Source organism: Carex rostrata, chromosome 16 (genome assembly GCF_964058835.1).
Source record: "Carex rostrata chromosome 16, lpCarRost1.2, whole genome shotgun sequence".
Lineage (NCBI taxonomy): Eukaryota > Viridiplantae > Streptophyta > Magnoliopsida > Poales > Cyperaceae > Carex > Carex rostrata.
Window position 1 is genome coordinate 2,839,133 of NC_135933.1, and position 69,932 is coordinate 2,909,064.

The following is a 69,932-nucleotide window of genomic DNA, read 5'->3' on the forward strand; positions in this document are numbered from 1 at the left end:
GGAAAATTTTGTTGTTATATTTGATCGATTTTCAAGGGAAAATTCTAACGTATACACGGTGACATTTCAATATGGAAACGGATGACGTCTGACGCCCATCAAACTCAAATTTGAGTCTAATGGGTTCTTCTACTATTCGACCTGTTTGATGATCTGTGTGCATTGCTTCAATACTATTAACGTGCCCTTGCGTTGCAACGGAAACATATTATAAAATGAAGAAGATCAAAAGTTTGATTTATAATTTGAATTTCAAACTTTAATACAAGTAAAGTGATTTGATAAAAAAACAAAAACAAATGGCTTGTAGAAATATATACAAGCAAAAGCAAAAAGGACAAAAAATATTTAGGGAAAGTAAATTTGTATTATTATATTAGTTGCTTCATTTTGTGGCACTAATTATAGTTAATGTTACTAAAATCCCTCCTCAACATATGTTCTCCAAATAATTAACAACTGAAACCAAGAATGAACCTGAACATACTAATAAAAAAAAAATTGCCTTATCAAAATTGAAGAAGTAAAAATTGTAAAAAAAGTTTCACTATAACTTAAATTGAGTAATGTATTAAATTTGAAGACATCAAATAATTTAATAAGATATAAAATACTGATAAAATATTTTTAAAAGATGTCAGCATTTGATATTCTTAAAAATAAATTTATCATCCATCATGATTCTTAAATAAGAAAATAAGGAATGGGAGATAGCTGGAGAGGAAAAAATAAAAAAAAATGAATAAATTGACTTTCTCTCCAATTTTGTTCTCTATTCAATTTTAATTGTAACATATCGTGTGACAGGTATGTGTGACGAGTATAGTTCTAACTAAATTTAGACTTCTACACGTAAAAAGATGCATTTAATCAAAAGAAGACAAATTAATTGTTTGGAGGGCTGATATTAAATCCAAAATTTTATCTTTTAATCATAGCCATTGGCGGATCAGGACATCTACGTGCATAATATAAGAATGGAGATATGTGTGTGTTTGCTTTATGATTTGTATCGATCTAGGGTACACAAATCTTAAAGCGTGTCAGACGGTAAAGGAACCCATGAGACTCAAATTTGAGTCTGATGGGCATTTTATGCTTTTAATCAAGGGTAAAATTGGTATTTCATAAATTTAAAATGAGTTTTAATATAAAAGACAATTAAATGGTTAAATTTGCAAGTTTTAAAAGTTTAGAAGAGAAATATGTAATTTTAAAGTTTAGAGAGGGTAATACGTAATTTTCAAGTGTTTGAAGGGTATACATGAAATTCCCCCTAAATTTTAATACAATTATAGTTACAATTAAAAATTAGGAAGCGTCTAATTGTCCACAGCTTTTTGTCCACCATTTGTCCACAGCTTTAACTTGTGCGAATACTGTAAAATTACTTCTACATGCTGTATAATTATACAATATATCACATAAAATATATTAGTTAATCACAAAATATCCAGCAACTATTTGAAGTGGTCCCATGATAGTTAGAAAAAGATTGCAACTTGCACAACAAGACAAAATAAATATACTTTCAAACTGTACTTTCGAAAATTACAGTCATAGGAAGTTATTGGCAGTTAGAGTTAGTTATTAGCAGTTATTGGCAGTTAGAGTTAATTATTAGCGTCCGCACTGGGTTGAATCTTGTATACTGTAAAATTGAATCTTGTATACTGTAAAATTGAATCCTGTGTACAGTAAAATTTTCAATTGAATCTTGTATACTGTAAAATTGAATCTTCTACACAGTAAAATTTACAATTGAATCTTGTATACTGTAAAATTGAATCAGCAGAACTGTAAAATTGAATCTTGTATACAGTAGAATTTTCAATTGAATCTTGTATACTGTAAAAATTAAATCTTGTATACAGTAGAATTTTTAATTGAATCTTGCATACTGTAAAATTGAATCTCGTATACTGTAAAATTTTCAAATAATACTGTAAATTTTCAATTGAATCTTGTATACTGTAAAAAGACAGTTAGATGGGAGTGGATAAGGTTGTGGACAAATGGTGGACAAAACCCAGTGGACAGAAACATTTTCTCTAAAAATTAATACTTATAATATTACAGTCACAGTTTCAAATTTCAAAACAAAAACCGAAAGGCAGCTGTTTGACAAATGGTTTTTTTTTTTTTGATGGCTTGGTTAAGACTTTGTAAAGGCTTGATTCAACATCAAATATTCAAACATTCTAAAATAACAATAAATAACATATCCATAAAATGGTACTTTAAAAAAAAAGACTAATTGTTCATTTCATTTTATTACTGAAATATAATAATTACAGAAATCAGTTGAACCAGAGGACTCTGCTCCTTGCTGTTCCTAAAATGATACTCGATAATAAATTTACTAGGTTTGTTATTCTTACTTTTTATGAGAATTTTTTTTTATTTTGTATAAATAACTGAAGAATAGTTACAATATAATAAATTCAAAAATTCTAGCCCACGGTAGAATTGTCGATGTAACGAATTCGGATAAAATTCTAGCACGATTTAAATCAAAATTATACACCGATTTGCATCTAAGAATATAAGAGTTCAAAGCTCAATAACTCAGGCATAAGTAATCTAAAATTAATAAGAATTCAAATACACCCAATAACTCAGGCATAAATAAAACTGTCTAAAATTATACATGATTCTGTATCAGAATATAGGAATTCAAATACACTCAATAACTCGGGTATAAGTATATAAAGGAGAGTAAATCTGATGGGCTCCAAAACCTTCTACATTCCACTTTAATATTTGTACGGATCCGCTTCAATTTCGTACACACAGACTTAACACGAATCAGACAATTTTAGAGTCTATCAAACCTAAAAGTATGTTTGATACCTATTGGCCCTACCATGCTCTCACAAGTATAACATAGACAATTATACACCGATTTATATCTAAGAATACAAGAATTAAAATATACCCAATTACTCAGTTATTAAGATTTATTTAATCTGAAATTTTATCTTTTAATCGTAGTTGTTATGTCAATATACCCAATAACTCACTTATAAAAGTATATTCAATCCAAAATTTCATCTTTTGATCGCAATTGTCTTGTCCATTCTTATATTAAGCACGTTGATGTCCTGATTCGCCAACGACTGTGTTTAAAAGATGAAATTTTGTATTGAATATCAGCCCTCCAATCAAATAGTTTATCGTCTTTTGATTATATGCATCATTTTAATGTTTTCTATATGTAGAAGTCTAAAATTATTTAAACATATATTTGCCACATATAAATTGTATCATTTTTGTGATTGATCCTGAGTTCTTTTCATTTTTTAAATGTCATTTAAGAAATTTTTTAAAAATTGATAATTGATTGGTCCTGTCTTTATTTTATTTGTATTTTTTATATCATTTAAATAATATTATTTGTCATTTAATATATTATTTTGTATGAAATTTTTGTCTAAAGAAATATCAAAAAGATAAAAGAAACATGTATTTTATTTAATAAATATGTCATTTATGTGTAGACATTATTTAATATTTTATTTAGAAATATTATTTGCTATTTAAATTTTTTATTTTTTTGAAAATATGCTATTTTGTATGAGATTTTCTTTGCTTTTACAGATACGATACTAGTCTAAGAATACGAGAATTCAAATATCCCAATAACTCACTTATAAAGGTATAAGTGTAATCATCTAAAATTATACACCAATTCATATCATAGCATCTACATCCGTGAAACTCTTGGAGTTTCTAAATAACAGTTAACTAATTTTTAGAAATTTTGTCTCTGAAAGTTTCTAAACACCCACATCCCTGAAACTAAAATTAGAGTTTTTTAATTCCCACATCAGCAAATAAATTACAAGAGAAGAATTTCAATGAATTATTTAGCCACGTCAGAATTTATAAACAGTTTCTTATTAAAAAAACTTTGGAACAAAGTTGCTAAATAAGAAACTCATATGCATCTCTGAAATTGGTTTAAAAACTGCCGTATCAAATTAGAAACTCCACGAGTTTTATAGATGTAGATGCTCTACGAATATAAGAATTTTAAATACGCCCAATAATTCAGGTATAAGCATCTTCCCCGTTTCCAATTACATACAGATAGGCTGACATTTTTGGAATATCTTCCGTATTTCTCTCCGTGCGATAAATTCATGTTGTAACTTAACAACTGATTCGAGCAACTCGTTATAAGCTATCTACCGAGATTCCTCATCAACTCTTCTTCTAGCACAAGTACCATCTTTCGTGCGCATCGGTCCCTGGAGGCTGGAGCTGTTGAGCTCAACACAAATTGCTCATACCTGATCAGAAATCAAAATAAAACGGACTAAATATGATGCAAAGCCACGGGGCGCAGATCCTCCCGTCGCCGGCGCGCCTTGGCCTGACCTCCCATTCTCCTTCCCTCTCCGGCACCAACCCCTCCACCCCTAATCCCACTCCGATCCCTTCTAACCCTAACCCTAACCCTAACCCTAAATCCGCTCCCTCTACCTCCACCCTCTCCACCGCCGCCGTCGCCACCTCTGCCTCTCTTCTCCCTCTACTTCCGCCTCTGCCCCGTGCTCAAACCCTCCTGCTTCACATGTCCCACCTCGCCTCCAAGCTGTTTGATGTCTCCTCCAATCGCTCCTTCTGGCTCTCCTCTTACCGGGGCTCCTTTCCCTCCTTTCCGCCTTCCTCTAATTCCCCTTCCCCTTCCTCTAGTTTGGCATCCCCCACCTCCATAAAAGAGCTTATCTCCCAATTCACCTCTCTTCAGACCCAGCTCTTTGAAGCTGTAGCTGAATTACAAGAGATTCTCGATCTCCAAGACTCCAAAGCTAAGATGTCACGAGAAATTCGTGCAAAAGATACGACCTTGCTGACGTTCACCAAGAAAATATGTGAAGCTCACCATGTGCTCGATCAATTGACTGAAGATTACTCTGGCTCACTTGACACGATCCATTCCTCCCTTGACTTGCAGGATATACTTGCTTATGCGCATAGGATAAGCTACACAACTTTTGCTCCGCCTGAGCATGGCGCTGGGCTGGCACCGCTACGTGGGGCCCTCCCACCAGCTCCACAGGATAATGAAATGCGAGCCTCACAGTTGTATAATTTTGCTGATTTGGATGTAGGTGTACCAGCCAAGAAATTGAAGCCGACAGAAACCAAAGAACGGACATCGAACACTGGTACAGATTCCCCGCTAATGATAACAACTCCACAAAGGGAGGAGGCAATGCCATTCCAATTACCACCTTTGCCGATTGCAGTGTCTCCGGGTTGGCGTAATGGGTTGCCAGTAAATTTCCCAGCCGAGATCCCATTAATACCTCCACCAATGCCGCCTGGCTGGAAGCCTGGTGATAATATCATTTTGGATGGATTGGAAAATATGTTAGATAGAGGCCAGGTTACTGGGTTGCAACCTCCTATGGTGCCTGGCAGGCAACATGTGGTGCCCAAGGTCCTGCCGCCAGAACCAATTCAGGTCCAGCACGTGCAACTTGATATTGATAATGATGATAGCAGTGATGATAGTTCTGAAGTTGGTAGTTCAGATGAAGATGATGAAGAATGAGTTTCTTAGGTAGGTAAGGTTTATATCTTTGTTGAAGTAATACTAGTTGTTGGAGTGCTTGTGTTTTAGTGTTTGTTCCAGGGCAATTTATTAAATAATAGAAATGCTAATTCATGCTAATTTTTCTCTGTCTATCTATTAGCTTGATTATTTTCTATAGAGATGATCCAAATTTAAAAGTATTCTTTTGACAAAGAATTATGTGCAGACACTTCTAGTTATCCGTTGGCTACTATTTCCATGTTATTGTGAGTCCAAATAGCAATCCAACCTTTAGTCATATGTCGACAGTATGACTTGAACTTGTTGAAGCTGTTAGGGGGATTAATCCTCGCGTGCCTTCCTTAAAGTTTAATCCATCTTAATTCAGCCAAGCAGGCTGGATTAACTTGCCTCCATAGTCCAGAGTCTTAATTCAGGGTATGTTGTTCCTTTACAAAGGGGACTCCTTAAGGCCTTTGTAACGACTTATTTCTGATGATTTTTGTTCCATCTTCTTTAAGAAACCTTATCTATATATTTTAGTTACCACTTTTTTATTATATCACAAAGCTACTATTATCAAACATGGGTTTGTATAATCAGTTTAGTTTATTTTGATAGACAAACAATTTCAGATGATGTAGGACGTCATATTTCTACTATGCTTTTTCTGTATAAAATTTATATAAATATTTTGTTGCATGACCTACTGGAAACCATAGAAAAACAGAGTTAAATTAATAAGAACTTAAATGGGAATTTGATTGATGCAATGGAATGAGAAGTAACCATGATGGTAAATGAAAATTTAATTTGTATAATATAATTTTCCTTTATTTTTTTTACTGATTGATTAATAACATTTTTACTTAAAAGGGGAGAGATCACTTGACATGAGTTATGTTGACACTTTTTTCTCAGAACAATCCAAATAAGGTCGGAAATTAAAAAGTAAATTTATGGGTATGTTGTCGGATATATACATAGCATACCGATCAAATAAGGTCGGAAACTAAAAAGTAAATTTATGGGTATGTTGTCGCATATATACATAGCATACCGATCAAATTTCATGCAATTTGAGTAATGTTTGGTGATCTATTAAGGGCCATTAATTTCTTGCCGTTGAAATATTGTATCATTCGATGAATGGTAAAACATGCATCATATTTCATAAAACTTGATTACATTTTGATTTCCTAGCTTATGTGGGTTCTTTACAACTCAATTAGTTTTTAAATAGCTAAACTTAGTTCTCTAATTTTATTCTAACTTAATTATAATAAATAGCTTCAGTGACCAATGTCATATGACATCAATTAGTAGAGGCAAATATCATTTGTTGCATGCACTCTTGTAGAAACTCCTTAATTTGTTGTAACACTAATTGTTGACTGTAAAAATATTGTCATCTTGACAAACCCAAGCTTTTAGCGGATATTAAGTTCTTAATCCTCAAATCTTTTAATCCAAGTTGCTGAAATAGCCAATTTCAGTTCTTAATCCTCAAATCTTTTAATCCAATTTGCTGAAATAGCCAATTTCCTAAAAATACAACGATGATCTAATTCCCTTCTCTCAAATTGGGTTAGCAATTGTTAGCATCTTTTTTTTGTTTGTTGTAAAAGATTTCAGCTTTGGATCTTGTTTGTGCGGGCTGCGTCCACATTGGTTTCCATAGAGCTTAATACCAAATGAATTTAAGATTTGTTTTCTTTTGTTAGTGGTAAGCTGCACAATATATGTTCTAGCTTAAAATGGGACAGATTTTTTTTTTTTTTTGTAAGTGCCATCCATAGGATGGTTAACTTGTCATTGCATAGTAAATTTGTAAATGAAACCTTTAGAATAAGGATTGAAGAGATGCATGATAAGTACCTTGACGTTAATGTTGTTGCAAAACAGCAAGAATCATTTCCAGCAGTTTTCTCCATATTGTATTCCTACTATCTGGGTAATGTTCTTAATATTTTTTCCGTCTTTTAATACTTCCTTTTCCTTACAACTGCCAGAACATCTCCTTGCTTTAGAATTAGGTTTTTCCTTACAATTTATAAAACTAATGACAAAAGTATGAAAAATTAATATACGCATACAAAAGGACTAAATATAGTTGCTTCATGACTGTCAACATGATTTTGAAAATGGGTAAGGGTTTGACCTTTGTTTGTCACTCTCTCCAATATTCAGTGTGTCAACATATCTTACATCCCTTGTGCATTCATGCTAGTTATTGAGGATACACTAATTGAAAGTGTCATTTCTGAACTGTATCTTTGCATTAAAACCTTTGCATTAAAACCGCATTTACAAAAACCAATTACCTTGGGCAATTAAACAGAATAGTCAACTTCTTTACAAATGCCATCTGTTGGTGGTTGTAAATGGCTTTTTAGTGCGAAAACTCCAAACCTAGCGTTGGCCTTCCGTAAGCAAGCAAGGCACACGCTATTAATTTCTTATCATGCAATAAATTCTCATTTCAAATATTCTCTCCGGCTACACAGTTATTTTGTTTCGTACGAACCTTGCCATAAATCCTTAAAGCAGTATACTTATCCGACTTCATTTACTTCTGTAACCCACTAAATTTAATAAACGGCAACTATACATGTTGGCATGTTTTAACAAGGATATAAGAAAGGAGGGGGAGAGGTGAACGATCTCCTTACCAGTAGTTTGTCTCTTGTCATGGCGATGACTAATCCTGAATGCGAGCAATTCTCCTTAGTCTTATCTCAACTCCTAGAGAAGCAAATGCAAGAGGATGACCAACTGCTCCAAGTTTTTGTCAGTATTTTTAATTAATCACATGCATGCTTAACTTTCTTACTTTCTAAGAATTTCCCTTCAATTCTTAGGTTTTTATTTCTTCTCCTTCTCTAATTGATAGAATCAACACCTGAGAGAGGCTCTCCAGGAAAGTCGGAGCCGCGACATCTTTGCGCTTTTCACAAGCGCGGAGAATGTCTCAGAAGCGATAAAGAAGAAGGACAACGAGCTCGCCTTTGCCAACATGAAAACCCAAGAGCTGCATGAGAATCTACAGAAGGCTATCGAAGCTAGGGATGCTTGGCAGAGCATTGCTATGAAGAAGATGGAGATGGTTGCGGATTTACAAGTCACCTTGCAAAACATGGTGACTCATGATGTCCCTTGTTTTTCCTCCACTTTACCTCAGTCTGAAGAAGTCAAGGTAGGGGAGAGTAGTTGCGTGAGGCCTTTCTTGCCATGCAAACTTTGTTGCTATCTAAGCGCATGCATGGTCTTTCTCCCTTGTCGTCACCTCTGTGTTTGTAAGTTGTGCGACTTCTCTGTGAGTGCATGCCCTGTCTGCAATGCAGAGAAAGTCCAATCAATTGAGGTTCTTCTCGGTTACTGAATAGATGTAGTGAATGCTGGAAAGAAACCTTATTGTGTTTGTTCTAGGTTGAGTTCCCTAAAAAAATATCGTAATGGATATTTGTGTTTGATTTGCTATTTTGCACTTTGTGTGTTCATTTTCTTGGCAATCTAGAAACATATGTAGTAAGATTTAGTGAATTTGTTTCCCCTGCTATTCAAGGAGGGTCCTCTTCATTTATGGTTCATCATAGGCAACAAAACGATTAGATTATACTACAAGTCAATCCGATCCGTGACGGACCAAACTTGTAAGGTCCTTCCTTTTCAAGTCATAAATAATAGTAGAAATGTATGAATCCTTAGATCATCTTTATAAGATGGAGCTGACGCCAAATGCTGTGCAAACCTTTTATGTGAATTTCTCTTTTGGAAAACAAAGGAGGTTTTCTTATTCTTCTTCTTTTTTTCCTTTGAGAGAATGGAGTTAATGGCGATACAGATGGTGAAAAGGAAAAGGTCTATCAGATTGGTACAGGAGAAAAATATGTTATGAGGCGGTATGGCCAGAATCTGCCTGGCCAAGGTTACCATCATATTGATTTGGTGTGTTGTGTGCGTGCACGTGTATTTCGTGTATCAAGTAGATTCAACCGAAGAAAAAGTGAACAAGTAATGTTGGCTTTAGTAACCTAATCATTTTCTTGTCATGCAATTTTCTTTCTATTTTGAGAATCTTATCTATCATACTTTTTGTTAACTTGTTGATTCAGTGAATACAAGTAACCTTCATTTTATCTTCAGAAAAATGTGAGGGGGTGCAAGTAGGGCAACTTTGCTAGAATACGCGTTGTAAAAATACCAGGAGCGAGAAAAGAAAAATGGCACAATGGACTATTTCAATAGATTTTGTAATTTTCATTTTGAATTTTTATAGGAGGCGGGTAGATTTGACCCGATCCGCTTTGACGAAATTTGATATGAACTTGCCCTGATCAATCAGCATCTATATTTAATTAGATTATAGATCCACGAGACCACAACCCAAATTGAGCAAAATCGTACCAACTTGAAATAAACTGACATAATTTTGAGTAGATCCGAGAGTCAAATTTAACCCGCCATACATGACACTTTGACCCGCTCAACACAACTTGTGACCCGGTTTGTTCACCAAAAAAAAAAAAAAAAAAAAAAAAAAAAAAAATCAACGGTTACTTCAAGAGTGTATTTTTATTGAAGCTAGTGACCTAGTGTGTGTTTTTTTTTTCAAACTAAATTAATTGTGCATCCCAATCTCTGTTAATGAGAGTACGCCAGTTAAAGCGAGTATGCATCATGATTAAAAATAAGTGGGAGAGAAAATAGTTGTCACAATTAATCTCCTTTTGTTTTAATATCTAATATTAAATGAATTTGACAGTTACAAAATTTCCTTTGTTATTATTATTATTTTTTAAATTCTTGACAGAGGCTGCCAAGGATGCTGTCCTTTTTTTTGTTGGGTTTGTTGTATTTGATAAGGTTACTCGATGACTACAAAATGAGTATGTGAATACAGCACAATAAATATACAATAAATAATAATATTTTGATATATTTTTCCTCTATGTTCTCAGTATAGTTCAACTTAATTATTTTGAACAATTAGGATCTTCTTAAGATCATCAAGTATCGTGATAAGTTTGACCTCAAAATTTATCAAATTAGTTTCAAATAATAAATTTAAATCGCTAAAACTAATTTACATTATAAGTCAATTCCATAAATTTTATATGTACTCAAATTAATGTAATGTAAAATCAAGTACTAAAAATTGATAAAAAATAATAATAAAGCATTAAAATTATTTATAAACATTTTTTTTATCTCGACTTTATACTAAATTAATTTGTTAATTAATAAATTTGAATAAAATTAATTTTAACAATTTAAATTTATCGTTAAAGTCAATTCCATAAATTTTTAAATTACACTTAATAATATTAATAAATTTGATAAGCTCTCAATTGCGCTGTTCTGATTCATTCAATTGGATGTACTGAGAAAAAAGAGAATAGCGTTGTTCTGATTCATTCAAACATACTCAATTGCTATTTGGAACAGCGAGAATAGCATTGTTTCGCTATTTCTATAAAAAGTCGGAATAGTAATTGGTGCTCTCTTAAATATTCAATCCCGCCATCGCTATTTTAAATGTTCAATCCAAACAACATTTCATTATTCCGAATAGCACCACATCAACACCATTCTCACACTCTTCCAAAAATTATTATTCTTATTTACTATTTTCAAATAGTAGTTATTATAGCTATTTTAGAGTGCATTCAAACGTACCTGAGATATCTCATATTTTGTGTGATTGATGTGTCTAGTGCCTATTCGGAGAGAGCGCGGGAGCCAATATTATTTGAGCATTGAGCATTGAGAATTTCAGCAGATCCCAACAAAATTTTCGCTGTGTGATTAAATGGATGTGTCTAGTGTCTAGTGTGCAGTGAAAAAAAATTCATTAATTGTAGTCCGTGACCAATTTCATTAATTGTAGTGCCATTTCGATAGGGGTGTAAACGGATACAGGTAATCCACTCCGTATTCGCTCCGTATCCGGATTAAATGGATACAGATAATTGCAGATACGGATACGGATAATTTTGCATATGGTGAAAAGATGGCGGATATGGATACGGATAATTTTATGAATGTGAATATCCGTATCGTATCTGCAATTATCCGAATCCAAAATTACTCCAACCAGCTTTGACTTTATTGCTCCGTTTATAAGTTGTTATATATTATCTCATATTCATTTCAGTCTTGGTTGTGGTATAAATGATAATACGACATGGTTTTCAATTTAATCTCTTTTTCACTAGTAATGGTGCTACAATAACACAATTTTCTTTCTTTTTTACCTTCATTTCTTTACTTTCCATTCTTTTTCATTCAAGACTTTAGCCCGTGAATATAGTAGTATGATTTTCGTCTCTGCTAAATTGGTTTTAGTCATTGTTCCAAGACAACAACAACAAGTCACTCTTTTGTATCTTAAAGTGTATAACTCAATTATCCGATAATTATTCGTTTCGTATCCGTATTCGAATCCGTAGATTATCCACTCCGTATCCGTATCTGTTTAAGGCAAATATGGTTTTAAATTTTGATATCCGTTTACTATCCGTATCTGTATCCGTATCCGCTCATTGAAAGACGGATACAGATATGGTATTAGCATTGTCCGCTCTGAATCTGCTCTGTTTATACTTCTACATTTCAGTTCAAAAAAAATAAATTAAGGACCAAAATGGTTCTTATAATTTTTGTAAAAAAAAAAATCATGTTTCATGAGAATCTTTTTTCTAATTATGGTTTATAAAAAAAAATCGAAAATCAAAGAATGTGACATGTGAGCCTTTCTCTCTTCGGATTGAATGTGACGCTTCTGGTGCTGCTAAACTATGGAGATGCACAATTTCTTAGTAATAAACACGCTACACGGAGATCTATAGAAATTTATTTCCCATAAACAAAAAGGGAAATCGCATTGAATTCCCACAAAAATGTTCCCTGCATTTTTCAGGTAAGGACTTTAAAGTTGTTAATTGCCAATATGAACATACTTCAGTAATTCATTTCGTGGTTATTTCCGCAAAAATTCAAATACGAACTAATATTATCCGATGCATTTGCACCCCTATTCAATTGAAGCTTTTGCACTTAAAGAGGCTGTTCTGATTGTTACTGGTTTGGGGATTGAGGCGTGTTCTTTCCACTCTGATTGCTTGGACCTAGTTACAATTTGCTCAAGTATGCAACCACCATTGAATGCGGACTGGAATGCTCTATTTTAAGATATTTGAAACAGAAGGGTAGATATCAGGTTTAGATAAAAACAAATATGAATTTCTTGATGTAACTGTAACTGCGCCTACGGACTTTTGTTATAAAAAAAAATATCTCCCCATATCTAACGTTCTTCTATTTCTTTCCCCAACTATCTTCTCCATCTAATCGCCTCTGCCTCCCCCCCCCTGGCTCCGCCTCCCTCTCCCAGCTCCGCCTCACCTTCGCTTTTCCATCTTTGTCTGTTGTTCCCGCTCCATCGGACATTCTGCCGGAGATCATTCGTCACTCCATCACAATCAAGCACGTCTTCGCCGGGTATGAATACTTCAACGTGTATGAAGGAATACTTGATATACTCCATTCCAATCAAGCACGTCTCCGTCAGATCAGATCCATCACTATTGACCGTCTCAAAATGAGTGTTAAATGGATCAAGTTCAACTAATTTTGTCTCTATGGATGCAATTAATCTCTTTCGTGTCTATGTTCCTCTTCCTTATGCAGTAGCGAGTTATTTGCAAAGAATAAAGCTTCATTAATGGTTAATTAGGCCAGTGCGTACTAAGTACTAAGAAATGACATAAAAACAAATTTTGAAAAAAAATAGAGGTGTATGAATAAATATTTGATGTCTTAGGTTTCAATACTTCAATGTGTATGAATGAATACTTGACATCTTAGGTATGAATACTTTAACGTATATGTGTGAGTACTTGATATCTTATTTTTGAATACTTCAACGTATATATATGAATACTTCAATGAAGTATGTTTTGTTTCTTTAAAATATTGTTTTTGTTATTGTTTTTGTTTTTTTTTGTAACATTTCAATTACATAATCTGTAAAATTTGATAGATTATTTTTGTTTTGACAGTGAAACATGTGGCAACTATTTTTTATTTTTCAAAAAATAAAATTGAACTATAAAGCAATAAAGCAATGTTTAATACTATTCGGTTGCTCTTGTAATATTAATCGAAGTATGCACATATGCTTGTAATACTCTTGATACATGAACTATTTACACTTACACGACGAGATGTGAATACTTGCATGACGAGGTATGAATACTTGTGCAACAGACAACTCGAAAGTACGTCATCATATATCTCATTTGAAAGAGAAAAGTATGTAGAAGACGTTCGTGGTTTTAGATTTGCAAAATTCCTCACAAATCGTCAGAAATATTGGTTAGATTGAACCAAAAAGCTTGTTGAGTATTTTAAGTATAGGATTTTATACTTGTTTTTATACTCTTTAGACTTTTAAATTTATAAACCTAAATACTCAATGATTGGTCGGATGCAAGCGCACAATCTATCATTGTAGTACTTTGGGTATCGATCCACAGTGAAATCGATACCCGAGAAGAGGAGGTTTAAAACAATAAAAGTAAACAAGGAAAGTAAAATAGAATCTTGGTTGCTTTCAAGAACTGGAAAGATCTAGGGGCATTCGGTCTACAATCTCTTGCTAATTCTATCTAATCGGTTTGTTTGAATTCATGTTTAATTTGACGAGGTTTCTAACCTAAGATGTTAAAAAGGGTCACGGTCGTGAATTAATAACGTGCCTAGATAGTTTCAGACTTCACGGTCGTTCTTCACCCTAGTTATCTAAACCCATTAAGCTCTTGTTAGTCATATCCTTGGATATTGGTGCTTCACGGTCGTTCTTCATACCAATATCCAATTTAATTCAAGAGTCCTAATTAGGGATTTTACTTCACGGTCGTTCTTCACTAAACCCTAACCTTAATTTCTGCAGTTCCGGATTAGGTATCAAATTGGTCAATTCTAACCTAATTCCTAAGGTATTTGTGTTTATAATTTGGTACCATCCTATATAATCCTAACGTCTTTGGTTCTTTCGAATCCAAGGCGGGAGTTGTGTAAGTGAAGTACTAATTATATAATCAACACAAATGATAAATCACAGAAATTAAAAATCAAATCAAACAATCATAATAAAAACAAATGACCGAATAAGATATAATTAAACAAGTTTATGCATTGACCTAAACCTCTAGAGAGAAAAGTAGCCTATCATGAAGATGCAAGAATTTAACAAAAGATTCATTACAAAGATTGGCTAAAACAAAGAAAAATTAAATAGAGAAATAGATTACACCCTTCTCTAGATGAAGAACTCTTATTCTTGCCTTCTTCTTGAAATCTTCTTCTTCCTTCCTTCCTTGAAATGCTTCCTTGATTGCATAATTTTACGCTAAGTATAGGTAGGGAAGAGATATTGAGAGATGAGATGATCTTTGCGAAGAGATGCCTTGAATGAGAAAGATCTCCCTCTTTTATAATTGAAACTATGCCTAATTTAGAGGCTAGAATGTCGGGAGGATATTGAGTGCTATCTTTCCATGTTTCCCACACTGGCATGTCTAATTTTGGCGCTTGAAATGCGTCCTTGATGCGCCAGAAATAGAAAAACTGTCGAAAACGCATTTTCTTGGCTGTCTGTGGGTCCAGTGCATCCGCACTGACTCCCAAATTTCCTTTTTTAGATTCTTAGGTTATAGATCTTCTCGCTAGCTTTCTGAAAAGTGGTTATACGCCCAAAACGAATTTACGAGTCAAAATCTATGGTCATTTTAAGTTCAGGCGCCAGTTCTGCGTGCTGCTACAGTGCATCCGCACTGGGCTCGGACTTTTCTGTGAAGTGTTGGAAATTTGTCTAAGTACTGAGTGCATCCGCATTGGACATGTTTCTTCATTTCTTGCAAATTAAAGCTGAGCAAACACAGTAACTTGATTCTAGGTGTATTCTATTATCTTTATGTTCAAAATATAAGATATTTGGTGTTATTTTGTAATAAAAATCAGATCGAATATGTATATAATTTATGACTATCAATTGAACAGAGAAAAAATCGAAATAAAATAAGTAATCAAATTTTTACTCAGTTTTGAAAAAATGCAAGCGTACTGATCGAAACAAATTTATCAATTGAATCAAAACCGAATTGAATTTCAGTTTATTTGGTTAAACCAAAAATAAGAAAATTTATTATAAAAATAAACATTTTTTTATTTTTTGAAAAAATATTAAGATGGAGTCAAAATTTGTGTTTAGTTCCATCCAACCGGTTTTAAATGTTTGATTAAGACGAGAGGAGATTTTTTTTGACCGATTCTGTCTAACCGCTTTTAAAAATTATAAATAAAAACAAACCGAACTATTAAACTAATAAATTGAACCGATCCATTAAACCGTAAACTCTGAATTACTTACACCGAATTATCTTAATTTGGGTTAAAATCGATTCGATGAACATCCCTAATCACTGGGAGAGTTATGTTTGTTGAATAGGAGTCAATTGACCTTCATTATTTTTTAGAGGGAATTTCACGTATACCCCTCAAAAACTTCAATATTACGTATTTCCTTCTCTAAATTTTAAAATTACATATTTCCCCCTCTAAACTCCAAAAACTCACATATTTACCCATTTTATTGTATTTTATATTAAAACACATTCTAAATTTATAAAATACCTATTTTACCCTTTTATTAAAAAAACATAATACGTCCATCTGACTCCAATTTGAATATGAAGGTTCCTCTACCGTCAGTATTGCTTTAAGATCCGTGCGCACTACATCAACACGAATCTTGAAGCGAACACACACGGATATTGAAGCAAATGTGCACAGATTTTAATATGTTGCATGCGGATCAAAATTGCTTTGAGATCCGTGCAGACTAGATTAACACGAATCTTGAAGCGAACACGCAATAATCTTATTGCGATGCACTCGGATCGGACAGTATAGGAACCCTTTAGATTCAAATTTGAGTTCAATGGGTCATTTCATACTTTTAATGAAGGGTAAAGTAGGTATTTTATAAATTTATAATTAGTTTTAATATAAAAGACAATAAAATGGGTAAATATGTGATTTTTTTGAAGTTTAGAGGGGGAATATGTAATTTTAAAATTTTGAGGGGGAAATACGTAATATTGAAGTTTTTGAGGGGTATACATGAAATTCCTCCTATTTTTTAAATTTTCGGTATTTTAGCATAATTTTTTATATAATTTAAAATAAAATGTTATAGATAGTACAAATTAATCGTTATTTATAGTATAAATTATTTATATAATTAATTTTCATTCACGTTTCATCCCGTAACTTAAAGTCTAGCTCTATATCTATCTCTGATCAACTGGTCCGCTCATCCGACCGCGCCGATTCTGATTTTGAGATGAAACTTAGATGTAAACGTCGCCTGTCCGGCTCTCTTCCAGCAACACACCACCATCCGTCTTTTTTCGTATCGGGACTGCCGACTTAAGAATCTCAGTATTCATATGATGGACTTGTTTCAAGAGAACCATTCACCGAAATGTGGTCCCCACGTTATAATGGGCCCACTAATCAGTGGAATCAGAAACTACTCATCTTGTTTCTCGTGGGATCGCGCAGGTTGCTGTGTGACGAAGAAAATGAACGACTAAATTAGCAACCGAAAGCCCACCCAATATATCCAGCCAAAATTCTGCGCAGATTCTCTCGTGCAATCGAGTATGTAGCGGATATATTAACCTTGTATTTTAGGTTCAGTTACCCGCTACAACTAACTTTTATCAAAGTTTTCACAGAAACCATAAAATTACCGCCAAAAGCACATATTTAGCTCCTTCCCCTCCTCCGGTTGATCATAATCGAGAAATAGAATCCGATCAAAATTGCGACGATGAATCAGGGAACAGAGTATACCTCCGCCTCTTCTTACTATTACAACCACCCGAATCCAAACCCTAATCCGTATTCGACCTCTAATCCCGCACCATCGGCCTATGCCTCCGCCTCCGCCCCGCCTTATTCCACTTATCCCGCACCAGAGTATCCCACCTACACCCAATATCCACCTAGCCAAGAACCAACCCCTCCTTATTCCAATCCCCCGTCCCAACCCCAATCTCAATCCCAATCGCAATCACAATACAACTATCCTTCTTATACTCCCTCTTCAAACTACACAAATCTCAACGAAAATCCATCTCCTTATCCCTCCTCATACGACAATTCGTATCAACATAACAGCTACGATCAAGGTGGCATTTATTACTCGGAGAATTCGTACCAGGATTTCTATGGGAAGAAACCTGAACCAGTACAAGCGGACGAGGGTTTGAATGAAGGTGTGTATGCGTATGATGGGGGTCGATCTGAACCATATGGTGCGAGAGGAACTGTGCCAACTAGGAGCCCGATGCTATTCGATGACTATGGAAGGTCGATTAGTTTCTCGGGTGGTACTGGTGCGGGTGCTGCTACTGGAACTGGTACGAAGATTGTCAAGGCTGTGCCCAAAATGGATGCCAAAGATGATGTCAAGAATGGTGTGCAGAAATTTAGAGTTAAGCTTCTGGCTGAAGGAGCTGGTAGTGCCATAGATGTTCTTTGCCAGGTATTTATTGGAGACATTAAGAACCACAGGTTTGGATTCAAATTGAAGAAATTTTGGATATTTTATCTTCTAAGTTCTAACCCAAGACTTTTAGGCAATTAGTGAAATGTTTGAGTGGCTTGTATTTTTAGGTATAACCTTTATTACCTGCATTAATAGGTGAATGGTATTTACATGTACAAGTCATCAAAATGGTACCAGTACGGTAAGCTATGTGTTTCCCCAGATAAACAATTTTCCCAAAAATAACCATTCTAAGGTTTAATTGACTATCAATAAACTATCAAAATTTGTGCCTCAGTAATGGCTCAAGTAAGCCTCAATTTTGGTTCCTTTAGCCAAAGTTTTACCTCTGTGTTATAAGTTAATGGAAACAAAATCAAACTTAAAACTGGCAGTTAGAGGAGATTAATTGATGTTAATGTATGGTCTGGGAATGATATATTTTTTTAATATACTGAATTAGGATCAAATGCTTGTTTTTTCATCAAAAATGATTTTGACAAGACTTAGTTATGTCTTAATGGTACTTTTAATTATTTTGTACTATGCAACTCATATTAGTTTCTTATGTAGATTGGCTTAGATGGAATTCGGATGCTGGATCCAAGCACTGGTAGGATGTTAAGAATTTATCCTCTTGAGACTGTTACAAGATGGGAAGTAAGTCTGATGTTTTGTTTTTTGTTTTTATGTTTTTAGTGTGACGTTGGATGACCATAATAATATTACTCTGGTATGTTTACTGTACCTGACTTGCATGGTACATAATCAGACGTCTTTCTTCCTTTAATCCTGCGTCCAGAGCATATTTATTAAATAGTAAATATTCCTCAATTGAAACACAATAGAATTTGTTGAACCAATGCTTTATCAACTATTTTATTTACTACCATCTGCAAATTCTTTTGTTTGCAATTTGATGTTTACTCATATTTTTGTGTTATGTTATAAATTAGGTATTAGATTCATCAATATTTGCATTTTGGTCTAAAAGCTCGGTTGATTTTGAGCCAAAGCGTATAAGGCTGCAGTCTAATAGTTACACGACAAGCACCTTGCTTGACACAGTAACAGCTGCGACTGTGCAGGTAAATAATATTATGTCAGTTCTCTTTTCCTTGTAGTCATCATACCCTTCTGAATCCTGATTACCTTTTTCATTTGAGAATAGTTCAAGGAGATGGGAGGAGATAGCTTTACAAAAGGAAAGGTTGATACTGGCATACCTTCAGATCAACAGCCAGGAAAGAAGGGCTTTGATTGGATGAACTTAATAAAGATTCCCAACGAAGAGAAAGATCACTGGGTTTGTTTTTCTTCTTTGACACTCAATAATTTTTCTTGGTTTTTCGCCAACTGTCTGGGACTAAAGGCTTGGTGGTTGTTGTTGTTGTTGTTGTTCGCCAAATGTCTCTTTCACCGGTAGATTCTTATTGAATCATGTATAACACTTATTGGATCTGTTTATGCTCTCATTTTTCAGGTTCCAGATGAAGTAGTTAAAAAGTGCACTTCATGTGGAGGGGATTTTAATGCTTTTAATCGCAGGGTAAGTTTTATTCATGACTTCTTTTTTCTTATAATTGGTTGCTACATAATTTTCTTACTGGTACTTTCAGTTGTTTCAAATTCCAACCAGTACAGGTAGAACAGTTTCATGCAAATATGACAACTATAGATAAATAAATACTAATGACATATAATCACATTAGCTTTTTCAGATAATCTTAGTTTCTCTCGAGATTGCCATATTATGCACACATCTTACTAGTCTGCTCTGACAATTGTGTTGTTGTTATATGCACTGGACAATGGTTTGGTACCAGATATTATGTTAGCAAGTGCAGCTTTAAATGTGGTAAGATACTTTCTTCTTTAGTATGATGCACTAAAGGGGGATGGTTTTGTCTGTTCAGCATCACTGTAGGAACTGTGGAGATATATTCTGTGACAAGTGTAGCCAGGGAAGGATTGCTCTAACTGCTGAAGAAAATGCCCAGCCTGTTCGTGTCTGTGATCATTGCATGGTAGCAATCCTTTTTCTCCAAAAAGAAATGTTCTAAAAGAACATTGGTAAAAAGTTTTTTTTTATCTTTCACTAGAATATGTTTGAAAATTTGATCATTTACCTATTTTAATAAACTTTACAGGCAGAAGTTTCTCATAGGTTGAGTACTGCAAAAGAAGCTGGTAACAAGCCGACTGTGCAAAGTCATGAGAATCTTGCCAGAAAGCTCCAGGTATATGCATATTCTTTTGTTATACTTTTGTTTATCAATAAATCATTGAAACACTCAAAAATAATAAAAAATTGGTTGCTTCAAGTGCATAGATTATGATGCTTTTTAACTAATATTTTGTCTAATATTTCTGAGCAGGAGGAATTGGAGAGAAATCGGAAGTCAACTTCAGGTACATCTCTAATGATTTGTTGAACTATGCAAGTTCAAAAATTGTTTGAAGTTTATTATGGTGCATATATCTGATGCTTTTCATGTCAGGTTCCAAATCCAATGGATCAGGTGGGCTGTTGAGGGAAGTTGCATGCCCTGTTTGCACTGTACATCTTCAGGTTAGAAATACTTATAAATACTATTTACCCTTCGTTACTTCTTTAGGATGGTTGTGTTTACTAGTTGTACCGATTTACAGGTGCAAGTTCCAACATCTGGATCTGAGACGATTGAATGTGGCGTATGTCAGCACCCTTTTCTCATTAGTGCTGATTAGTGTTGCACTAAATTTCACCATTCAGAGAGTTTGTGTGGCTTCCTACTGTTTGTACATTAATACTGTTAGCATTGGTTTACGCTAGACCCTAAGATATTGGTGTAAAAATGCATGTGTTGGGCAAAAGAAAAAAAAAATTGATAAAATAAAAAAATAAAAAAAAAGATCCGTGATTTGTGAAATTAGGGAAGGAAGTTTGTTGTGTTTTATGATTAAATCAGTTTCCGATCCAGAGCTTTTAATTGTCTGGACTCCAAACATTTTCTTTGGCATGCCGTGGTACGGTGAAAAATGTGTATAAATCCTTTTCTGGTTGTGTTAATTTATGTTTCTCGGTGTGACATGCACCCTTTTGTATTTGAAGTTGAATTTGACATTGACATTGAAATCATGATCAGAACTGTTGAGGATTTGATAAAATGGTAGTAGCGGTAATTTGGCATACTCTGATACATTGATCCACCTTCTGAGGGCCTCTGTTATTCATTGATTCCTTAATAGTAGGGCTGCTAATGATTAAGGTTCGGCTCAAACTTGACTCGGCTCAATGAGAGAAGCAAAATAATTCGGCTCACTTTCAAAAGAAAAAAAATCGGCTCGGCTCATGTAAGCACTTGGCTTGACTCGGCTCGCGAACTGGCTCATATTAAATGTTGAAAAAAATGATCATTTAATTATTTTAAAGAAATGATCGAAGTGGGATATAGATATTCTTGTGAATTTAAATTACATGTTGAAAAACTTTGATTATTTTTTAAAGAAATGATCTAAAGAAATTTGAAAAAAATATAATTTATTTAAAATAATTTCAAAATGCCGGCTCATATTACATGTTGAAAAACTTTGAAATTTGAAAAAAATTGAAATCTGAAAAAAATTTGAAATCTGAAAAAAATTGAAATCTGAAAAAAATTTGAAATTTGAAAAAATTTGAAATTGAAATTCAATTTCTTTTCAGATTTCAAATTTCAAAGTTTTTCAACATGTAATATGAGCTGGCATTTTGAAATTATTTTAAAAGAATGATCTTTTTTTCAAAAATTTTAGATCATTTCTTTAAAAAATAATCAAAGTTTTTCAACATGTAATTTAAAGTCACAAGAATATCTCGATTTTTTTTTTAAATAGAATTTCTTTAAATTATTTCAACGGAACAAGCCTTCATCGGACGGATAACTCCACCGATCCCTAGGATCGGTGGAGCAAAAAAAACTCAATCTACACTGGTCCCTAGGACCGGTGGAGCCAATATTTACCTCGCCACAGATATGCTACACCAAAGACCACACCAAAACCTCCACCGATCCACAGGATCGGTGTAGCTTCAAAAAACACCTCCTCCGGTCGTGTAGACCGGTGTAGGTTTAAGATTTATCGTCTCCCACCGGATCCGTATCTGCTGCTTTCAAAATGCATCCTCCTTTTCTCTTATTTTAACCGTTGGATTACTTTCAAAGGTCAAAATTTATCTTCACTATTATAATATTTTTTTATGGTCTGCCCATCACCTCATCCTGCTTAAAAGAAGCTCACGTGCACTTCTTTCTTTCACGTGCCATTAATTTCCCTTCTCTCTCAAGCTTTTCACTCTGAGTTTATTTCACCGTTGCTACTTTTCAGATTGTACTATTTTTTTTTTTTAGGGAAAACCCTTAGGCTTCAGATTGTAGTATTGTACTAAGCTAAGCACAGACGAGGTGTTCTCTCTCGTCGCAACATAATGGTACAGGCGTGTAATAATGAAGCTCTTTCTAATTGAGGATTAGATTGATTAGCAAGTTTACTAGTCAATAGAATGGTTAGTTTGATATTAAAACCCAACTGAATTATATTAGCTAGAAGGTTCAGTTAGAAGCACAATGAAACACGGCTGTAATTAGTACAGGGCTTATATAAGGAGCCTATATTGTAACAGGGAGATTCAATCAAGAAATAAAGTTCATTCTTTGTATTCTTCTTCTTTGTTTGTAAACATGGCGGAGGCTCATTCTTTGTATTCTTCAATTTAAATTACCTAATTACCTTCACTTTAGCCAGACGAGGCACTTATTTCTGTTTGATTGAATCAAATAGAGATTCTTATTTAAATTCTTAGAAGAAACAAGAATCAAGGGATCAGCGGATCAGCTTTGGGTTGAAATTCGGAATCAAGGCTCCACCGATCCTAGGGATCGGTGGAGGTATAGATGAGAGATTTTCTGTAGCGAGGGTATCGACTGGTGCAAAACAGGCTCCACCGGTCCTAGGACCGGTGTAGGTTGGATTTTTTTTGCTCCACCGATCCTAGGAATCGGTGGAGGCTAGTTTTCAAAAATCCATCCAAAGAAGGCTTGTTCTGTTGAAATAATTTAAAGGAATACTATTTAAAAAAAAAATCGAATATCTCTATCTCACTTCGATCATTTCTTTAAAATAGTTAAATGATTATTTTTTCAACATGTAATATGAGCTAGCTCACGAGTCGAGTCGAGCCGATCTTTTTTCTTTCACAAGTGAGCCGAGTTGAGTTAGAGCATTTTTTAGTTTCGAGTCCGATTCGTTATGAAATATTGAGCCGCTCAACTCATTGATTCGCGAGCCGGCTCGACTCATTAGCAGCCCTACTTAATAGAAAGGGATCTAGGGCAAGAGGGATCTGGGGTCCCTTATTAGTATCACATTATTCGTCAAATTTACTTTATTTGCACAGGTAAAGCTCCCAATACTCGAAACAGCAAGCAACTCTAATATATTATAAATTGAAGAAGAACAGGGAAATTTTGTAATATTTTTTTGGATCAATATTGTTTGATTTGTAGAAAAATGAAACAAATAGATATAAATATTTTTTTTTTCTTCCACGTTATTTTCTACAAATTTGGTCAAAGAACATAATAAACACTGATATCTAAAAAGTATACACATCCAAGATCCAACAGTCTCTTTCGGTCCCTTTGTTCTTGAAAATTCATATCGGCTCTAGAGGATTATCAAGTAGAGTGTGCTCTCTTTATGAATGTTTTCTTTTTGTTGTTTTGTCCTCCAATGTTAAAAAATATTTTAGCACAGAAGCAAAATCTAAGCTAAGGTACCCAACTCATACATTAAACTTTTGAAATTATAACTTAAAATCATATCAGTATGCATATCCACAGATATTCGGATATCAGATATCAACATTTAATTTTTCAAATATAGATGTTAACATCTTTATACACCTATAAGTATATGTAACTAAATTGCTAGTGCTTTAGATCTCGGGGCAACATTTGAAATGGTACATGTATTTAAATAAAAGTGCCATTGTGCCAACGCTTCAACATAGCTTAAACAGGACAATTTGGTTATGTTTAATTATGGAGTAGGATTAAATTGCTTATTCCATCTTACTCGTATTTTACATCTTAAATTAATCCATAACTTGAACTACTAAATAAGGAGTAAGATGTTAGAAAATAAATCCATATCTATGATAGTAAGTCCTACAAGTGGAGTACTTATATTTTACATCTTACTTGGTAGATCCATAACTTAAACTACTAAATAAGGAGTAAGATGTTGGAAAATAAATCCATATCTATGATAGTAAACCCTACAAATGAAGTATGAAAGTAGCCGAAATTTTTAAAAGTATCATTTTTCAAAAAATGATAAATCAAAAGATCACGATTTTGTGAAATTTAAAAAATAGCATGGCCGTATTTCTTAGGTGCGGCCACCTTTTTTTTTGTTTCAGGTTAAACTGTTGCACGAGAAGGCAAAAAAAAAAAGTTGGCCGCATTCCCTAGATGCGGCCACCAGAAAAGTAGCCACATTTTCTAGATGCGGCCATACTATTTTTCAAAATTTCACATAATCATGATCTTTTGGTTTATCATTTTTGAGAATATGGCATTTTTAAAAATTTTGGTGAAAGTAGATTAACTTACTCTGGATTAACTCATCTCTTACTCCACCTTAATCACCTTACTCCTATTAAGGCAATATAATACCCTGCCTAAACTGGCTGTGCTACACAAGAAAATACCAAACAAGCGAGGAATTGGAAAAATAAATTGGCAAGGCAGAAATAAAAAAGACAAGAATAGGACTCTCAACATACTAAATTTTTTGAAAATTAAATTTCTAAGCATAAAATAAATCTTTCCATAAGCGAAACACCCCTACACTTACAACCTCTTAAAACAGTAAAAAAAAGAATCCCAAAATTAACCATCAAATTTTCCATTCAAACCAGTTTCAGTAAAGGCTAAACCCAAAGAATTGGCTGATAATTATCCCCAGCCCCATAGAAATTGCCACAAGAGAAGCAGCCCATGTGAGTTTCTCAGTGATCCTCGGGATCCGATCTTTAAGTGCTTCTGTAAATGAACCAATAAAAACTGTGTAGCTCCCCATGGCAATCACGGTCCCCACAAGAAACATCCCCAGAAAAGCAGCCCCCGCAAGCCGTGATGGCAGTGCCAGTGCCGGCAGAACCATGATGAGTGCATCAGGCTGCAAGCCGTGCACTATACCAGTAGCAAATGTTGCAAACCCAATTTTTCTCTTCTTGATTGGCACAGGTTCCAGAGAGTCTGAATTTGGAATTCCAACATGGCCCTCGACACCAGCTGCGGCCGCCACAGGGACCTCACTGGCTTCTCTGATGCCAAAGGCTCCAATTGTGAGTAAGGTCAAACCGACAACACGAGTTCCCCAGGTGCGGAGTATCTCGATGTGGAGGCGGTCTTTTAGGAGGAGGAAGACAAGACCAAATATGATCTGGCCAGCATCATGACCACAGCCCCAAAGGGCACCAACAGCAGCACTCTCAAGGCGGGACCGGCCAATGGAGAGCGGGGCCAGTGCAGCTAGGTGGTCAGGCCCCGAGAGGGTGTGAAGGCAACCAGCAAGGAACCCCGTCCAGGCGCTGTTCAAAAGCTCAGTGTTTACAATATTAGTAGTTGCGGTTTTGGCAGTAGTTGCATGGAGAGTGGCAAATGCTGGTGCTGGTTGAAAAAAATTGAGTAGGAGAGAGGAGAGTAGTGCAAGTACACTTGCAGAGATAACCTGTTTATGAGAGGTTATTTATCAAATTTGTCAATATAAGAAAGTATGGTTTAATCAAATGCAGAGTCTATAGTCTATGTCAATTTTAGCTAAACTCTATGTAACCACATAGGAATGAGAGAGTATTTATCAAATTTCAGTATAAGAAAGTTATCTGTCTTTAGTAGGGTTTATTTTCCAGGAGAACTGGACGATTAAAAATAAACAATGATGCCAATTATGTCAGTAAGAAGATAAATATTAAATAAACAATAAACACACAGAGTGACCAAATCACAACTTTTAAGGGAACAAAGAAGGTGATATTGTTGTAGGAACTGGTATAGTACCACTAAGGATATGCAGTATTGGTATTAACTTTAATTGGAAAATATAATGGCGTAGTTTCTTTATCGAGTAATTCTAGCATGCATTTAATTTTTATGGTATACATTTGATATCTTGAAAAATACTTATCAAATTAATTAATTTTATAATTTAAACAATATTTTTCAAGACACCAACTACTATCTATCAAATAAATTGCTAATTGAAAAAGTGCAGTTCCCAATAAAAAATAACAAGTATCCCTTTTCAATACAATATATTCAAATACTCAACCAGGAATAAAAGTCATCACTATGAACTTGACTATACTCCATAATTCATTCAACATTTTAGGCAAACCCACCTTTTCAAAGATAATTAATCACCCAGTAGGTCATGGTTAACAAAAAATAAAAATGATAATAATATAATGGAAACTAATATAAAGAATAAGTTCAAACTTAACGCCTAACCTTCTACCAATATACAGAAATTTCACAAGTAATTCTCAAGGGTAAGAACAATCATCGGAATTTTATGCCTAATTAACCTTTATATAATGGAAACTATCAAACTAATACAAAGAATAAGTGCAAACTTTATGCCAAACCTTCCACAACTATAAAAAAAATTCACAAGTAACTCTCAAGGATAAGAACAATCATCGGAATTTTATTACAAACTTAAATGCAAGAAAAGAGGAGATATATAAACCCAACAAAAAAGAAACCCATTCCATGCCTCCTGCTCAACTCAATAATTTACTTAACTTAAATAGGAAACGAGCCCACAACATAAAAAAAAACGTAAATAGCATATTTTCAGAGATACATTACCAATAACACTTTAATTAAGTCAATAAATTAATCATGAAACTCAAAATTGCACCTTTCTAAAACCTGAAGAGGCCAATAGCCTCCTGGCCGGAGATTCAATACATGACTGGGCCTCTTTATCCTTCAATTCATTCGAAATCAACGGGAACCCATCGGTCAAAGAGACTGGAGGTGGGCCCTCCTGTTTGGAGAAGTGCTGAAGAGTCTTGGAGGGACGCCTAGAGAAGAAATGGAGAGGCAGTTTTGGCGCAAGAAAGGCGCGAGAGGCAAGAAGACGGGGCCTGAATAAGGCGGGAGCAGGCTGGGGCGAAGAGATAAGTCTCTCCATGGATAAAGAAAAACGAGCTTGGGTTGAAGGGGTTTTTGTTCTTTGTCAGATGAGAGACGAGGGGGGGCGACCGCGAATTGTGGAAAGGCGCAAGATATTTCAGATAACGGGTTATTGGTATCTGATTCCTCCCCTACAATACGGGCCGCAAGAAACATGGGCCTGTCTCCCTCTGGTCTTGTTTACCTGAGATGGCCTTCGGTTGGCCCAAAGAAAACTAATTAAATACAAAAAAAAATGGAATAATTTGTTTGCAACACACTAATCAACATCCATTGTGGTTGTTCGCTAGTCTGGATTATTGGGTAAGGATAAAGAAATATTTTACACCATGTTTGGGTGTGACCTAAAGGGTGAAATAAAGAGTTTAGGTCTCGTTATTTTCACTAAACATGTCTTAATTGAGCCGGACTAAGATAGCATAAGCCGATCTTTAGGCCGACCTAAATTAAACCACCTCACATGGTGGTTTAATTTTTATTCCACTTCGTGGCCTAACTTGAATAATTATAATAATATTTTATTTGTATATAATTATTATATAATTATTAATAATTATTATTAGTATATAATTATATAATTAATATCCTTTTATTAATAATTATATAATTATTATGTTATATTGTTAATATATTAAATAATTATTATATAATATTATAATATATTATAGTTATTATTAATATATTAATATTGTGTAATTAGTATCTTATTAACGATATATAACTATATAATTAATATGTTATATTGTTAATATATTAAATAATTATTATTAATTTATAATTATATAATTAATAATTAATATTGTTAATATAGTAAATCATTATTATAATATATTATAGTTGTTATTGATATATTAATATTATATAATTAGTATCTTATTATTAATAATTATGATTAATATATAATTATATAATTAATATTTTATATTGTTAATATATTAAATAATTATTTGAATAAGATTATATAATTAGTATTTTTATTAATAATTATTATTAATTTATAATTATATTAGTATTTTATTATTACTATTTTTTATTAATCTATTAAATAAATTTTATAATAATATATAATATATTACAGTTATTATTAATATATTAATATTATATAATTAGTATCTTATTATAAATAATTAACCAATTTAGATTTTCAAAACTTTAGTTCTACACCAACTCTAATCAAATAAGGAATAGTTTAAGTTATGATTTAACTTTAAGCCTCAACTAAACATGAATAATTTAGACCAGCCTAAGTTAAAATAACCAATTTACACCTCCTTAGCTTTAGGCCACAACCAAACATGGGGTTAGAGTGTAGCTATCGTGGTAGTGTGGAAAAAACGTGCCGTGCTGTACTGTGACTAACACGCCGTGACTTTGGTCTCGTGCCGTACTGTGCTGTGACCAAGTAAATAGTGACCCGTACCGTGCCATGATCAAAATATCAAGGGGTGGTCACGGCACACGAATAGCCACGGCATGCGAGTCACGTCGTGACTCACGTGCCGTGACTATTCACACATACTATGTCCAAACGTAACTAGTCAAATTTCTCACATTTAACTATATTTCATAATTTAAGTTAGTTTTTTCAATATTCACCATTTGATTAAGACCTAACGGTCCTAATTACACGTGACTCGCGTGATTATGTGTTGTGCCGTGATCGGATCTTTCGCGTGCTGTGCCATGACCAAAATGTCTAGGAGTGATTACGGCATGCGACACGCAAGTTACGGCACAGAATAGTAACACATATCGTATCGTTCCATACTGTTATCATCTTGTTCCGTGACAGAACCAGCTCCACCGTAGCATTTTTCCCACACTATATCGTGGTATGCATATCGCACATTTGTTCGTGCTCACTAGTGAAGTCAGAATTTTCATCCGAAGCTAGCAAAATTTAAAGAAAAGAAATAAAAATTAACTACTAAAAATATGCTAATTAAGGGCTAATACATAATTAAAAGTTAATTATACAACAAGAATAATTTGATGCTTGGAGATATATTTTGGACCTAATTGAAACTTAAATGAGGCAAAATCTCATTTACAGTTCTAAGACATATTTCTGATAGTACAAACAAACCAATTTACTGAGATGTCATTGTAACCACTTTAATTATAGAATGGTTTTCAAAATTCGAAACCTTAGCAATTATAGAATAATTTTGAAAAATAGAATAAAGATGGTTATGATAGCGTCGACCAACTTCACAAGTTGACATCATTCTTTGCTGTAAATGAATTATAATATTTTGTTAATTACAAACTTAGTATTTTATATAAAGTGAAAAGTTGTATTTCAAAAGTGACGGAAATTTAGTGCAAAACTATGTTATCCTGACACTCCTGGAAACTCATCGTACCCGTGTCCGACACGTATCCGACACCGACACACCTCAGACACGGCCACGATACGTATCAGACACGCCAGCTGGCGCGTCGCCTTACGTGGCGTGTCCTTAGTCCTTTGATACGGTCTCTGACACGCTTTGACTCATCTGGATACGGCCTAGACACTGCTCTGACACATCTGGATATGCCCGCCCGAGAGGTCGCTGCTCTGTGCACCCGGTCTACTGTGAACCCCGCCAAATTTTTTTTTTCCAGCGCTACAAGCCGGATTCAAACTGGGATTTTGGCTATAAGCGTCTAAGACCTTAACCACTGAACCAATTTACATTTGATGTTATAAGCTATTAGCTTTTATATTTATAGTAATCTAGAATTTTGATATTTAATTTATATAATAATAGTATTATTAAATTAATTATATAATATAATAAGCGTGTCATATTCTTGATTTTTGAGAATTGCCGTATTGCCGTACCCGTGTCGTGTCCGACACGATACCCGTAGCCGTATCCATACAACATAGGTGCAAAATGTATGTGAGACACCTGTCGGTAGGGATGCAAATGGGTCGGATATTATCTGACCGTATCCGCATCTATATCCGACAATTAGATACGGATATCCGATATCTGAATATTCCTGGATACGGATACGGATATGGTTTTTAATTTTAATTATCCGTATCCGAATAGTAAATATATACAATATAGTATACTATAAATTGTGAAAATATTTATGTATATATCTATAGATATCTGATATCCGATCTGTATCCATATGTACGATCCGTCTAATATCTGATCAGTATCCGTATGTATTCGTCTAATATCTGATCAGTATCCGTATGTATTCGTCTAATATTCGATCCACATCTATATTCGAAAATTAAAAACAGATACGGATATAATTTTATCAATATCCGATCTATTTGCACCCTACCTGTCGGTCATTCTTTTATTATTTATTTACAACTTTACTAATCACCAAACCCCACAAACTCTCACTAATTCACATACCTCACTTCTGTCTCTCTTTACTATCTATTTTCTTTCTTGATGCATTAATTGAAATTCGGGAGAAATTGAAATGGTTCCTGAACGTATAAAATAAGAGAAAGAAGATCAAGTAGTGTGTGCTTGAGTCATCCTGAAACTTCTTGAACAAAATTAGATTTACCGACTTTAGGAAAATCCCATTTTTAGGCTTCCTGCCATGCGCTCCTGCCTAATCTGTATCTCCAACTTGCACAGCTGCACGCCCAAGTTGCGATTTGGGAGCCCTAAGCCACTACGTGCGGTGCCCAGTGCCCCCATACGGGGAAAGGGGGAAGGTATTTCGTTGTTAATTGAGTTTCGTCATTTCGTACTATGGATCACAGATTTTGAGACCTACTCCTGCTTCAAGGTAGTTTCGTAAATGTTCGTGCTATGAACTTATATTATTGGTTTGAAAGACTTAATAGTCGATTCAAACCGTTCAACATGATCTTCATATAAATATTTACTTGTAACTTAAATTTTCTTAGATGGGTATAAAATTACTTGATCTGAAAATTCTAGACCATCCAACTAATTTTCTATCTATCTCAAATATTAGTAAAAATATTATACACAAATTTTGAAATTTAATTTGCAAGGACATATTTACATGTAGATCATGTTGAACGGGTTTGGACCGATCATTAGAATTTAAAAACAAAAATATTAATATGTAGTACGGATCCATACGCACTATGATACTATGTATAGTATCATAGCCTCACTCAATATTTTTTACATATAGTTGGAATTCTTAAGTACTAATTAATGAAATTTCGAACTTTAGACAATTATTTGGTATAATGGGATTATACCGGGTTCTAATCGGCACAAAATCGTACTAGTCATATTCATGGTTGTAATTAAGAAATGTTGAATTAATTCAACCAAGATTCATGTCCTCTTTTTTATATTGTACTATGGTTCCTTTGAACTAATGTCATTATTATATAAATACTGGTGATTGAATAATTAATTATCTTTGGTTATGTTTCACATTGCTACTCTTTTTGTTTCTTATCAGATTGTATCCGAATTACCGCTATACGTATATTTATTCTTTTGCTTGTTCTTGACCATGTGAATTAAATTTAGTTTGTCTTCCCCTCCGTAATAAAGAATAATAAATGTGAATATTTTTTTAACCAGTAGCAATTTGGAATGATATTTTTAATTACAAAAGATACAAATACTGAAATCTCAAACTTTAAAATTACGAAAGGTCATTATTTTAAATTATAATAATAAACAAAAATAAAGGTAAAAGCGTCATTTCCATATAAAGTAAACTATATATCTTTTTCTTCTGTTGTATAGACTTTCAATAAAAAAAAAAAAAACTTAAAATGAATTCAAATATTTTCTATTTTTATTCCGAACAACAAAGTTCCATTAAAAATCAATTCTATTGAATTGAAATCAATCCAACTCTATAACTGTTTTATTCCGATCACAGTGAAAATCCAATGTACAAATATTGTATGATGTTGGTAGTCAACCGTTTGTTACTTTATTGGTGAGAATTGTGTATATTTTTTGCGACACACATGTCACACATATGAATAGTTTGACAATTTTTTTACCAACACAAGTGAAGAAAAACTAGAACTAATTAAGAATGGCTGTAAAACTATATTAGCTACGGCAGTAGATCTATTTTCCGTATTGAACTCCTATTTATTATCCATCAAGCGTGTTCAACTAATTTGTATAAGTTGAGTAATGAGTAGGTATAACAAAACTTACTTCATTTTAAAGCCTAAGAACATTACATGGAAGTGATATGAAACTACATGAAAAGGGCATTTTGATCTTTCAAATTCCTTCAATATCTTTATCTTTAAGAGTAAAGCTTAGGTGTTATGGATAGCATGAGGCATTCCGTGCTACAGTTTCAAAAATATATTGTATGAATTTCAAATTTCGATCTAAGTAGCTCAGTAAGTTGGTAAAATAATGAACTTGTAGAATACCAATTTTTACTTTTGTTTAGAATTTTTCTTTTACTATTTTTTATGATTTATGAAAAATGACAAAAAAATGACTTAAAAATAAAAGAAAATTGCCAATGTTTTAGACTATTTTTTGTCATCTTTCATAAATCATTAAAAACAGTAAAAAAGTTTCAAATATAGTAAAAATTAGTATTCTACAAGTTCATTATATAACCAATTTACTGAGCTACTTAGATTAAAATTTGAAGTTTATAAGCCATAGCACAGAAAGCCTTATGCTATTTATAACACCTAATTAGCCTTACTCTATTTTTAAACAATTTATTATTTTACTATTCCAATTATTATTTTTATCCCTTCAACTAGTGCAAGAAATAACATTATTTTAAGTCTTATTGGAATAACACCAATCTATAGCTATATCTTAATTTGCTAAATGAGTTCCTAATAAGGTTCAAAATAATAGTCTAAGATGGATTTGATATTGTTAAATCTTGATTGTGGGCGTTCAAGTTGTTTAGTTGGGATTAATTATCTACGTGTATTAATTTTTTTTGCCCAATTGATGTTTTGTGATATGGATTACCGGTGCATAGTGTAATACTAAAGTGCTCTGTAAACTAAAGATGTATTATTATTTTCCGAATGTTTTATAAATACTCAAAATTAATAACAAATTACCGAATCTAACCCGTTTTTCAACTTATTTCGAAAACTAGCCAAACCGGTTATTGGATAACCGGAAAAACAATTTCTTTCCGGGTCACGAGTGACCGGATTTGGGGCAAGAAACCGGTTAACCATTAACCAAAAATATGTCATGGAACCGGTTATTGGTTAACCGGATTCTAGGTCCGGTTAATAGTTAACCAGAAAGGTTGTTTTTTAAGAGTCCGGTTATTGGTTAACCGGATTTGTGAATTTTGCTTCTTTTTAAAAAAAAAAAAAAAACAGAAATTTCTAATTTGTTTATTTTTTGTATTAAAATATTAGAAATGTTGAATATATTTCTTTAAAAATAGATGAAATACAATATAATTTGATTTATTAGAAAGACTGCAACAAATAACCTGGATCAATATTTTTCAGGCCGGATTTTTCACGGTTGTAAGAAAAATTAATATATTTCTTTATATGTTATTGAAAAAAAAATAAAAATGCTTGGATTGTGAGTTATTGATCCCAGTTCAAAAGTCACTTCTAGGTAATTCAGAAAATATTGTGATCCTTCTAATACATTTAATTTATAAAAAGTTGTATCTATTTTTAAAAAAATAAAACTTTAATTTATTTAATGATTGTTTTTCAAAAAGAATTCTCAAAATAGATACAACTTTTTATAAATTAAATGTACTAGAAAGATCACAATATTTTCTGGATTACCTAGAAGTGACTTTTGAACCGGGATCAATGACTCAGAATCTAAGCATTTTTATTTTTTTTCCAATAACACATAAATAAATATATTAATTTTTCTTACAACCGCGAAAAATCCGGCCTGAAAAATATTGATCCGGGTTATTTGTTGCAGTCTTTCTAATAAATCAAATTATATTGTATTTCATCTATTTTTAAAGAAATATATTCAACATTTCTAATATTTTAATACAAAAAATAAACAAATTAGAAATTTCTGTTTTTTTTTTTTTAAAAAAGAAGCAAAATTCACAAATCCGGTTAACCAATAACCGGACTCTTAAAAAACAACCTTTCCGGTTACCCACTAATCGGACCTAGATTCCGGTTAACCAATAACCGGTTGCATGACATATTTCCAGTTAATGGTTAACCGGTTTTTTGCCCCAAATCCGGTCACCCGTGACCCGAAAAGAAATTGTTTTTCCGGTTATCCAATAACCGGTTTGGCTAGTTTTCGAAATAAGTTGAAAAACGGGTTAGATTCGGTAATTTGTTATTAATTTTGAGTATTTATAAAAAATTCGGATAATTTTGGTTCTCAATCTGAAAATTTAAAATTTCCAACGACATATATACGAGTAAATATACATATAAAATCTTGTCGGAAACCAAATTGTATCTAAAAATTCTGGACCGCTCATAAAGAAATCTTAGCCATTTATCTCATTGATTAACAATTCAAATAACCCACCAAATAGGTAAAGATACAAATATTTCAAGAAACCTGTCACAAAGAATCTTATTCTCGTATTTGCAAAGCTTATGATGATATGATTAAGCTGGAGCACGCTGACCGTAAAAAGCAATAACAAAATACTGCTTTGTTTCCTGAACGAGCTACCACCAGACCGTCTCAATCATGCTTGACTCAACAATTTTAGACATCTATTCGGTTCAAATATAAGAAATATTTTAAAACCAAGAAACTTAAGTAGGGGGTTCTTGTAGAGTGATATGGATTTGTATTTTTTTTTTCCGTAGTAAGAATTTTTTTGTTCAATGTTCAAATAATAAATTTGAATTGTTCACGGCCTTCATATGTAATTTACCTGTAAATCAAATTTTATATTTAAATAGATAAATTATTATTAATCTAAAGCTTATTAATCATCCGAAAAGTAGTGATTATTTTATCAATCTAAAAAATAGTTTAAAACTCTAAAAATAATTTCAAATTTGATTTATAAGTATATTTTCATATGAAATCACGTTGAATAGTTTGAAAATTATTTAAATATTAAAAATAGAAATATATAAATCTACACCTATCAATATATAATATGGATGAGAATCTATACTCTTCTCTCAGAAAAACAGAATTTATGTTTTTCTTCGTGCCAACTGTTCAAATATTTTCAACATTTTAGATTTTAGAAAACACTATCTGATACGGATGATTTGTGAGCATTGTACTAAAGCCTTTGACATATATTTTGATTTAGTGTTTGTACTTTTTGTTTAAAAAAATAGTTGTCAACTAGTTTATACAGAAAGAGAAATTAGTGTAACAATTAAAAGTAGAACAAAGAAAGAGAAATTAGTGTCTTTGGCAAATTTTAGAAGCTTTTTTCTTCTTATTTTCATATATCAAATTTCAAATCACCAAAATTTACAAATTAAGACCAACAAGCATGACCCTTATCTCATGCTTAAAAAAAACTTATATGGTTATACCTTGTTTTATTGTACGGTTAAATTTTCAATTAAGCCTAACAACTCATTCGAAACTTATGCATTAACAAATGAGAATCAAGTGTCCCCAACTACTAATTCATATCGCCTAAGGTACCTCAAATTTTTAGTTTGAATCCGGTCCGTTAGTTATATACTAATACAAAAAGAGATCTCGTGCTTTACAGATTGGGGAATCCAAACATTGTATTACCTTTGGAGTCGTCCAACTACAAATTTGTATCCTGTTGGGTTACCTCAGAGTACAATTAGAAAATCCGGACCGTTATTTAACTCTGGCACAAATCTCAAAATGGACATCTATATTTACAAAATAGGTACCAAATTTGTTTGATTCATCTAGAAATAAATCCAGACAGTTCTTTTCCAATTGTACCCTAAAGCATCTTAGGTGTGCTCCAATTGGGGTTACGCAGAGGGAGAGGAAGGAAAAAACACTGTGCGGAGGGAAACTGTGTTTCAAACCGCAGCTGTCCGAAGATTTCACTGCTCCAGAATTGAAGAAGCGGAGAGGAAGCGGAGGTGAACGCGTACTGTACGAAGGTGAACGCGTATTGATTTTTGGCGACAATGTTCACCTCCAAATCGGGGTGTAAAGATCATTGTTCGGGGTGAGCTTCACCTCCGAAAACTTCCTTCCCCTTCAATTTATGAGGTTTTCACCCTCAATTGCGGAACACACCAGAGGAAACAGATCCTCTATCTACTGCTTTTGACTTGTTTGAATGTAGGAATTTTATATATCACAACTACGATTGCAGTTTAAGATGAATTCATATCACATGAGATAACATAATATTTCTATTTAAATCTGAACCGTCAGATTAGAATCCGCACGAATTAAGAGGCACCATCTCACTTTAGACTAAATTAATCTGGATTCTGATCAGATGGTCCGGAGTTAAACAAAAATATTCTGTTACCTCAGAGGATATGGACTTGTTTAAGCTTGCTTATTTCTTCTTTTTAGCACCAAATGACAAGCAAACAATTTGAATGTCATGTTGATTTTGTCGGAGAAACCACTCAAAAAGGGGGAAAAAATTAATGATTATAAAACACATTATTCCGCATGGTTGTTCTGTGGCAAAAAGTGGTATGCCTTTCAAGGGAGACAATACTCTCGAGTCTCTCCTCCTGACGACATAATTATTATCTAAAGAATATTTCAAGTGTTAATCCAGGTAATATATATACTACTTAGCAAAACAACCATAGAAAGTATGTGAAGTCATCTTTCCACTGGAAAACAAGAACAAAAAAAAGAAGAGAATGGTGGGAAAAGAAATGAAGAGAAGGAGAGAGGAAGAAATAGTAGAGGCTGCCTTAGCAGCAGCTGGAGCTGCATTGGCAATTTCTGCTATAAAGAAGATTTTTTCTCTAATTCTGCATAGATGTCCGAGTTCTCTGATCGTTACTCCACCTCATTTTCTATTTGTCATTCTAAACCTCGTCATCGCCTCCATATTAGTTTTCTCATTAGTGGAGGTGCAGCCAAAAAAGAAAGACCGGGCGAGAAAGAAGAGGAGAAGAGATGGAACTTTTGCAACCGTTTTAGATGTAGAAAGCATACAAAAGAAAGAGGAAGAAAAAGAGGGAGAGGGAGAGGGAGAAGGAGATGTAGAGGAATTGAATAGACGAGCCGAGGCGTTTATCGTGGCATTTCGACATCACCTGAGGGTTGATTCATTTTCTTCAGGCCCTCGTTGAAACTAGTGTAGTTTAAAAATGAAATTTGATAATAAAAGTTTGTGATTTTTTCTATAAAGCTAGGTTGGGTTTTTTGTTTGTTTATTCATCAGTTCAGGCTGGGTTGATTTGTTTCCTTCAGGTGTTTTGTAGGTGCCAGTGCAATTTTCATTGTTTGTTAGTTTCATTTTGGAGTTAAGAGTAAAACAAGACAATTTATTTTATTTTAGTGTCATTTGAGGCCGAACCCAAAATGATTTAAATTTGATGAGCCGAAGCTAAAAGAGAGCCTTTGCAAGTGTTTTTTTTTTTTTTTTTTCTTTTCTGAAAACAGCTTTTGCATATCTGTTTTCCTTTTCAAGTAAAGAACCATTCAAAATTGACATTGTATGATGTACCATACATCATTTTAGATAAATTGATAAACTTTTCCCAAGGAAATATTACTACAAAAATAAAAAACAAAATGCCAAGTAGACAAAATATTCAAAACTTCCCCAAAGTTCATTCCAAAACAGAAATTTGACTGATTTTACCAACATTTAAGTTAAGGTAATTTCCAGAAAATATAAACAATGGATAGAATACAGATACAGCATTAGGAATCCAACAACAAAAGGTGCCTTTTACAATTAACAGAAGGCACTCAATGCATCACCAGATAGTCAAGAAAAGGAAATGACAACACATTCCACTGTCAATTCTTTCTGTTACATGAAACATTAATTTGATTAAAGCGCCAAGATTTAATTTTAGCTCAAAAGAGCCTAAAAACAAAATCAAGCATGCTAGTGTCATTCACAAAATGGAGCAGGTTGTGTGACCCTTTTTCTTTTTCTTTGCCTTAGGAGGTTGGAGAACAACCTTAATAGCCGCATCGAACACAGACTTCACATTCTACACCAAAAAAAAGGGGGGAACATGGCCAAAAGAATAAATTAGAAACCATAACAGTAGCATGATAATTTGCTAATAGAAAAGGGGGTTGTTAGTTATATACTTGTTGTGTCTTGGAACTGCACTCGACGTATGCTGGAGCTCCTATTAACTTCCTCAACTCCTCCCCCTTCAAAAAAAAGAGAAAAAAAAAAAGCAAAAAAATCAGAATAAGGCAATTAATTAAAATTTTGACAAGTAAATAGCCTAATGGCTCAAATGGTATTATAATGAGATACCAAAGATGACTTCAAGAGGTCATAAGCCCCCATGGGCAAGAATATAGATGTGGGACTTTTCATTTTTGTCCATTTAATTACAAAAAAGAAAAAAAAAATTGATATTTGATAAAAAGCTAAATGATTCAATTAGTATTACCTGAGCTGTAGTAATTGCAGTAGCACCAGGGTGATTAGCAAAGAATTGTTTGTCATCTCTAAGATCTGACACATAAACAAGTGAAGAAATAGACAGTCAATTAGTAGGTGGCAGGCCTAACTGTTCATTTTACTAATTAAGATTGTTTCTTTAAATGTAGATTAGTCAATCGCTTATATATTGATAACTAGCATATCTAATTTCACGAAGGCCCCACCAGTAAAACTCAAAATAAAAAAGAAAATATAAAAAATGGTTTCCTTTATGGCAAAACTATTGAAGCACAACTCGAGCTGATCTTCCTATTTAAATGGTACAATCGTGAAGAGACACACGCTATGTAAGTAATTTTGAACTTTACCAAGCTTTGTTCCAACAAGAATAACTGGCACGCCGGGAGCATAATGCTTAAGTTCAGGAATCCACTGAAAATTGCAATAAATTAAAAAGACTCAAATTTAATACAAGCAACAATGAACTTTCAAATTAACTTTACAATAAGTAAAAGTTTAGGGGAAAAGTATAAACAACTTTGTTACCTTCTTTGCTACATTTTCGTAGCTCGCCTTGCTAATAAGAGAGAATGCAAGTAGAAACACATCAGCCCCACGATAGCTCAATGGCCTTAAGCGGTTGTAATCCTCTTGCCCTGTTTAATTAATTAGTTGACATTTTTCCAAACAAAAACTTGAGAAAAAGAAAAAGAAATATAGAGAAAGGTAATTACCAGCAGTGTCCCAGAGGCCTAAATTTATTGTGTTACCATCTACCACCACATTTGCACTGAAATTATCAAAAACTGTTGGGACATAATCCTGCCTCCAAAAAAAATAATAGATCAGAATGGAATTGCAAGAGTTGGAAAGCATAATTCTTACAAAAAAATAAAAAGAAACAATAATGAAGCATAGAAACATAAAATATTTAGAAAATAAGAAATAAATCAGATAAAAGCCTGATTTTGTCTGATTTATTATTTATCATACATGTTTCTGGAAACAGGTAGCGAGACAACAGAAGTCAAATTGAGCATAGTTAGATAATAATCTAATCTGAAGAGACAAACAGTCAAAATAGTTCCAAATTTGCACAATGTGGACTTCTGTGTTGGAAACTTTTACATCTGTGTCCATAGTTATTCTATTGATTGCCCCATCATTTCAAATGCATATTGAATAAATTTTTGTGAACAATCGCTTGGTAACTTTTCAGGGGGATATTGCAATATATATTTTTTAAGGAAAAACAAGTGTCGTATGCCCTCATTTGCTTATATTTACAGGATATAGTAAAACAGCTTTACATTTATTATACTTGATTTATGTTTTGTTTGCTCACCCTAAGATATGCCAATATTACAAAATAGTCAATATGCTCATACACCCTAATTAAAATAATGTTCTGGACACATTGGTCAAAATCATACCTAAAACCATGGGGGAGGGGGTGGGGATATTAATTTCTCCCCCTTTTGTGCATTAGGACTTTTCAAAATAGAAACTTTAATTACATTTGTATTATGGGAAGAATCACAAATGGAAACCCATAATAGAGAAAATTAACAAGAATCCATGGTGGAACTTACAGTTGGGAAGGTATTGCTGGTGTATGAAATAAGCATACAGGTCTTGCCAACTGCGCCATCTCCAACAGTAACGCATTTTATGAACCTCGATGCGCTCATCTTTACACAGATATGCAGAGAAGAAGTTCCTCCTAACTTGGTTTTATGCTCTTTTTCCCTTTCCTTGAGTTGTCAACCTTCAAAACCTCTCTTTCTCCATTGAAGCAGAGAGAGAGAGGGGTCCAATTCAAGGGGAGTAATTGCCTCCCACTGGTAGGTGAGGGATGCACTTTTGAAATTTTTATTCATTTGATAGAGAGAGTGGGTATAATTCTGCATATTATTTAATTACAGACAGGCAAGAATGCGATATCAGAATTCTCTGTCGCTGTTACTTTGGAAACTTGGTGTAGCATGCAAATTAAAGAGCTACCGAAATCTAAAAAATATGCGTCGACATATATAAACCATGACTGTCGAAAAGTAAATGATATATTTAATAGGTAGATAAAAAATGTTATACGCCTATAAAAAGAAAAAAGTTATTAATTTTATGTTTGAATAGAGAGGAGGGTGAGAGAGGAGAGAGAGAGTGTGTAGATATGATCATATGAGCGCAGAGTCTCTGTCTTTATCTCGATTAGAGTGCGGCGGAGAAAAAATTCAGTAATAGCGTAGCGACTGCCGAAGTGTATTCATGCAGATCCGGTCATGAAAAGAGATGAGAAATAAAGAAATATGACAAATAGTCAAAATAAGAGTGTAAATATGTAGAAATAAAATAATACGGTGGACTAGAAGAATTGAAGAGAATAAATGAGTAGATCTAGGATTAAACGTCATTTGATGTGTTGTAAAGAATTTTTTTATTAATGAAATTGTTAGTATACATTTAAAATCATTAATCTTTAGAAAAAAATTAAAAAAATAGTATATTTTTATTGGTGTTTGATATTTGTATCGTAGATAAAATAATATTAAATAAAAATAAATATAATCTCATATACCATGTTACAAGTAAATTAGTAAGGATAATATATTAAACATTAAGACATTTGTTTTTACTTCATCTTAATTTAAATCACGAAAAATATGGTTGAGGAATATTGGGTACATAAATTATTTAGAGATTGAAAATATTTCAGGGCGGATCGAAAGGAAGATGTTTTATTTAGTTTTTTAGGATGCATTGTCAAGGATCATAATCTAATGCTTACAAGTAATTCATAAATTTGTATGTTTGATTGAGGTAGAAAGCTACATTTTTTACTAATCCTTGCTACTAAATTTTACTATCTTTCTTTTCTCTACATCAAAATTTGTTGGTCTATCGATCTTTTGATTGCAATATAAAACACACTAATTTTTAGAAAACATATAGCCAGAAAATTAAGGTCATCGTTGCAAATTCGTATTGAGATCGAGTTGTTTGATCAATATCAAAAACTGTAGAATTGTACATATAATTATGCCAGAACATATAACAAAAGGATAACATTTTTGTGACCGTTAATTTTCATCTTTTCAATGGAGAGGTTTGATGTTGTCCCGTGACAAATTACTTTGGGGCCCTCAATACATCGGATTAATTAACGCGTACTTAATTTAATTTATTACCGTTTTTGTTGTCCATCTCTCCTGTATTGCATTAGGCTATAACATTCTAGTGACTGTTAATTTTCATTTTTTTTTTTTTGAGAGAATTTAATTTTCATATTTTTAATGGAGAGGTTTGATGTTGTCCCGTGAAAAATTACTTTGGGGCCCTCAATACATCGGATTAATTAACGCGTACTTAATTTAATTTTAATAAAGCATTGACGTAGTGCCGCTTAATTATAGACCAACCCAACATTTTAATTATATTGATTGATGTGTAATTGATATGTAAATCGTACCACTCTATTAAATATTAATAGATCACTAAAATCATCGGCACAATTTTGTTTGCTTCCGACTCCCAAGTGATAACGATCTATAATACTTTACTTTTGTACTGTTTAAATTTATACTAAAATAATTCAAATTTTTATAAATTTAAAATGTTAATGTATCTTTGAAATTATTCCAATTGTTTTGAAGTCAAACGTACCAATTATCTTGATAACTTTGAATTCATATTAACTTCACTTTATAATTCACTTTATAATTCAGAATAATTAATACATGTTTGGGACTAAAACAATAACAAAGTTCAATCAGATAATTTGTGACGGAGCTACATTGAATTAGGAATAGACAACTGTTTACTTATGAATTTTGAAAATCAAGTATATGTATAATTGAGTTGTTTCTTACTTCTCCAAAAAAAAGCATTTATCTCTAAACAACTCACAATCTGATTTAGTTAATTCACAACATTTCACAATACACTAGTCATACTGGAGCTGTTCGGCAACACCTCTTAATCCTAGTTAGGATTAAGTCTTAAGGAAGCTTAAGGAACCGATGTTCGGTTGTCTTAATCCGTGAGTGATAGCTAAGGAGGCTAAAAGAAGAGGTAGAGGTGTCTTAAGACCCGGACAGAGGATTAAGATCCGGACAAAAGGAGGCTAAAGGAGATAATCTTAATCCGTGCTAAGGAACCGGTGTTCGGCAGAATTAAGCGGCTAAAAAAACTAAATGAGACTTTTAATCTTAAGGAGCCTTAAGGAAGCATTGCCGAACAGCTCCACTAGTAAAATTTATTACATGTTCCTAATAAAAAAAATCCGACTACGCTAGATAATAATCTTCATAATTCTCTGGTTCCTCTTTTCTTTTTCTTTGAAAGAAAGCAAAAGGCCAATGATCGGCAGATTCACACCAAATGATTGTTAAATCACTTCATTACCTCAAAATGGGAATCAATGAACTAACTTTAGTGGGTCAACCAATCCATGAATCTAACCAACTCTATTAGTTTAAATTTTATTCGTACAGTATAGTCGCTGATCAGCTAATCGTGCAGAGAATTATTTGCAGTTGTTGTGGAAGCTATTATGCATGTAACAAAGTTAACATCATTTTCAAGCAAAAGAAAATGAGGAGGGTTCAAATGTCTTTATTTTTAAAAACTTTAATAACTTAAAATTTAAATTTTAAAATTTTAAATAAAACAATTGGATATGAACTACATCATTTTATCTATGCACGTGTAAAAAATTATGGCATTTCAACTTTGTTTTGGTTGTTATCTTAAGCTTGTAAAAATATATATTAATGTGGATAATTTCTAGACGTTAATTTTTTTAACTTATTGATTCACATAAAAGCAAAGTCAAAATGTGATAATTTTTTATGGCCACATAGAGAAAATAACATAGATCACATTTAACGGTTTTATTTTGACATTTAAATTTTAAACTTTGAGTTATTTAAGTTTTTAAAAATAGAGACATTTGAACCCTCATCAAAGAAAATTATATTGTATTAATTTTACGATCAGTACGGGTTAGAGGAGAGTTCAAATGCCTCCATTTTTTGTGCCTCCATCATGCTTCCATTTTTAAAAACTTAAATAACTCAAAGTTTAAACCTTAAACATCAAAATAAAACCGTTAGATGTGATCTATGTTATTTTCTTTATGTGTCCATAAAAAATTATCACATTTTGATTTTGCTTTTATGTGAATCAATAAGTTAAAAAAATCAACGTCTAGAAATTATCCACATAAGTATACATTTTTATAAGCTCAAGATGACAATCAAAATAAAGTTGAAATGCCATAATTTTTTACACGTTCATATATAAAATGATGTAGTTCATATCCAACGGTTTTATTTTGAATTTTAAGATTTAAATTTTGAGTTATTAAAGTTTTTAAAAATGGAGGCATGATGGTGGCACAAAAAATAGAGGCATTTGAACCCTCCTCTACGGGTTATGTGCAGAGAATTTAGATAATTTAGACAGTTTATTTATGAAAAATTATAAATTTACGATGTAAAACACTCATGTTTTTTTTATTCACAAAATTTTAGTGAGAAAAAGTTTCTATTTTTTATTTGTTTATTGCGGAACTTCTCATCGTTAACAGGGAATCCGTATCCCCTTAGGTTACCTGTATAAAAGAAAATTCGGATCGTTCTTTAATTTTGGTATTTCTGTTGAAATGACACCTGACTCTGATCTACGAGTGAATATTGTTATAAAATTATTCAACAAGTTTGTCATTTGAGTATATGACTCGTATATCTTACAATCTTAATTTCTAGGGTCATTATATAAAATAAAACCATTCGGCACAGAAATGGAACAATTTTCATCAATTTTTGGGTCTATAATCATTATCGCCAACCAAATCCAGTATTAAATTTTAATAATCCGAATATGCTATTCTAATAATTCAACTTGGAATACAGTGATAATCCACTGTTCTGTCTGTTCATGTAATATAGATGGCTTGTCTAAAATAAATTTGTTGTCAAATTTAAGTGCTCCAAAACCTGAAAAGTCCGATCAAATAAACGTGTAGTATGCAATAAAATTGTGTACATGTAGAAAAGTCTGTTTAAGTGAAGATATATCTATGCATTTTTTTTATTGTTCATTCTTTATAAACTGTATTTTTTTTTTCTTGTTGTCACCAGTGTTGTAAATAACGGTATGTGGTCGTCGGACGGACAGAGTACCGCCAAGCGATTAATCGGTATGCGGTCGATTAATCAGAATTATACAAACAATTTAACATTTTTATTAAATTTATGTATATATATCATAATTTATTTAACTCATTAAACTTATCAAATAAACTTAATTTAACTTAATTAGTTCCATTATTATAACATGACATTATGTTTATATTTTCTTAATGCATAAGAATTTTCATGTGTAAGTAACACATTTATTTAATGAAAAAATAAATTCAAGAATTAAACATTTTCAAATACTAATAACATATTATTTGAAAGAAAAGAAACATTCTAATATAAAACCACTAAATTTAGTTTATGATAACAACTTAATTTCATAAATAAACACGTCGTACTAATTGAACAAATTATATCAGTAAGAAAAATATAGGGTATATAAATAAAGAAGAATTAATCAATTTCAAAGTAAGCAAAAAGAAAAAACATATATAAAAAATATTGGATGTATGTCCAAGCACAAATAAAACTACAAAACACGATTTATAAAACTTATTATCACACACTAATCACAGAAAAAAAAAGTCAATGTGAAAAATAAATATTTATTGGAATAAACAGGAATAAATGGGAATAAACGGGAATAAATGAATGATTAAATGGCAAAATGGCTGATTAATTGTTTTCATCCGCAAACATGCATCTGCTAAGTGTATTCGTAACGGTTTGGCCATCGTTAGCGATTAAACGGCTGTTAAGACAATTTTTTACAACACTGGTTGTCACACTTATATAAGGAGGACATATTTAAGAATTCTTTTAATGGCTTTCAAGTGTAATTCTTTGGGATTTGCTTGATACCTAGCACATAGACATACCGCAAATATTATATCGTATCTACTAGCGGTTAAATAGAGTAGGCTACCTATCATAGCTCGGTATTGAGTGATGTCCACCGATGTGCCATTCGGATCCGAGTCAAGATTTGCATTTGTTGCCATAGGCGTCTTGCTTGTATTGTTTTCAGTCATCCCAAACTTCTTGATCAACTTCTTTGCGTACTTGGTTTGGCTCACAAATGTGTTATCCATGAGTTGCTTGATTTGGAGTCCCAAGAAGAAGTTTAATTCACCCATCATGCTCATCTCAAATTGACTACTCATAAGAGAAGAAAATCCTCGGCAAGTGCCGCATTAGATGAACCAAAAATTATGTCATCTACATAAATTTGCACCACTAAAAGTACTTCATCTCTTTTCTTGGTGAAAATAGTTGTATTATTTTCGCCTCTTATGAATTCATTATAAATTAGAAAGGATCTTAGTCTATCGTACCATGCCCTAGGGGCTTGTTTGAGTCCATAGAGTGCTTTGGTAAGTCTATACACATGGTTAGGAAATGCCGGGTCAACAAAACCTTGAGGTTAGTTAACATATACCTCCTCATCTATAAATCCATTGAAGAATGCACTTTTAACATCCATTTGAAACAATTTAAAATTTTTATTTGAGGCATATGCTAAAAGCATTCTAATGGATTCTAGATGAGCCACGGGTGCAAAGGTTTTTTCAAAGTCAATACCCTCTTGTTGTTTGTACCCTTGAGCTACCAACCTAGCTTTGTTACAAATGACATTTTCATTATTCCTAAAGACCCATTTGGTTCCAATAATCATTATATCATTTGGCTTAGGTACAAGTTCCCAAACTTTGTTCCTTTCAAATTGATCAAGTTCTTATTGCATGGCACAAATCCAATTAGAGTCTACATTTGCATCTTTGAAATTTTTAGGTTCAATGTGAGATACAAATGCACAATGGCCAATCATTTAATTTAATTCGGACCTTGTTTTAACCCTTTCCCGAGGATCCCCAATTACATTATATATATATATATATATATATATATATATATATATATACACACAGAGAGAGAGAGAGGCTAATGTGCTTTCGGTAGCATATGGGCTGAAATACACACAGTCCAAATTTAAAATTTCAAAATCCAAAAAGTCGATCTGAATCATTCATCTTGTTCTCCATATTAATATGTGCTTGGAGACCAAATTTTACATTTTTCTGAATTTTTTTACTATTTATTAAGCCACTTTGAAAATCGCTGATCTAACGATTTTACTATTTTGTTAAGCCACCGTTGGATCAACAATTTTCAAAGTGGCTTAATAAATAGTAAAAAAATTCAGAAAAAAATGTAAAATTTGGTCTCCAAGCACATATTAATATGGAGAACAAGATGAACAGTTCAAATCTACTTTTTGGATTTTGAAATTTCAAATTTGGACCGTGTGTATTTCGGCCCATATGCTACCGAAAGCACATTAGCCTATCTCTCTCTCTCTCTATATATATATATATATAGTGACTAATGTGCATTCAGTAGCATATGGGCCAAAGTGCATACGGTCCAAATTTAAAATTTCAAAGTCCAAAAAGTCAATCTGAACCGTTCATCTTGTTCTCCATATTAATATATGCTTGGAGACCAAATTTTATATTTTTCTAATTTTTTTTTACTATTTATTAAGCCACTTTGAAAATTGTTGATCCAACGGTGGCTGCTGATTTTACTGTTTTGTTAAGCCACCGTTGGATCAGCAATTTTCAAAGTGGCTTAATAAATAGTAAAAAAATTCAGAAAAATATAAAATTTGGTCTCCAAGCACATATTAATATGGAGAACAAGATGAACGGTTCAGATCGACTTTTTGAATTTTGAAATTTTAAATTTGGACCGTATGCACTTCGGCCCATATGCTACCGAATGCATATTAGTCACTCTATATATATAGAGAGAGAGAGAGAAAGAAAGAGATGGGCTATGGTGCATTGCAATGCATGGAGAGGTTTGTGCATTGGACCATAAATCTAAAATTCAAAATCCAAATGGCCGATCCAAACCGTTCATCTTGTTCTCCATATTAATATGTGCTTGGAGACCAAATTTTATATTTTTCTGAATTTTTTTACTATTTATTAAGTATTTTACAAAATTGTTGATCCAACGGTGGCTTAACAAAACAGTAAAATCAGCAGCTACCGTTGGATCAACAATTTTGTAAAATACTTAATAAATAGTAAAAAAATTCAGAAAAATGTAAAATTTGGTCTCCAAGCACATATTAATATGGAGAACAAGATGAACGGTTTGGACCGGTCATTTGGATTTTGAATTTTAGATTTATGGTCCAATGCACAAACCCCTCCATGCATTGCAATGCACCATAGCCCATCTCTCTCTCTCTCTCTCTCTCTCTATATATATATATATATATATATGAGGAGGGATCAAGTTACAACAATTTTTGAGTTACAACAAGTTACAACAAGCATTTTCTACATTTTCAAAGTCCAAATCGTCGATCCAAACCATTAGATGTGATCTCTACAATAAAATGTGCTTGGAGACCAAATTTTACATTTTTTGAAATTTTTTTACTATTTATTAAGATGGGTACAAAAACTAGTCAAATTCATACCATTGAATTTTGTACCCATCTTAATAAATAGTAAAAAAATTCCAAAAAATGTAAAATTTGGTCTCCAAGCACATTTTATTGTAGAGATCACATCTAACGGTTTGGATCGACAATTTGGACTTTGAAAATGTAAAAAATGCTTGTTGTAACTCAAAAATTGTTGTAACTTGATCCCTCATATATATATATATGGCAAAGGCTTCTATGGACATAAGGACCTATTTGTAAAATGAACATATTTTTATTTTCAAAATTCAAACAGTCGATCCGAACCGTTCATCTTGTTCTCCATATTAATATGTGCTTGGAGACCAAATTTTACATTTTTCTGAATTTTTTTACTATTTATTAAGATGGGTACAAAATTCAATGGTCTGAATTTGATATTTTTTGTACCCATATTAATAAATAGTAAAAAAATTCAGAAAAATGTAAAATTTGGTCTCCAAGCACATATTAATATGGAGAACAAGATGAACGGTTCAGATCGACTGTTTTAATTTTGAAAATAAAAATATGTTCATTTTACAAATAGGTCCTTATGTACATAGAAGCATCACTCTATATATATATATATAATGTAAGAGGAAGAGTAATCTACCGAAATCATATTAGTCACACACTCTCTCTCTCTCTCTCTATATATATATATATATATGAGGAGGGTTCAAATGCCTCCATGTTTTTGTGCCTCCATCATGCCTCCATCTCTCTCCATCATTTTCAAAGTTCAAACAGTCGATCCAAACTGCTCAACCTAACCTCCATACTAAAATATGTTTGGAGACCAAATTTTATATTTTTAGAAATTTTTTTACTATATTTTTAGATAGGTACAAAATCAGTAAATCTGAACCATCTAAAAACAGTATTTTTGTACCTATCTAAAAAAATTCCTAAAAATATAAAATTTGGTCTCCAAACATATTTTAGTATGGAGGTTAGATTGAGCGGTTCGGATCGACTGTTTGAACTTTGAAAATGATGGAGAGAGATGGAGGCACAAAAAGATTCAAATATTTGAACCCTCCTCTATATATATATATAGAGAGAGAGAGAGATTGACTAATATGCTTTCGGTAGCATATGGGCCGAAGTGCTACCGGTCCAAATTTGAAATTTTAAAATTCAAAAAGTCGATCTGAACCGTTCATCTTGTTCTCCATATTAATATGTGCTTGGAGACCAAATTTTATATTTTTCTGATTTTTTTTTACTATATATTAAGTCACTTTGAAAATCACTGATCCAACGGTGGCTTAACAAAACAGTGCTACCGTTGGATCAACGATTTTCAAAGTGGCTTAATAAATAGTAAAAAAATTCAAAAAAATGTAAAATTTGGTCTCCAAGCACATATTAATATGGAGAACAAGATGAACGGTTCAGATCGACTTTTTGAATTTTGAAATTTCAAATTTGGACCGGTAGTACTTTGGCCCATATGCTACCGAAAGCATATTAGTCAATCTCTCTCTCTCTCTCTCTCTCTCTCTCTCTATATATATATATATATATATATAGAGTTAGGCTGGGGTGCTATGGATAGCATAGTGGCCTCCTGTGCTACGGCTCAATATTCAAGTTTTCAAAATCCAAACGGTCGATCCGAACCGTTCATCTTATTCTCCATATTAATATCTGCTTGGAGACCAAATTTTATAATTTTCTGAATTTTTTTTACTATTTATTAAGACACTTTGAAAATCGCTAATCCAACGGTTTTACTGTTTTGTGCAGCCACCGTTGGATCAACAATTTTGTAAAATACTTAATAAATAGTAAAAAAATTCAGAAAAATGTAAAATTTGGTCTCCAAGCAGATATTAATATGGATAATAAGATGAACGGTTCGGATCGACCGTTTGGATTTTGAAAACTCGAATATTGAGCCGTAGCATAGAGGCCTCTATGCTATCCATAGCACCCCAGCCTAACTCTATATATATATATTATAATGTTCTTAAGTCTTTTGGTAAACTCAAGTCTAAAACCCATCGAATCGGTCTCAAATGACAAATCTAAACTGTTGAAACCCGTCTACCTTACAAGTGATGCGTCTACATGTAAATTCTTTTAATTAATTTTGTATAGAGTCAAGTGGTAAAAAAAAAGTTCAAAAAATAAATGCATTAAAATTAATTTATTAACACTCTAATTTTGACTACTTGACTTTATACTAAATTAATTCAAATATTTAAAATTTTCACACGTAAACGCATCACTCGTAAGGTAGGCATATTTTAACAGTTTGAATTCGTCAGACCGAAAAAGAAAATACATTAGACCGAAAATATTTTTTCGGTACATCCTATAAAAATTTAGTTTGGATCTTGTTATTTTTTAAAATAAAAAACAATAAATTATTTTTATTAAAATATAATCTTTTATTTTATTAAAAAAAAATTCAGACACTTGATGGTTGATGCCGAAAACCCCTGTATGGCTGTATCGCAACAAATTTGTAAATATCTATCAGTGTAATTTGTCACTGTAGTCTGCAGTGGGAGGGATAAAGATAGCGAGAGAGGCATGTCGTCGTCGTTGTCGGCCTCATTAACGGCGACGGGGTTCCCGAGCGGCGGAGGCGGTGGTGCATCGGGGGGAGGCGGAGGCAGAGGCGGCGGGGGCGTAGGAGGCCGGCCGTGGTCATCAGCGACATCGGCATCAGCGTCGGGGAAGAGGATCCAGAAGGAAATGGTGGATCTGAATGCGAACCCGCCGCGGGAGTGCTCGGCTGGCCCGAAGAACGACAACCTCTACCACTGGATCGCCACCATCCTCGGCCCCACTGGTACCTTTGCCTTTATAACTTCAATCAATTGCAATTGAACTGAGTCTGAGGCAGACAGACAGACAGATACAAGTCTCTCAGTGAGAAGGCTTCTTCGTTCTGGTGTTGGCCAGCTTCATTTAATAAATTACCGCTAATTCAGGCGTGGAATTGACATCCAAAAGGAAATGGAATGACAAATTTTGTTTTGTGTGACTAAATTCAGAATATTCTGACCTTGATTTTGATGACAGGAACACCTTATGAAGGAGGCGTATATTTCCTCGATATCATCTTTCCCTGTGATTATCCCTTCAACCCTCCCACGGTGTTTATACATTATAATAAGCTCTTTATTTTTCTTTTCTTTTTTAGAAAAAAGAGAACCACATGATTGACAGCCTTTTGGTGCCTAAGGCTTCAATGCTTTTCTCAAACGTCACCACATATACTGACATACCATCCAAAGCACTGCATAATTAAAGTTTGCATATATGATGGTGCAGGTGAGCTTCAAAACCAGGATATACCATTGCAATGTTGATTCGGCAGGGAAACTGAGTTTGGGCATTCTCAAAGAAGGATGGAGCCCCGCAACGACAATCTCTAAGCTCCTCCTCGCCATCAGATCCATCATCATCAATCCCGATCCATGTAGTAATTTGTTCCCTTTTCTTATTACCCCGTCCCTATGTACATACACTTGTTTCTTTTATTTTCACTTCAGTAATCACTCATCAGCCATCACTAATAATAAATTAATCATCTTTGATATTCTTTTTTGTTGTTATTGCAGTCAATCCCCTCATGCCGAACATTGCTCGGTTATACTTGACAGATAAGGCTAAACATGATGAAATTGCTGCCGAGTGGACTATGAGGTTCGCCAGATAATCGTTTATATTATTTCAAAGTTTCAGTTGTACAGTTATCCTGATGTTCTCAAGCCCTGCTGATTTGGAGTTATAGGCATCTCACTTGCATATTTTCTAGGTTTCTCTTTATATCCAATGTAACCTTTTTTCTATGTTAGATTGGTTGGCTAAATGGTTTCTAATTATATATTCTGCTTTACATGAATCCTTCTTTTTTTTTAAATTCTTTTGTTTCGAAATGTCTTCTTCCTTTACTCCTATGATTTTCCATAATTCTGTTAGAAAAGAAAGAAAGAAAAAAAAAAAGAAGAGAAAAAATAAGATCTAGCTGAAAGAGATTTGATATTCAACTCTATGAGGTGAGCCATTTCATAACTTTGACAGAGGATGCTATCGTGTTTATACTGTTCTAGTGTTCTTATATGATCAGCCTTTAGACACTAGCCTTTTTAGTGGATCATTGCAATTTTAAAATAAACTGGTTGCTAAATGCCATTCTCACAAGTTAGTGAGACTGTTATAGATGGATTTCGAGAGAGAACAACAGACAGAAGTGGGATCTGATATGTGCATCTGTTTAGACCTCTTATCGGAAGAGGGTGACCAACCACATATATCACCTAATCTGGTATAACAAATGCAGCAAGCAGAAGAGGATTCTCACGCTCTCAGTGTATATTTTTTTAAGGTGTGGGAAAAAATCAACGAATGTTTAGAAGATGAATATATAAAGATAATTTTCTGATGCTAAAAAGAAAAAGAAAAAAAAAAAACTGATGCAGCCTTCCCACTGTCATTTAGTCATATAAACAACTCAGAAATGGGGATTTGAATTGGTGTATTTTATGATTTACGCCTGTAAGCTTAACTGAAATGAGGGTTGTTCTCCAGTTTATAATTTCTAAATATGAAATAATTGCTTGTGTTATTTTCCCTTTTCATGCCATTTTTAAAGTAACGACTTTGGCTGCCATGATCTATGAAACACAAAACTCCATAAATAGGGATAAATATTATAATACAAGAACTATTGTCATCAACCTAACTGATTCCCATTATGTCGCCAGCAATCAAAAGGCTTGTTGCTTAGACCAATCAATAAAATGGTTCTGTATCATGTTCCTTCTTTTAGTAATAAAAACCAATGAGCATTAAATGATGGGTTTATTTTTTCATAGAAATCGATGCTTTAGATTTCAAATATAAAAAATCAACGATAATGATGGTGGAAAGACCATAAGAAAATTTAGGAGAACATAATAAGGGTCTAATAAAATAACCAAAACTGAATTATAACTTTTGATACTACCAATACAATATCTTTCTGCTCAAAATACAAGGGAAAAAAATAGCTTAAATGTACATTTAATCGAACCAACTCACCCCTACAATATAGCCGTTGAATTTTGATAAAATAGCTCGTTTAGAAAGGTTAGGCCTCAAAAATTCAACTTAAATGAATTGATGCGGTCAAAATCATTTCCACCAGGAACCTTCAAAACTGGCCATTTTATTTATTATTATGGGTATTTCAAATGCTCCAGAAATCTTCTTCATCAGAGCTAACAATTTCAAGGTCAATCATTTTCTTTGATGGATTGCATGTCTTTTCCCGTTTAGACTCTGGTTCCTTGTTCGGCATGGTAGGCCTTTTCGACCCAATTTTAATAGCTGATGTTTCAGACCTGAAAATTGATCCAGCTGTACTTTTAACCTTTTGTTGTCTTCTCACATGGGGGCAAAATGTGCACATCAGCAAAAAAAAAAATTGAACCTTTTATTATTAGCAGAATTGAATTTGGTAGATTTTGGCTGTGGCTTCTCAGATTGATTCTTGGTTGCAGTCTCAGATTGGTTCTTGGCTAGAATCTTCGACTCATCCATAGTGACATGTGACAGGAATCTTATGCCTTGAGAGTGGTTTCTAGTAGTCACTTTATCAGCCTTACTGCAAATGTTTTCAGCAGATTGCTGTCAGATAAAGATCCACTAATAGACAGCACAAATTTTCATGTATCTTGCATACCTAGAAAATGAAAATGCCAAAATGACCCATACTTATCTCTCTGAATGGATCAATAGGAAAGGAGAGTAGTTGTGGGAAGCTTGGAAATGTAAGAATGAAGATAGGGTTTGTGGTTGATTCTGTTAAAATGCATGCTCTGCATTTCCCCATTTATTAGAGACTAGAAAGTTTAGCAAGAAAAGTTTTTGCAGTAAAAAAAGTTAAAGCTCAACTTTTGGCTTCTATATTTTAATACTATTTTACCAGAAAAGAATTTGCACCATTGCATCTAACAGTGATAGAATAATCTATTTACCTCAGGGCCTTCTTAAGACCTTCAATAGAGATGTGTTTGACCTGTTGCGTTGGCTTTCGCTGACAAGAGCGCTCAAGAGGATCAACCATATAAACTCCCTCATATTGAAATGGTCTGAAAGTTCTTTGAAAATTCCTGCAGTTCAATAGAGGCACAAAAAAAGTCATACAAATTAAAGTGGGACGATAAAGGAAAAGTAAAATTTAGGTTGGAAAATAATTAGGTTTTGCACTTACCCGCCCTTCAGTTCTGCACGGCCAGAAGTGTACCTTTCTGCTGCTTTCTGTTTATAAAAACAATGATGCACCATTAATGTTTAATAATATAACACCAAAATTGTTAAGCTCATTGCATATGTGAAAGAGGCAAACTTTTCTTACTCCAGCATGGAATTTACAGTATGGCCCTTTGCACCTGAAATTACAAATAAACTAAAAGTAAGTTGCTGTTAAGATAATAGAAGCAATATTTATGCATGGAGTAATTTATCGGAACTTCTTGTCAGTCCTAAAAAATGTTTATAGATCAAATTAGGAAGGCAGTAAGTGCACCTGCCATATTAAAAGGCAGATGAGATATTTCTAGCTTTTAGGTTAAATATGATACTTCAATATTTCTAATGGCTTGCATGAAATTATTCTGACAATGAAAACATACTTGTTTATGACCATGCTGCAAGCCATCCCATCCTTTCTCTTTCCTTTACATATTGCAAAATCAGCTGAAACTCCCAATTTTACGATCTGACTGGCTGAACTCACAGCCATGCTGAACCCTTTTCCCTGTTTTTAGAAAATAAAAAATAAACAATATCAGATACCAGCAATTCAGTTCATGTAATGCAAATGGTTCCTTTCGTCCAGCTTTGCTTCAATGTCATTTTCCCCTTCTTTTATTTCACAATCAGATTAATAAGGTGCTACAATATTCAAAAGGTAAAAAAGCTGCTATTATAAATGTAGTACCTGGTATCAGCCACATCAGCACCAAATATGTCAGGATTAATCTTTTTGACATTATTCTTTGAATAATTTGATTCCTTTAGCATATTTTAAGTACATGAAGTTCAACAGAGACAGCAAAACTTGCCAACAATTTGTGGTAGTAGAAAAACTAGTTACATGAGTGCTAAAAGGGTGTAACAGAAGTACTTAAGAACAACAAAGAACCTCATTTTGGGATCAAAATAAATTATTTCCACATAGGATTGATATTGTCTCCTAACCTTGCTCCCCTATGATTTAATATATCTTCTTCAAAGCCTTTATTCCCAAACAAGTTGGGGTAGCCTAGAAATGAAGCCCAACAGGAATTAGCAACACAGGGACTTCCCAGGAGGTCACCCATCCTAGTACTAGTCCTACCCAATTCGTGAGGGCTTCATTTCCATAAAGAGGCATGGTTTTGCACAATTATGATTTAATATATCAAATAAATTATTTAAATATGCATGGTTTTGCACAAACATAACAACAAGTGCAAAATTGTATAGGATGGATATATGTATGCATACCAACATTATTCTGTTAGTGTTCCCATTAAAAAAGAAGTCTCTCTTCCTCTTTCACGATCTCTCTCTTGCAATTAACAAGGTATTTATGTTTTCTGAATATTACATTAAATGATGTGTGCTTTCATTTCTTTGACAAAAGAGTGAAAAACCATTGTTATTCTACAAGTTGTTCCATATTTGATAATTTATGAGACTGATTTTGGTTAATTGCGATGTAAACATGTATTTTTTTTTGAGATGAATGTAAACATGTAATACCAGTACAAAGAAATAGGCTTATATAATAAACATTAATCTATTTTACTCGGTAGGCAACAACATACCGTATTATCCCTGCGAACAGTAGAATTGCAGAATGCGAAAACAGCTCCGACAGGTTCACCAGAGAAGTAGGTGTGAGAACCATCAAATAAGAAAACTGACACTTCAGACCCATCTAAGCTGCCAATTTTACAAATAATGTACGGTTTACCAGATGAACTGGTACGTGGGGCCCCTTTCTCCAATAACACCCCAATTGTGGCCCAGCACCCTGATAAGCTATCCCCAACGTTCCTATAAAGAAACAATAATGAGAAGGCGTACGAGCACATAGTGAATTTAGATGGACAGTTGTATTGATCATAAGATCTAATAATTCCATTTCAATAATGCACAGTATATTACGAAGCATTTGGCACTTGTCTTTTGGTGCATCTAAAATGAAAATTGATTTTAAATTAAATCAGATAATATGCAAAATGCATTCAAAACTTCATACTTGATAGCAGACAGTCGAACAAATCTGATATCTGCAAAGTGATTGCCAACTTCAACTGGAGACTTTGTAGAATTCCTAAAGATTTCAAGGAAGATGAGAGAGAGAGAGATTGAATTATTGATTATGAGAACCTTCAATAATGTGTTATGAAAGCATAGAGCCAAAGCTTTTAACTTTCTAATTTATGTCTTTTTGCAATTTGGGTCCTAAAATTCTAAATTTTGTTGCATTACCAACAGTAAATAGGATAGATATAATTCAAAGGGGTCGGAATGCAATAGATATAAATTTAAAGCTGAATATAAGGTGGCTTATACTTCGAGGACCATACTAAGAAATAAAACTCAAGAACCAGATTGCGAAAAGAAAATTAATTCTAAAAAAGAAAATCCACCTTATCCTTAAACCTGAAAACTTTTCAACAATAATTTCATCTGATCTTCTCCCTTTGTTCGATTTGGATTTGGTACCAGTAGAAGAAACTTTTGGTTCTGCAGGAATAGAAGAACAGGGTTCTTCGTTTAGGTAATCTTTAACAGCATCACGAAATACTGACATGTCAACTTGCCCAGACCTCCTCTTGGGGGATCCATCGGCTAAGAGAGATTTCAAGAACAAGAAATTAAAAGTTAGTGGTTTTAATAACAGAGAGAGCGAGGAGAAGAGATCGAGAAGAGAGATTGAGTACAGGAGGGAGAATCTGGCGGGGTCTCTAGTACACGATCTTGACGAAGAGAGAGTAGGAGGTCGAGATCGTCTCCATCGGCAGCCATGTGGTGAGAGGGGGGGGTGGGGGAGAGAGAGAGAGAGAGAGAGCGAGAGCGGCTACAGAAGGAATTAAGGCGGGGGTCGGAGATTTGGAATTCGCATTCTAAGATACCTCACATTTTACCGGACTTATTGGAAATTATCAACCGTTCAAATTGGTTCTACACGAATCTCAAATAATACTGCCCCTGCGCTATCCCAGAATAGGCATCGGACACGTCGGTCATGCAAAATATGAGATATCTCAGAGAATACGCACTTGGAGATTTGGAGGGAAGAGGAAATTAGCAAAATTTCCAGGAAAAGTAGGCCTGTCCCTGGATTATAATTGGGCCTCCAAAGCCTTTCAGGAAAATATTGGTCTCTTTTTTAATTGCACATCACTACGTCGATTTTTCGCGCATGAATATCAGATAAGCTTTATTTATTGCTTGTTTCGCGCCTTTCAGAAAAATTGGGCCTCCAAGGCGTTTGAAACCAAAAGTTTGTTTCGCGCATGAATATCAGATAAGCTTTTCAAAAAATATAGTATTGTCATATTTGATTCGCAAATCACTATTACAATAGCTATCGAAACATATCTTAACTACTTTTACATTATTAACTAATTATTGTTCAAATAAACTTATTTAGTTCACATAAATATAAGCCGAACTAATCAAATTATTAAATCAATTGAATTAGAAATTGAATCAAATAATACAGTTAATTGGTTTCAATCATATGAGTATAAAAATTTAAAATATAATCAATAATCAAGTACTACGTAATTATTTACTCATTAGTATGTAATATGTGAAATTTCCAAAAAAATATAAAATTTGATCTCCAAACACATTTAATGTGGAGCGGTTCAAATTGTTAGTTTAAAATTTAAAATTTAAAATAAAAATGTGAAATATGATTGGAACATGAAACAAGGAAGTATTTGAGTCCTCTTATTATATAACCAATAAAAATTTAATATTATAAAATTATAACACAAACTTTTGATCCTTTTTCCATTAATTCATAAAAAAAAAAGATAAAAACGAAATAATAAAAAACTGTTGCAACATGTACCTGCTAGTGGTACTGGTCAAAACTTTTTTAACAGTTCAACTAAAAAACTGCAACTTTTTGTTACATCTTTGCCATTTTATTGTATAAGGGTCTAATTGAGATTCCTTAGAGCATAGTGATAAACGAATTGTGATTCAGAAATAATTCAGATATAATTTGGAAATAATTCGGTAGCATAAAGAAGCAAAAAAAAAAATCATTTTTTTTGCATTTTATTCGCAAATAAAATGTATTATATATTTTTTTTTGTATTTTATTCGATGTTCGGTTCAGAAACGTCAAAAAAAAAAAAACAAATTATACGCGAATTATACATGAATTATATTACTATGCTTATGTTACTATGCTTAAGACTACATAAAAGTCTAAATAAACTCACAACAAATGTACATAATTGGATAGAACAATATCTTACCCACTCCTCTTGCGTTTTAAAATTATAAGAAGCAAAATTTCTAAGATTGAAATTTAAAAATAGCTGACAAAGACTCAGGAAACTAATCCTCATTTTTGTGAAATTTTGCTTCAAACTAACCTATTCTTGATATATATCAGTAACACGTTACAAAGCCCGAGTCAGGTGTATACAAACTTTCAGATGTTAAAAATTTATAATTAAATAAGAGACTCCATAAGCAAAGTTTAGAACAACTACAATGACACCACTATGGAGCAAGGTACTGAGAACGATTGCCGCAAAGCGAGAATAAGAAAATTCATCACCGAAATTTTTATTAATATCCAAAGAAATAATAAACTTCATATTCTACCGATTTTTGGGCCGAATTTCGAAAATTATCCAAACATATCAAAATCTCACTGGTTTTCCAACTTATTTCCGGTTATTTTCTCATCAGTTCGAGAATTGGATTAACTGAAAGAAATCGGTGAGATTCTTACCGATTTGTGTTTTTTTTTCACAAAATAGAAATTTATTTAATTAATTTATTTTTTGTATTGAAATATTTAATATATTATTTGAAAATAGATGGAATATAATATAATTTGATTTATTAGCAAGACTGACAAATAATCCGGATCAACATTTTTCAGGCCGGATTTTTTGCGGTTGTTAGAAAAAAATAATATATTTCTTTACGCGTTATTGGAAAAAAATGCTTGAATTCTGAATTATTGATCATGGTTCAAATGTCACTTCTAAGTAAATACATAAAATATTATCATCCTTCTAGTACATTTAATTTCTACAAAGTTGTATCTATTTAAAAAAACAAAAACTTTAAATTATTTAATGATTGTTATTAAAAAAGAATTTTCAAAATAGATATAAAAAGAAATTAAATGTACTAGAAAGATCACAATACTTTTTGTATTACCTAGAAGTGACATTTAAACCGTGAACAATAACTCAAATTCAAAGCATATTTTTCTTTTCAATAACACATAAAGAAATATATTAATTTTTCTTACAGCCGTAAAAAATCCAGCCTGAAAAATGTTGATCCGGGTTATTTGTCGCAGTCTTTCTAATAAATTAAATTATATTGTATTCCATCATTTTCAAAAAAAATATATTAAACATTTCTAATATTTCAATACAAAAAAAATTAAAATATTAATTTTGTAAAATAAAAAAAATCTCATCAGTCCCAATTTCTTGAAACCGGTCAAAATCTCATCGGTCTCAATTTTGAAAACCGGTGAGACTTTGATCAATTTGAGCAATTTTTGAAATCCTGCACAAAAGTGGGTATAATTTAAATTTATTAATTTTTTTGGTTGTTAATAAAAATTTCGGAATTCATCACCCGCGTGGCCAGCAAAATAGCCGTCAACTATAGCATGCTAATTGCAAGAGAATCAACAATTACTATGTTTATTCCCTTCCTGTTTTAACCAAATGCAGAAATAACAAAATTCACATTGAGATGTCAGGGAATAACTCTCCGATAGAAGGAACTACACGCCCCCTTAGCCGAATCCGTATCCTCTCCGGTATTGAGATTAAATTTTAACCGGTTTGGTATTCGGGCCGTAATAGGGAGCAGTATTTTTGGGCTTTGAGATTTGTGCCAAGTTAAAAAGAACAGTTCAGATCTAGTAATTGTAAAAGATTCCCTTTTCAGGTATTGGAGAGGATGTGAATTCCCCTTAGCCCCTGTCAACTTATTTAAAAAGACCCATCAGACGAGTGACAAGCCACACACACCTGTTAATGTTATGATGTTATCCTTATTCGAGGCATCAAAGTAGGGCTGGCAAAAAAAATATGTGGCTCATGGTCCGCGTGGTATCAGTCCATGACTCGATCGGTAATAGTTCGTTTGTTAGTGGACCGAGCTAAGACGAGCTGATTGCTTACCATAAACTCGAGCCAAAATTAATGAGTTTGAGTTAGGCTTGGCTTAGCATGTATGAACTAGTTCAGTTCATTAATGAGCTATTGAATATCCGTAGTTTAATTGTTTAATTGGATCCGTTCACTTCAGGCTAGGAAATACTATAGTCTATGGATGTTATAGCTGTTATGGTAATTGCACTTTGGACCGTGCTTAAGTTGATTGGTAATTTTTTGTGGACTATGTGTGAATTAATTATAAGCAACTAAGTTAATTTGTATGAATTTGTTTGATTTAGTATGCATGAATTTATTCAGTGAACTGTGTTTGTATGAATTTGACAATTTGATATTTTGATATATATAAATTTAATTGTAAACTTAATTTAATTTATAATATTTAATTTGCTTAGTTGCACTTGAATTAAAAGTATTGCTCAATAATTAGTTATATAAATGTCATTTTGTTTCAGTCATAATTAATAAGATATGGTGTGAAAAAGGAACATACAAATTTAGGAATCCATCAAGCTAGTAACGAGCTAGCTCGACTCTCTTAGTCAAATCTTAAATAGCAATTTTAACTTGGAACATAAAAGCTAAACTCGCTCACTCTGCTTAATTTACAAACAAGCCGATTATAAGTGAGACTTAGCTCGCTATATAGCACCTCATTGCCATACCGATGAAACAAATAAGTGTCATGTTATTAGAGTTTGGATTGGACTTTCCGCAAGTAATTACATCCACTCAAACCAACCACACATGGTGGGTTCCGGAGTGATGATATTGACACAATAATTTTTTTATTAACACAACAAATTCAGATTGTTTACTTATATGAACAAATATGACCTTCAATTCTCTCTAGATATATACCATATCTTTTGTAGAATGAACTTTCTTTATATTAAATATCACTGATTATTTATTTTATCTTCGTAACTAAATGTCTAGTACTCGATCTATAAATCGTAACTAAACGTCTAGTACTCTATAAAATCTGTAAGAGAATGTTTCATTTTTCAAATTTGAGAAGTATAACAACAAAAATTTAAACAGTCATTTCTTTGTAGTATAAAAGAATAGATAAAAATAAGTTTTCTTTTTAGTGACTTTAGTCTAATTTGTAACATTAAATACTTCGTTCTTGCATCCACATGTTGTTTTGTTTTTCCCACTTTTATTGACTATACATTAGGTGGTATGTTCAAATTTTTCCATTGTTGAGTTCAGAAAAAAAAAATGGTACAAACTACATTCATGATATATTATCATGATTCAATAAAAAAAAGATACTAGAAATTCTATTAATTGAAATTACACTTCGCACTGACACAAAGTATTATCTAACATAGTTGTTTGATAAAATGATATTTCCATTTGTAAAGAATGAGTTTTTAAATTTTTACTTTCAATTCATTAAAATTGAAATGTTTTAGGGGTAAGTTTCAGTTATTAAAATAAAACAAATAACAAATAGCCACTAATAGAAGAAATAAACATGTATTCTATTGGTTGACCATTCGTATACAATTTAGTCATTCTTTACTATTTACTTCCACAATTTCTTACATTAATAATTATTTATCTTTATCTTCTTGCATGCTTAGTTTATTAAAATAAATTTGTATTTTATGTGATTTTAATTTTATTTGAATTTAAATACTAGAAATAAGATCAGCAGACCTTTTTCTCAAATTAAAACCGTTAAGCAATCAAGAAAAAAGAAGATTAGCATACCTTTTTTTCTAAAATAAAAAAAATAGTTCTTCGCACAGTATTTTCCAAATGCAAAATCAAGTCTAACCTCCCGCCATTGTTAAAAATAAATCTTTTGGACGTTTATTTTAAGGAAATTTCTTCCACCAGATGGACAGCTCAAATTTTTTTTTTTTTTTTTTTTAAATTTTGGTACCGAGATTAAGAACTAAAATATTTTTTAAAGTATTTAAAATTTGAACATTAAAATGACAACATTAACATAGTGAGAATCCGTAATATTTTCAACATTAACTAACATTTGTCTACACAACAAAACAGAATTCAAAATTTGATGAACCAACCGATTGATCTGTCAATCCATTGTTGAATTTGCATATATGAACAATATCACACTGCTTAATTACATTTCCTGAAAGAATTAATGAAAAAAAATATGTTGAAGCCCGTCGAAAACATAGAACCATTTACTTGTTACCCTTGTCTTTGCTTTTGACGCACTTAGCCTGAATAGCTAGAGTGCTTGTTGTCCCGGGGCAATTAACATCAGCGCCATAATCTTTGCCTGTGACCGGGAGTGTGCAAGATTGCTTCCCCATACAGAGCTGCTCATTTCAGTTACCATAGGTCATTAGCAACTAGAAATTAATTATCTCACAGATTTTTCAAAATATAATAGAAGTTATTATGATAGAAATGCGTCATATATATACCTTCTCGACAAGAGGTATTGCTTGAGGAGTGTGGCAGGTACCAGCAGTGAAATTACCACACATACCCAATGGGTTACCGAAACTTGCAAACACAATCTTGTTGATGATCTTCTTATCGGGGCACGTTAATTTGGCTGCTGGCTTTAGGTCATCCCCGACAGTTTTGATCTGGCCATCTTGCCTGCTCCATGTCTTAGAGTGTGCCGGGTTGAGCTCGGACACAAACGTGCAGATGTTGTCCCTTTTTACAGTCATGATCAAGATATCTTTTGGGTTACCACCGTGCTCCTCAAACACCACAAGGCAGTTGTTCTTCGGTTTCAAGAAGGAGCGGGGCATATGGTACCTGTGCAAATGAGTTGTGTTTGAGATAATATATATAATCAATTTAGCATTATCTTTGACTGATCAGATATGAGAGTTGCTTACACAGACTGAGAAGGCTTGCCGAGAGGGGAAAGATAAGAGACCCAGTATCGGCCAAGGGCTTTGCCATTCACATAGATAAAGCCCTTGCCCATGCTGCTCATGTCTAAGGCAACTGGGTCAGTCCCCTCTGGTTCATCGAAGTATCTCTAACAATAGTAAAACAAAGATCAATATATAATAATTACTCTTAACAAAGGTTTTGTTACGAAAAATGTTGATCAGCCATGTAATGAAGAATGTCATGTACCCTGTACCAAGTTACAGGCATATCTTTCGTGGCAGGTAACCATCGGGCTTTGCTAATTCCTTGCTCCTCATAAATTTTTAAATATTCTCCAGCCAACCCAACCTTGCATAGATAGACATTCGTAATAAAGAATTCAATTATATTAATTATTTCATTTGCAAATAATTAATAAGTGTTGGCTTTTAAAATATCGAAATAGTTTAAACCTCATGACCCCAGCCGTTTGTGGTCAAATCTAGAGTACCAGTATTGAGACCTTGGATTGCTACAGTATGCACTCCAGCCATCCTACGTTCCATATAAGCACCACTATCCTGGATTACAATAATTATACAAGATACATTTTAGCTTTGCTTGTGAGAAATGTTCTGATCAATTTGGTAATTAATTAGCAAGCGAGGCTATTAATTTGAATATCATACCGGGAGGCCAACCATCATGTTTAGGAGGGAAATATGATTAAGTCCTGATTTCAGCTCCATAGGATGCTGGAAAACAAATGATTTCTCAATCTTGGTTCCGTGCCCAGTTCCTAGAACAAGATTTAATTTTCTCATAAGTCCTTATGAACAAATAAAGGAATTAAATTTTCTTAGCATTAAATAATCAAGGTTTTGTTACCAATGTATTGTCCATTGACAAATGCATGCATGACATGACCTAGATTTGAGATCTGAAGCACGGGCCTGATATCATGTCTAATTGGCAAATCATCATCCTCTATTTTAAAGCTATATACACAAAAATGTTGAATCAAAAGTCGGTAAAGACAACAACACTGCGTATTTATTATAAATGCTGAAATATGTCATTTAGTATTGCTCAGACGTTGCTTACCTAGTGGTGTACCACATATAGTCAGATTTGTCTTTGGTCATGTTGAAAAGCTCCAAGGGCTCCTGTGTTTTCATGGAGGCCTCACGATATCTCGGGACAGGTTCTTGGTTCATCATCCATTCATTGTTCTGTTGGGTTTGTTTCGCCACAATAAATGTCCTAGCATTGTGCTGTGCATTCACCTGCACACAAAAATGAGAAAGAAAAATAATATATTTGTTTATCTTTGTAGTATTTTAAATATAAAAAACAAGATAATTAACTAAATGAAAGAAGGACAAACCCTTTGGGTGTTATAAACCACAGTCTTGCAGTCTGGAAGGATGCTCACAGAGTGACGGGGCATAAAATAATTGGTCCCGCGGAAGTTCACAGTTCCTTCAATTTTTGGGTTGGAGTTTGCTAGGAAAGCAACACAAAGGTTCTCGTCAGGCTTCTCATAAACTCTAATCTGGAAAATAAAGTGAAAAAAAAAATATATATTCCTTTAGAAACTAAAACTTTTTTGATAAATGGAAAAATGATGTACGTATTTAATTAATCAACTATGGAGATCTTCATTGCACCTCAAAGTCTTTGCCTATGTTCTGGACAGAGGTTGTGCCCCAAAGAAGTCCCTTACGGCACAGTCTAAGTGCATGATGCAAATCTCGGAGATGTCCCCATTTGGGCTCCTTGTACAAGCCTGAATAGTACAAATAGTGGCATTTGTAAGTTGATGAATGTGAAATCGCAACGGGATTATGAGTACATGGATATAGAAATTCAACCATATTCATCCAAAGGAGCTTCATCATAGTATCGAGTCGTCACAAAGGCAGCGCCAGTTCTGCCATAGTTGGTACCTCCATGATACTGTGTAATAACCAAGCAGAAGCTATCTTAGAAAAATATTTATGTAGTAAAAGAACAAATTTGTCTTCTTCTTTTTTCCATCAGCTAAATTAAATTAATTTATTTTGATAGTGACTGAGACAAGAGCCAACACCATGTAGTAATTAATCAACGTGCCACCCCTAGAGAAGAAACGTGCAACAGAGAAAGCGAGATCTTCAGCAGACCTTTGCGATGGGGGATCACCAAATACTCTGTACCTGAATTAAGCAAGAGCATATTATAAACATCAGTTAGGCTTACAATAAATCTCAATGTTAATTATATCAGATTTGTATACTTACTGAGCAGTCCAGTTCTCAGTCCAAAGGATTGGCTTGGACGGATGGGTTGGAACGAATGTATCGCCACAATTCCTCCCATTACAAGTAGGAATCTGCATAACCCCCAAAATAATAAAAATTCAAATTTGAATCAATACAAACTCATGTTTCTTCTATCGTTGGTTTCATTTTGAACTTGATATATAAATATCGAAGAAAATTTCTAAGGTACCTCATATTCATACTTCAAACCATTTTTTCTTTGTACCAAAAAGAAGCACATAATTGGAATATTAATGGACGGGAACTTAATCTGTATGACAAATTTAGTACAAGGAATTCCCTTATCGCTTGTGAACCTTAATATCTAAAAATAAATAAATTACATAAAATGTACTCCAATGGTTTCAAGCTTGGTAATCAACATCTTGTCTTGATAAGTTATAAGACACATGCATCCCCTAAGATACAACTGTTCCTAAGCACACCTACTGTGCTTACCTCCTAATCCTTGGTATAACTTCAAAACGGTATACAGAACCAGAGTATTGGAGAAAATTTTCAGTAAAATATAAAAGAAGTTATCAAAGATTCAAACATACCACTGAACCAGGGGCTTCTTTCTGTTTGCACATGATCACTGGGACTCCAGTGCTCAAATTAAGAGCCATACTTGCTGCCCACTGAATGTATTTGGTACCTTCTTCTTTAAATGTTTCCGCAATGTTGTTGTATTCATTTTCAATCTGTCCATAGCAAATTAGAAAACCTGTAGCACTATTGTGAAGTACAAAAGAAATGATATAACCATTTCAAAAGAGAAAAAAAGAAACTTGTTCTCGACCTGAGTGAGGATAATTGGACCGCCTTGAGAAGCAAAGAGTTTATATTTGTTCAGTTCATCTACAACCTTCTTCACAAACTTCTCCATATGATGCTATAACAAACACAAACAAAAGGGAGAAAAGATTTCAGAATGGGAGAAGGTACAGCTAGCAGCCGAGAAGAATCCAGTTCAAAGTTCAAACCTTAATCAAATAAAAAATTATTTACCTTAAAAGGCTCATTGTTTGTTCGGAAGGTCATGCCCGGTACCTCCCGCAACCAATAAGGGAGCCCTCTGCAGTAACAAACTTAGACATCAGATCGGTTTTCAAATGATCAAATATTATAAAGGAAAAACATTAATTGATGACAAATAATTTTATTACCCATGGTTCCATTCTGCTTGGATGAAGGGACCGATACGAAGAATAACAAACATTCCATTATCCTTAGCCAGCTTAACGAATTTGGCCAAGTCGTATTGGCCTGTGAATTCAAACTATGCTTGCAAACGAGCAACCACTTATATTCACCTTGAATAAAGAGGATAAAAGAGAGAAACTTGGATCACAGTATAATAAGATTACCTTTCCCGACTCCGGCTCATGTGCATTCCAAAATACGTAAGTTGAGATCGCATTCAACCCACCTTCCCGAGACTTTTTCAGGAGATCCGGCCACATCTAATTAAACAAAACAAAGGAAGCAAAAACATTTTATTTCCTAACACAACCTTGCAAGTTGTATAAAAAAGCAGAGCTTCCAATTCCAAACATTGTCTACATTTCAGTTTTTTCATGTTATAATATCAAAGTTATTGGCTAATTAGCTAGAGGTGATATTTGTCATACATTCTCAGAGACATGAAACAATGTAACTATAATTCATAGACCTCAAATGTTTCATCTCAATAATTTTTAACTTCATGTCTAAAACTATTATTATATTGTCAGATGTTTACTTAAACTATGACCCACTAAGTAAAATTTCACACTAAAAATTGATACAAAAAATAACAATAATAAACAATCCAAAACTAATTATTGTCCAAAACCAAGATAATGAACAAAGAAACCGATCGAGACATTAATTATATAGCTAGAGTCATTTTTCTAAGGTTAATTATTTGCAGCTCGTTCAGGATTTTCACAGACAAAATTTACCTCCTCCAATATCAAAATTTGATAACGATAATCTTTTACTACATACTGCAGTATTTGCTATACATTTTTGGTTCTTTATTTGCTTATTTTAATTACATTCTTATAATTATCAAATGGTGAGAATTGCATTTGCAATACATACGTACCTTTTTAAATTAACCTTTGATGTCTTTTTTGAGCTCAATGCACGAAATTCGCATAGCTTTTTTGATAGTATAAAAATACATATATGAATTAAATATGTTCACTTACACTTCCATGTGATTAAAAAACTAATTAAATTTAAATGAAAAAAATGGTATTAACTGCAGTTGCAAACTAGCAATTTTATTTTTTTCCACTGTTTTTTACGGATCATCATTATTTGGGATGCATGTTTTTATCATGTTTTTGTCAAAATATAGATAGAACGTGTGCCAAAAAAAATGGAAACCATGAGTATAATTTTTTTTATCTTCTTTGATACCAAAATTATATATAATAACAACCTTGGATTTAAAAATAAGTAAAAAGGTTCTCCAAATAAAGAAGTTTATAATATATAGTTTTGTCTGACATAGAAAATAAAGATAACAATGGAATATTTTATCTTTAAATATAATTAAAATATGATTTACTAATAATTAAATTTTAATTGTTTCAAATTAATTTTGAAAGATCGAAAAAGCACAGAAAAATTGTGCAATATGTCGTCTAAAAGTTACTAAGCATACTAGTTCAAAATAAATTACAAAGGAAATACTTACATCAGGCTGGCTTCTTGTGTAATGAATCGATCCAGAGAAGACAAGCTCCCTTTTGCCATTGATGATAAGCGAGCGCCCGTCATACGTGCAGCCGGATGTAGCCAGTTCTTCTGTAGCCACTACTCTGCTAACTAATGACCCAATCGATAATAAAGCGGCCACAAGGCACGCTACTTTATGATGCACCAACACTCTCATCTCTCAAAACTAAGCCTAGATAAATTTTTTTTAAAGTTTTTAGCTAATTGTGAAAATACTATTCATTTAAAGGATTCTACTTGTACATATAGAAGGGGTGAGATGCCTTGATCACGAGCGACGGTGGAGCTTAAAGCAAGGAGAAAAGATCTAAATTTAACTAGATACATTATAGAATGTGACCACATCTGGGAAAAGTCATTCTGTGTTGACTATTCGTTGTTATGGTGTATGTTTGGAAAAACATTGAGCTGTATCAGCAACTAATTTATAATTAGAAAGTAGTTTTACTTAAACCAAAATGAGAGAAAATGCTTTGGTTATGTTTAAGCATGCAGTAATTTGCAACAATAATATATGAACCAATAACAACTATGTCCATTGGAGATCTTCTAACTCTTTGGAGGCAAAAAGAGCAGTAAAACTATTTTCTACCATTCAGTTGAATTTGTTTTTCTGTTGAATAACGACCATCGGTTTTGTTAGAAGCATTAGTCTAAACCTATAATTTTTGGAACTAGGTTTGGTAATATCTGAATAATTCACAATTTGTATTTTCATTGTGTAAAATAAAAATCTTCAAGCCAGAAAAACTATCAACAAATTTCATATATACCCAATTAATTAAGAGAATTGATAATTGCCAGATTTACAATTAAGAACTTATATTTTTAACTTTATCCACAAAAGTCAGAAAAATACTTTGTTTATGCTTAAGCTGTAATTAATGTAGCACACGCATATATTTGACCAGTACTGTACAAATTAGGTACTTGTAAGGTTTTGTGACCATAAAAAAAATTAGAAATTTGGTTTCTCTTACGGTTAATTTAGGCCACTAAAATAATTTGGAGGCAAAAAGCGATTGGATAAAGATTTTGAGTTAAAGCCTTCATAATTTAGATGGCACTAGGAATCTAGGATATGTAGCATGCTTGTACAAAATAATCCAGATTTTTGGTACTTGCATATTATAATGCGGTTCATAACAACCAATTGTTAAGTTGGGGAAAAGGACAATGGTTTTC

General features: G+C 33.0%; 9 protein-coding genes across 12 annotated transcripts; 5 read left to right on the top strand and 4 right to left on the bottom strand.

Moving 5' to 3' along the window:
* Positions 1-4,234: 4,234 nt before the first annotated feature.
* LOC144567078 (hydroxyproline-rich glycoprotein family protein) lies at positions 4,235-5,761 on the top strand. The gene has a single exon (XM_078317128.1). The coding sequence runs from the start codon at positions 4,328-4,330 to the stop codon at positions 5,564-5,566; it is 1,239 nt and encodes a 412-aa protein (XP_078173254.1). The 5' UTR covers positions 4,235-4,327; the 3' UTR covers positions 5,567-5,761.
* Positions 5,762-5,893: 132 nt separating this feature from the next.
* On the top strand, positions 5,894-9,127 carry LOC144567080 (uncharacterized). Its single transcript, XM_078317131.1, has 3 exons — positions 5,894-6,484; positions 6,553-8,338; positions 8,442-9,127. Exons 2-3 carry the CDS (start codon positions 8,240-8,242, stop codon positions 8,928-8,930), a joined length of 588 nt encoding a protein of 195 aa, XP_078173257.1. The 5' UTR covers positions 5,894-6,484; positions 6,553-8,239; the 3' UTR covers positions 8,931-9,127.
* Positions 9,128-17,393: 8,266 nt separating this feature from the next.
* Positions 17,394-21,241, top strand: LOC144567081 (protein FREE1-like). 2 transcript variants are annotated; one of them, XM_078317132.1, is made up of 10 exons: positions 17,394-18,167; positions 18,744-18,830; positions 19,127-19,258; positions 19,342-19,476; positions 19,654-19,719; positions 20,087-20,197; positions 20,321-20,410; positions 20,549-20,582; positions 20,672-20,742; positions 20,823-21,241. In XM_078317132.1, the coding sequence occupies exons 1-10, from the start codon at positions 17,451-17,453 to the stop codon at positions 20,898-20,900; spliced, it is 1,521 nt and encodes a 506-aa protein (XP_078173258.1). In that variant the 5' UTR covers positions 17,394-17,450; the 3' UTR covers positions 20,901-21,241. The 2 variants fall into 2 exon arrangements, with proteins under 2 accessions (XP_078173258.1, XP_078173259.1); XM_078317133.1 differs by having other exon boundaries at positions 17,400-18,167; positions 20,549-20,584; positions 20,680-20,742; positions 20,823-21,064.
* Positions 21,242-24,918: 3,677 nt separating this feature from the next.
* LOC144567493 (chloroplast protein FOR GROWTH AND FERTILITY 2-like) lies at positions 24,919-27,497 on the bottom strand. Its single transcript, XM_078317638.1, has 2 exons — positions 27,126-27,497; positions 24,919-25,931 (listed from the first exon to the last, which is right to left on the bottom strand). Exons 1-2 carry the CDS (start codon positions 27,399-27,401, stop codon positions 25,119-25,121), a joined length of 1,089 nt encoding a protein of 362 aa, XP_078173764.1. The 5' UTR covers positions 27,402-27,497; the 3' UTR covers positions 24,919-25,118.
* A 9,603-nt stretch (positions 27,498-37,100) lies between these two features.
* On the top strand, positions 37,101-37,761 carry LOC144567093 (uncharacterized). The gene has a single exon (XM_078317148.1). It carries the CDS (start codon positions 37,134-37,136, stop codon positions 37,569-37,571), a length of 438 nt encoding a protein of 145 aa, XP_078173274.1. The 5' UTR covers positions 37,101-37,133; the 3' UTR covers positions 37,572-37,761.
* A 345-nt stretch (positions 37,762-38,106) lies between these two features.
* LOC144567090 (rac-like GTP-binding protein 6) lies at positions 38,107-40,732 on the bottom strand. The gene is made up of 7 exons (XM_078317144.1): positions 40,450-40,732; positions 39,592-39,679; positions 39,404-39,513; positions 39,226-39,289; positions 38,865-38,929; positions 38,551-38,616; positions 38,107-38,447 (listed from the first exon to the last, which is right to left on the bottom strand). Exons 1-7 carry the CDS (start codon positions 40,546-40,548, stop codon positions 38,349-38,351), a joined length of 591 nt encoding a protein of 196 aa, XP_078173270.1. The 5' UTR covers positions 40,549-40,732; the 3' UTR covers positions 38,107-38,348.
* Positions 40,733-50,939: 10,207 nt separating this feature from the next.
* On the top strand, positions 50,940-52,349 carry FUS9 (Ubiquitin-conjugating enzyme family protein). Of its 2 annotated transcripts, none has more exons than XM_078317147.1 (4): positions 50,940-51,290; positions 51,524-51,597; positions 51,776-51,923; positions 52,066-52,349. In XM_078317147.1, the coding sequence occupies exons 1-4, from the start codon at positions 51,029-51,031 to the stop codon at positions 52,161-52,163; spliced, it is 582 nt and encodes a 193-aa protein (XP_078173273.1). In that variant the 5' UTR covers positions 50,940-51,028; the 3' UTR covers positions 52,164-52,349. The 2 variants fall into 2 exon arrangements, with proteins under 2 accessions (XP_078173273.1, XP_078173272.1); XM_078317146.1 differs by having other exon boundaries at positions 50,947-51,290; positions 51,776-51,926.
* A 1,052-nt stretch (positions 52,350-53,401) lies between these two features.
* Positions 53,402-57,567, bottom strand: MCM10 (minichromosome maintenance 10). Of its 2 annotated transcripts, XM_078317142.1 has the most exons (10): positions 57,427-57,567; positions 57,133-57,334; positions 56,739-56,813; positions 56,302-56,533; positions 55,123-55,247; positions 54,846-54,879; positions 54,702-54,748; positions 54,466-54,600; positions 53,919-54,092; positions 53,402-53,829 (listed from the first exon to the last, which is right to left on the bottom strand). In XM_078317142.1, the coding sequence occupies exons 1-10, from the start codon at positions 57,509-57,511 to the stop codon at positions 53,676-53,678; spliced, it is 1,263 nt and encodes a 420-aa protein (XP_078173268.1). In that variant the 5' UTR covers positions 57,512-57,567; the 3' UTR covers positions 53,402-53,675. The 2 variants fall into 2 exon arrangements, with proteins under 2 accessions (XP_078173268.1, XP_078173269.1); XM_078317143.1 differs by lacking the exons at positions 53,402-53,829; positions 53,919-54,092 and adding an exon at positions 54,105-54,306.
* A 5,352-nt stretch (positions 57,568-62,919) lies between these two features.
* On the bottom strand, positions 62,920-68,937 carry LOC144567083 (beta-galactosidase 11-like). The gene is made up of 19 exons (XM_078317134.1): positions 68,707-68,937; positions 67,385-67,480; positions 67,184-67,296; positions 67,026-67,092; positions 66,817-66,909; positions 66,575-66,718; positions 65,994-66,085; positions 65,804-65,909; positions 65,586-65,670; positions 65,382-65,500; positions 65,099-65,266; positions 64,816-64,997; positions 64,600-64,709; positions 64,401-64,510; positions 64,185-64,292; positions 63,979-64,080; positions 63,732-63,877; positions 63,303-63,648; positions 62,920-63,194 (listed from the first exon to the last, which is right to left on the bottom strand). The coding sequence occupies exons 1-19, from the start codon at positions 68,902-68,904 to the stop codon at positions 63,057-63,059; spliced, it is 2,523 nt and encodes an 840-aa protein (XP_078173260.1). The 5' UTR covers positions 68,905-68,937; the 3' UTR covers positions 62,920-63,056.
* Between the last annotated feature and the right edge of the window lie 995 nt (positions 68,938-69,932).

Bases quoted from the DNA above. Each gene is read 5' to 3' on its own strand.
- LOC144567078 (XM_078317128.1), top strand. From the start codon at position 4,328: ATGATGCAAAGCCACGGGGCGCAGATCCTCCCGTCGCCGGCGCGCCTT.
- LOC144567080 (XM_078317131.1), top strand. From the start codon at position 8,240: ATGGCGATGACTAATCCTGAATGCGAGCAATTCTCCTTAGTCTTATCT. The intron at 8,339-8,441 runs GTCAGTATTTTT...TCTAATTGATAG, and splicing joins ACCAACTGCTCCAAGTTTTT to AATCAACACCTGAGAGAGGC.
- LOC144567081 (XM_078317132.1), top strand. From the start codon at position 17,451: ATGAATCAGGGAACAGAGTATACCTCCGCCTCTTCTTACTATTACAAC. The intron at 18,831-19,126 runs GTAAGTCTGATG...GTTATAAATTAG, and splicing joins AGACTGTTACAAGATGGGAA to GTATTAGATTCATCAATATT. The intron at 20,411-20,548 runs GTATATGCATAT...ATTTCTGAGCAG, and splicing joins ATCTTGCCAGAAAGCTCCAG to GAGGAATTGGAGAGAAATCG.
- LOC144567493 (XM_078317638.1), bottom strand. From the start codon at position 27,401: ATGGAGAGACTTATCTCTTCGCCCCAGCCTGCTCCCGCCTTATTCAGG. The intron at 25,932-27,125 runs GTGCAATTTTGA...TCTCATAAACAG, and splicing joins CCTCTTCAGGTTTTAGAAAG to GTTATCTCTGCAAGTGTACT.
- LOC144567093 (XM_078317148.1), top strand. From the start codon at position 37,134: ATGGTGGGAAAAGAAATGAAGAGAAGGAGAGAGGAAGAAATAGTAGAG.
- LOC144567090 (XM_078317144.1), bottom strand. From the start codon at position 40,548: ATGAGCGCATCGAGGTTCATAAAATGCGTTACTGTTGGAGATGGCGCA. The intron at 39,290-39,403 runs GTAACAAAGTTG...TGCAATTTTCAG, and splicing joins ACGAAAATGTAGCAAAGAAG to TGGATTCCTGAACTTAAGCA. The intron at 38,930-39,225 runs GTAAAGTTCAAA...TTTATGTGTCAG, and splicing joins TCTTGTTGGAACAAAGCTTG to ATCTTAGAGATGACAAACAA.
- FUS9 (XM_078317146.1), top strand. From the start codon at position 51,029: ATGTCGTCGTCGTTGTCGGCCTCATTAACGGCGACGGGGTTCCCGAGC. The intron at 51,291-51,523 runs GTACCTTTGCCT...TTTTGATGACAG, and splicing joins CACCATCCTCGGCCCCACTG to GAACACCTTATGAAGGAGGC. The intron at 51,598-51,775 runs GTGTTTATACAT...ATGATGGTGCAG, and splicing joins ATCCCTTCAACCCTCCCACG to GTGAGCTTCAAAACCAGGAT.
- MCM10 (XM_078317142.1), bottom strand. From the start codon at position 57,511: ATGGCTGCCGATGGAGACGATCTCGACCTCCTACTCTCTCTTCGTCAA. The intron at 56,814-57,132 runs GTGGATTTTCTT...TGAAATCTTTAG, and splicing joins TTTTCAGGTTTAAGGATAAG to GAATTCTACAAAGTCTCCAG. The intron at 54,601-54,701 runs GTAAGTGCAAAA...ATTGAACTGCAG, and splicing joins CGTGCAGAACTGAAGGGCGG to GAATTTTCAAAGAACTTTCA.
- LOC144567083 (XM_078317134.1), bottom strand. From the start codon at position 68,904: ATGAGAGTGTTGGTGCATCATAAAGTAGCGTGCCTTGTGGCCGCTTTA. The intron at 65,501-65,585 runs GTTGAATTTCTA...TGTACTATTCAG, and splicing joins AGCTCCTTTGGATGAATATG to GCTTGTACAAGGAGCCCAAA. The intron at 64,081-64,184 runs GTTTAAACTATT...TATCTATGCAAG, and splicing joins CAAACGGCTGGGGTCATGAG to GTTGGGTTGGCTGGAGAATA.